Source organism: Rana temporaria, chromosome 6 (assembly GCF_905171775.1).
Source record: "Rana temporaria chromosome 6, aRanTem1.1, whole genome shotgun sequence".
NCBI lineage: Eukaryota > Metazoa > Chordata > Amphibia > Anura > Ranidae > Rana > Rana temporaria.
The window spans coordinates 12,826,721-12,896,140 of NC_053494.1; the positions used below are offsets into that span (position 1 = coordinate 12,826,721).

The window sequence follows — 69,420 nt, forward strand, 5'->3', positions numbered from 1 at the left end:
ATTCGTGTGTGACATATTTACTGGCCTCTTCCCCACTATCCACCCTGAAACAATAGGGGGGGGGAGCAAGGGGGACCCGGCAGCAGAAAGAAGATGAACAGGGACAGGAGGGGTGGCGGCGGTGGCATATATTGGTATCGATCCCCTGTATATTGCTTCTGTGGCAGCTGAATGTCGGGGAGAGGAGGAGAAGCCTAATTTCAGCTGCTGCAGGAGAAAAATACAGATTGTTCCACTAAAGTCCACCCCCACTGCCTTTTACCTGTCACCTGCCCACGTTCAGGTAGATCGCGATTTATGGGTTGCCAACCACAGGATTAGGGTGTGCCCAGGCACACCTGGCTCACCCCTTGCGCACGCCTATGGTTGTCACCCAGGCTGGACTTTGCATTTCTCTGCTTTTGTTCCTCTCTATTAAATGGTGGAATCGGTGAGACTAGTAGTTTACAAAATAAAGGTAAAGTTCTTTGTGTCTTGCTCGAAGCTCTCAGATATTGACAAGGACATTGTGTTTCTGAAAATATCATCGGGTATTTTTTGTACTTGCTGAAAAATGAAAACAAATGCAGTCACCACATCTAAGAAGTGATAAGCTGCAATATATTAAAGTGGATGTAAACCTGAATTTATTTTTGTAATGAAGACTTCTACCTGGTACAGCAGAGGATGTCATTTCATCTGTGCCCAGTGTTGCCACGTAGAGTTAATTCAGCTCTGCGCAATCCTCGTGTCTTTTGGTAGTAAGGTAAAAACAACTCCCAGATAAGTTTGTGTCCCAGATAAGTTGGGCATGCTGAAATCATGTGGTGCCTTTCCTGAGTTTTGACTGGATGTTACTCAAAACCCAGGAATAGCAGTGTAGGAGAGTGTAGAGGTGGGCTGGGTGTATTGTGAGATCCCGACTCCGCCGACAGGAGCCCAAGGACAAAGACCCTTCTGGAAGGTCATCAAATGCTTCCCCAGAATTCACCACTGGCAGTAAACCTCTTCGTAATTTCTCAGGGGGACATACATTTTCATAACTCAGCAACATTGTTTCTTAGTACACTATCTGCTAAGGAACACTCCCCCTGCAACAGGCATAAGCAAATAGCACCCAGGTGCCCTGTCCAGCCCCATTGGCAGCATTCTGTCAAACTCTATGAGAGGGTGACAACTGCTGCTGCTGGGCGTTGCACCTAGCAGACATTTATGGCAGTATGGCAGGGACCTTTGCCCAGAACGCAAAAAGTCTAAAGGCATTCATCCCTGGGTGCATATTCTATTAAATGTTTGTACCACTAGGTGCACCATCCTGCCCTGTCCAGCCGCAACAGCTGTCAGCCTCTCATGGAGTTTAACATGCTGCCAGGAGTGAGGCTGGACCTGAAACACCCATTGCACATGGGGCCTTATTTAGCTGCAAAGAGAAATACTTGCCAGGAGAAGTGAAGAAAAAAACCTGCCAGTTACTATGTACCACTGCTGTTCAGTGGGGGCAGGGAGTTCTCAGCCTTGTGTAAGCTCCAACCAGTATAAGCTGTATGAGCAGGCGAGTATTTTATTCAGCCTTCTGATTTACCCTGCACTGGTTTCTCAGGCTCTGTATAGTAACAGTAATGTTAACATTTCATGCTCATGCTTTTAGAATACACTGAACTGTACTTAAAATGACTGTAACAGGTATCTTGTGTGACTTTGTTGTTACAGCCCCAGAGCAGCAGGAGCCATGTATACAGCACCCACAACTTCATTCTGGTGTTCCAGCTCCAGTGTCCCACCACCCATCTCCACAAGATGTGTCTGATATAATGGATCACCAAAATCATCCTAGTGTTCCAGCTCCAGTGTCCCGCAATCCATCTCCACAAGATGTGTCTGATATAGTGGATCACCAAAATCATCCTAGTGTTCCAGCTCCAGTGTCCCGCAATCCATCTCTACAAGATGTGTCTGATATAGTGGATCACCAAAATCATCCTAGTGTTCCAGCTCCAGTGTCCCGCAATCCATTTCCACAAGATGTGTCTGATATAATGGATCACCAACATCATCCTGGTGTTCCAGCTCCAGTGTCCCGCAATCCATCTCTACAAGATTTGTCTGATACAATGGATTACCAAAATTATCCTGGTGTTCCAGCACCGGAATCTCACCATCCAACTCCACAAGATGTGTCCAATACAATGGATCACCAACATCATCCTGGTGTTCCAGCACCGGAATCTCACCATCCAACTCCACAAGATGTGTCCAATACAATGGATCACCAACATCATCCTGGTGTTTCAGCACCAGAGCCTCACCAACATCATCCTAGTGTTCCAGCACCGGAATCTCACCATCCAACTCCACAGCATATGAATAATATGATGATTTACCATAATCAACCTAGTGTTCCAGCACCAGCCCCTCACCATCCAATGCCACACGATGTGTCTAATTTAATGGGTCACCCAAATCATAATGGTGCTCAAGCACCCGAGTCTCAACATTCACCTCAACAAGTTGTGTATAATAGAATGGACCACCAACATCAAACTGGTGCTCCACCATTAGGTCCCCCCCATCATCCTCCACAGGAAGTGTATAATATAATGTATCAACAAAATCATCCTGGAGTTCCAGCATCTGAGTCTCAACATCTATACCCACAAGATGTGTATAATATGACGGGTCACCCACACTATCCTAGTGGCCCAGCACCAGAGTCACTCCATCCACATCTAGAATATATTAATAAAATTGTGGGTCCTCAGATTACTCCAATATCACAGCAGCATTGCAGTCCACCCCCATGTGATGAAGATAAGGAGATGGAGGTCCAGGATATGTTTTCACAACATAATGTGGTTGAGCACAGAGAAGAGTCTGGTGAGTATAAATGATAGTGAGATGTCCACAGATCACCACTTGGCTACATACACAAGATTCCAGCTTGACAAGGCCACATTGGCATATTCAACTCTCCAACAGCATATTAGGCACATATAGGTTCCCATAAGCCTAGCATGCAGATGCCTGAGAGTGATAACCCATGGAGTCTGGTGACTACTAAGATATTCCACAACAAAACCTTCACTGTGCTTTAGAAGTCATTGCATTCATATTTTTGTGTTGATAGGCATTCTCTGAAGGGTAGAGATGAGTTGAGCCAGAGGATCCTGGCAGTGGTGTAGCGTGGGCTGCCAGCACCCGGGGCAAGGTATTGCACCCCCTAACTCATGGACCATTAGCCCTCCCTGAATTCCTTTCATCAGTCCATTACACAGAACAACTATCAAAGTCACACACATCATGGACACAAGTTGGGTAGGGAAGTAGGAACTAGGCTATCTAGGTGCCCGTTGCAACTTGGTCAAATTATAAATTATCATTTAGTAGCTAATGCAGACATGCCTAGGGTAACCACATTTCCAAACTACCATTCAGGGACACCCCCTTCCCAAAAATCAGCTTGTGCTGTAACGAATCACAGCACAGTGATTGGACACAAGAGGCGGGATTTATGATTTCTCCAATAACAAGCAGGGGACGGGGATTGTGCTCCTCCAGGGATTCCCTGGAGGAATTCCTGGATCCCTAGCAGCAATAGAGAGGACTCCAGCAGTCCACAACCAGCCTAAGCTAGGGATTATTTTTGGAGTAGGGGTTATATTGCAACCCTCCTGGAAAATCAGGGTAGGTCTTATTTTCGAGGTAGGTCTTATTTTCGGGGGAAACACGGTATACTGCATACAGCTATAAAAAGTATAGGTTAAAGGGGTTGTAAAGGTTTGTTTTTAATTTTCTAAATAGGTTCCTTTAAGCTCGTGCATTGTTGGTTCACTTACATTTTCCTTCAATTTCCCTTCTAAATTTTGTTTTTCTTTGTCTGAATTTCTCACTTCCTGTTTCTCCTCAGTAAGCTTGCCCCCATCATCTGAGCCATTCTGGCTGGGGGGTTAGTCAGTCAGAACAGCTTACTGAGGAGGAACAGTAAGTGAGAAATTCAGACAAAGAAAAAAATAATTTAGAAGGCAAATGGAAGGAAAAGGTAAGTGAACCAACAATGCACAAGCTTAAAGTAACCTATTTAGAAAATAAAAAACAAACCTTTACAACCCCTTTAACCTATACTTTTTATAGCTGTATGCAGTATACCGTGTTTCCCCCGAAAATAAGACCTACCTCGAAAATAAGACCTACCCTGATTTTCCAGGAGGGTTGCAATATAACCCCTACTCCAAAAATAATCCCTAGCTTAGGCTGGTTGTGGACTGCTGGAGTCCTCTCTATTGCTGCTAGAGGTTGTTTTTTTTTTTGCATTATATTCTGCTGTGGTGGGCAGGATTCTGGCAGTTTTCTGTTCACACTGGGGATTAAATTGCAAGCTCTACCCCAAAAATAAACCCTAGTGTGTTTTTGGTTGCAAAAATTAATATAAGACCTGGGCTTATTTTCAGGGAAACACGGTATTTACAATGTGTGTTTATTACAATGCCTTATAAACACCATCCTTGTTTTCCAGAACCCTTCCACTATCCATTTCCAGAGTCAGATGCGATGGATTTCTAACATCACCTTGGTTTCTACAGCAGAGTCTCACCATCCACCTCTGCAAATTGTGCCTTATATGATGAGTTGCCGATATCATCTTGGTGTTCCAGCACCAAAGTCTCACCATCCACCTCCATGGGATGTGCATAATATGAGTTACTAACATTATCTTGCTGTACCAGCACCAGAGACTCGCCATTTACCTTCACAAGATGACTCAGATATGATGGATTTTCTAAAATTGGCGTGGTGTTCCTGTACCAGAGCCTCACCACCCACCTCCACAAGATGTGTGTTATATGACGAGTTGCCGATATCATCCTGGTGTTCCCACACCACAGTCTCCTTATAGACCTCCACAAGATGATCCAGATATGATGGATTTCTAACTTTAAAAAATAAAATTATTTCCAATAATCCTCAGAATCCAATACAGCGCTATGTAAAAAGTTTGAACATTATCTTGGTGTTCCCACACTAGAGTCTCACCATCCACAAGATATGTATTATATAATGGATTACCATAATCACCGACATGAATGTGTGCACAAATATCATGGGGAAGAACCGTGAGAAGGAAAAAAGTTCTAATAATTGGTAGATTATGCAGCTGATTTATTATCTAAATCAAATAATTAAATGTGGAAAGATCTCAGTGAAATGTTTATATGTCTGTAAGGCTAAAAGTTAATTATTAAAGTGGTTGTAAACCCTCCTGGCATAGTAGCTCATTATGAATTACTTACCCGAGAACGAAGCCCTTGCAGCCTTCCTCGTCTCCCCCTCTGGCGGCGACATCTATCCGGGAGGTTATTTCCGGGTATCGCAACTCCGGCTCTGTGATTGGCCGGAGCCGCAATGACGTCTCAGCCACCTCTCTCATCCACCCCCCTCTTTCTCCCACCCCCTTTTTCTCTCTCCCACCCCCTCTCACTCCCCACTTTCTCTCCCCACCCCCTCACTCTACCTGACACTCCTGCTCACCGGAGAGAGAGAGGGGGGGAGTGGGAGAGAGGGGGGGAGTGGGAGAGAGAGAGGGGGGGAGAGAGGGGGGAGAGGGAGTGGGAGAGAGAGAGCGCGAGTGGGAGAGAGAGAGAAGGGGTGAGTTGGTAGAGAGAGCCGCAATGATGTCACTCCCGCACATGCGCGGGAGCCGCTGGCACAGTACATCTGAAGCAACGGGACATACGTGCCATTGCTTCAGTTGGCTTAAGTGCGCATGTGCCGCATGACGTCGGCACATGCAAATACAGGGATATCTCCTAAACCGTGCAGGTTTAGGAGATATCCAGTGCAGCTACAGGTAAGCCTAAATATAGGCTTGCCTGTAGTTTAAAGTGGTTGTAAAGGGTGTTCAATCACTTTAAATGCCAGTGGAGAGTCTTGTTAAAGGGGTTGTAAAGGAAAAAAAAATGTTTTCCCTAAATAGCTTCCTTTACCTTAGTGCAGTCCTCCTTCACTTACCTCATCCTTCCATTTTGCTTTTAAATGTCCTTATTTCTTCTGAGAAATCCTCACTTCCTGTTCTTCTGTCTGTAACTCCACACAGTAATGCAAGGCTTTCTTCCTGGTGTGGAGAAAGCCTCTTGAGGGGGAGGGGGTGAGCAGGAGTGTCAGAATGCCTACTAACACACAGCTTATTTTCTCTATCTGCAAAGTAGAGAGTGTCCTGACTTTCCTGCTCGCCCCCTCCCCCCTCAAGAGGCTTTCTCCACTCCAGGGAGAAAGCCTTGCATTACTGTGTGAAGTTACAGACAGAAGAATATTTAGCTACATACATATATATATAAAGGTGTATACAGTAGAGACATTTTAACCACTTCAGTCCGGAAGAATTGGCTGGCTAATGACCGGGCCATTTTTTGCGATACGGCACTGCATTACTTTAACTGACAATTGCGCGATCGTGCGACGTGGTTCCCCACAAATAGAGCTTTCTTTTGGTGGGATTTGATCACCTCTGCGGTTTTTATTTTTTGCACTATAAACACAAAATGGGTGACAATTTTGAAAAAAAGCAATATTTTTTACTTTTTGCTATAATAAATATCCTCCAAAAATATATAAAAAATAAAAAATGTCTTTCTCAGTTTGGAACCAATGATGGCCCTGAAATTTTGTTAGCAGCTGGGGGGGGGGGGGGGGGGCTTCAGTTGTAAGTCATGTCATGTGTATGGGAAGTGAGTTGTCCTGCTTACAAGCTTCCTCATCTATAGACTTTTGGATCACCACTTGTATGCTTGTATAAATATGTTCAGTCTCTTGGTTAAAACTTCACGCAGATTAAGCTTTATGTAACCAACAAAAGGACCACCAAGATGAACCCCAAGTGGTCAATGTCTCCAAGGCGTTGCATTTTGGCTCTGTGCTTTGTGCAATTAGCATTATGTAATTTTATTATGTTGTCACTTTTATACTGTGAAAACCAATCATTTTATAATAAATAACCTGAATGTAATCAATAACAGTTTTTTTTAATAAAAAAAAAAATCTTTTCTTTTTATTGAACATATAGGGCTAGATTCAGGTAGATTTAGAAAGGCGCAGCGTATCAGAGATACGCTACGCCGCCGTATCTTACCTGGCTCTAAGTCGAATCCAGGAAGATTTCGCGCCATAAGTTACGGCGGCGTAGTGTATTTCTCGGCGCGTAATTCAAATCGGCGGGTAGGGGGCGTGATTCATTTAAATGAAGCGCGTCCCCGCGCCGATTGAACTGTGCATGCTCCGTTTTGAAATTTCCCGCCGTGCTTTGCGCGAAATGACGTCGCAACAACGTCATTTTTTTAACTTAGACGTGACTTACGTCCATCCCTATTCACGGACGACTTACGCAAAAAAAAAAAAAAATTCTAAATTCGACGCGGGAACGACGGCCATACTTTAACATGGCAAGTCTATCTATACCACAAAATAGCAGCTTTAACTATATGCCGGAAAAAGCCGACTAGAGACGACGTAAGAGAATGCGACGACCGCGTGTACGTTCGTGGGTCGTCGGAAAAAGCTAATTTGCATACCCGACGCTGAAAACAACGCAAACTCCACCCAGCGGACGCCAAAGTATTGCATCTAAGATCCGAAGGCGTACGAGGACGTATACCTGTCGGATCTAACTCAAATGCCGTCGTATCTTGGTTTGAGGATTTAAACTAAAGATACGACGCGGGAAATTAGAAAATATGCCGGAGTATCAGTAGATACGCCGGCATACTCGCTCTGTGAATCTGGCCCATAGAATTTTGTGGGATGTGGACACAAACCTTAAAGGGGTTGTAGGGGTACATTTTTTCCCCTAAATAGTTTCCTTTACCTTAGTGCAGTCCTCCTTCACTTACCTCATCCTTCCATTTTACTTTTAAATGTCCTTATTTCTTCTGAGAAATCCTCACTTCCTGTTCTTCTGTCTGTAACTCCACACAGTAATGCAAGGCTTTCTCCCTGGTGTGGAGTGTCGTGCTCGCCCCCTCCCATGGACTGCAGGAGAGTCAGGACGCCCACTAACACACAGCTCCTTTCTCTATCTGCAACGTAGAGAGCGGCATGACTCTCCTGTAGTGAGAGGGGGCGAGCACGACACTCCACACCAGGAAGAAAGCCTTGCATTACTGTGTGGAGTTACAGGCAGAAGAACAGGAAGTGAGGATTTCTCAGAAGAAATAAGGACATTTAAAAGCAAAATGGAAGGATGAGGTAAGTGAAGGAGGACTGCACTAAGGTAAGGTAAAAAAAATACCTTTACAACCCCTTTAGTATATCTATATGTTGTATGGAATGGGTTAAACCCTTGTTGATTTGCATCTGTGTCCCCTTGGGGAGATTTCCCTTCACTCCCGTCCTGTAGACAGAACAGGTAGTAAATGGAAAACTCTCCAAAGTGAAGGAAAGTCCCTCATAGACAGCAGTTAACAGAACAAGTGTCCCTGGTGAAAAAAATCCCCAGCTCAAAATTTCTGTTCCCATGACAATGGTCACCAGGAAGGATCGGAGGATCTCCCCAGCAGGACTACAGAGGTCAATAAAAACCTGAGAGATGTTCTCATTCTTCCCTATTTTTTCCCATAACGGAAAAATTGTTTTAGATACGCTTTGAAATGGACCTCAACGCAAATGTTAAATCACAGATAAGTTAAAGGTTTTCCTGGAAAGTGAAAGCTGAACTTCAGGAATTCAACTCTTTTATAAAAAGTGAAGGCACACTATGAGTTAAGTCCAATGAGGTGCATAATATCTCTTGTACTTATCTCTACTAATAACATCTGACAGGTTTCTAGAACTCTCAAAAGACAGCTATCGTTGTAGTTCCAGGAGCCCAATCCTGGATGCTGTGGTCTCAGCTCCTTCAGCAGTAGAGTCGCTTCAGCTGCTATGCCCACCCCTCCTCCTGCCCAATCACAAAAGTCTTTGTATTATTCATTCACAAAATAAAAAGGCTTCTGTGAATGGGCAGCAGATGGGAGGGGTGGTCTTAACTTCTCTCCTCTCAGATCCCAGAGTGTAAATAACAGAGATAAGTCCAGGAGGTGTCATGCACCTGGTTAGACTTAACTCATAGTGTGCCTACACTTTTTACAAAGCAGCTGAATTCCTGGAAATCAAATTTAATAGAAGGATTGAAATACGTATCTTAGTGGAGAAAATGCTGCTTTTGCCTCTTGTCAATGCTGGTTAGGTGACCAAAGGACTAAGAACTATGCATTTAGAACCATATGCTTGAGTGTAGGAAAAGACCAGTGGTCTTCCTTTTCTGAAATAAAATGTAAATGTAGGGAGCCTAAAGCAGCAATTTCTTCCTGAAGGGTGAATGTTTTGATCCTTTATTACTTTATATTACTTTACATTCATTCTAGGTTGGCTTCAGCTGTAAGTCATGTCATGTGTATGGGAAGCGAGTAGTCCTGCTTACAAGCTTCCTCATCTTAAGTAGGGCATATAGTCACCATAAGGATGGCAACAACTGGGCTTACCTTACTAATGAACTTACTAATTGAACCAGATCCTTGTCTTGTATAAGATAATGAGTAATATATTTTGCCCCCCCCCCCCCCCACACACACATACACAAACTCCTGAAAGCCTCATCTGCCCACCACTAGTGATGAACCAAGGTTTTATGAAGGTGTCAGATGATGTTGGGGCTTTTTGTCCTACGGAGACACATACTGTATCTGCCTGTTTTTTACAAGTAGGCCAGTTCCGCTTGTCTGAGAATTAGATATGCATTCTTCCCCCTTTACTGGGGTTTTTTGTCCTCGATGACTGAAGAGTCACATGGGAGGAAGAGAAAATAATTAATAGAACAGAGGAAGGACACATCAGAAAACCCAGCATTGAATGCCGAGAATGTTGGTACAACTGTACATGCCATGAATGAGAAACAAGAGAACTGAAAGAAACAGAAATATTTACAGAGAGGTAGACAGCTAGTCTGGTATATAATACATTAGGCTATGCTATAGTGCAAAGTTGTATAGGAAACTAAGGGCCAGATTCACATACAAATGCGTTACGCTGCGGCGGCGTAACGTATCCCATTTACGTTACACCGCCGCGAGTTTACAGCGTAAGTGCTTGATTCACAAAGCACTTACCTGTAAACTTGCAGCGGCGTAGCGTAAATCCGCCCGGCGCAAGCCCGCCTAATTCAAATGGGGCGGGGACCATTTAAATTAGGCGCGTTCCCGCGCCGAACGTACTGCGCATGCTCCGTCCCTAACATTTCCCGACGTGCATTGCGCTAAATGACGTCGACGTTAACGTAAATGGCGTCCAGCGCCATTCACCGATGACTTACGCAAACTACGTGAAATTCAAAATTTCGATGCAGGAACAACAGCCATACTTAACATTGGCTAGGCCACCTAGAGGGCACCCTTAGTTTTACGCCGCGTATCTCTATGGAAACGACGTAAATTTAGAGCGACGGGCAAAGCGGAAGTTTGTGAATCGGCATAAGTAGTCATTTGCATATTCTACGCCGACCGCAATGGAATCGCCACCTAGCGGCCGGCCTAGAATTGTATCCTAAGATCCGACGGTGTAAGTCGATTACACCTGTCGGATCTTAGGGCTAGCTATGCGTAACTGATTCTATGAATCCGGCGCATAGATACGACAATCGTATCTCAGAGATACACCGTCGTATCTCTTTTGTGAATCTGGCCCTAAATTCCTCCGCACTGTAATGTAAAGGGGCACTGTGATATAAAAGGACTACCCTCATTGGCATGCAAGGCATATTGCATTAGGCTGGGTTCACACTGATACTACAGGACAGTCATCCGACTTTCATCCTACTTTGCTCTGCGACATCAGTCCTACATCCATCCGACTTTCATGAATAGGATACTACTTTGCTCTGACTTTGTGATAGTATGACTTGTCCTTTGACCAATCAAAACAATCCCAGAGTGAGATAAATTCCTTTTACTGCTGCTGTAATCGCAATGTCGGATGCCACAAGTCGGATGGTAAGGACAAGGGTCCTACTTTGATCCTACTTCAATGATATTCAATGGAGTGAAGTAGGATTAAAGTCGGACCAAAGTAGTACAGGGAGTATTTTCAAAGTCGGACCGACCAGTTAAGACGGCTCTCATAGGGAAACATTGATTTTCACGCGTCATGCGACATGGGCTCCTAACGTCGGAGCGTTTGTCGGACACGTGTGAACCCGGCCTCAGGCTGGGTTCACACTGATACTACACGACAGTGATACGACTTTGAGGCCGGGTTCACACTTGTCCGACAAACGCTCTGACATTAGGAGCTCATGTCGCATGACGTGTGAAAATCAATGTTTCCCTATGAGAGCCGTCTTAAAGCGGAGGTTCACCCTAAAAATCATCTATATACCATTACATCCAGAATACTGCTGACATCTACAGTATGCTGGTATTTTTTTTGCTGTACTTTCTGTCTTATAGTTCTTTTCATCCGGCTCCGAGTTCTTACTCCCGCGGGGAGTAGGTGTTCCTATGAAGAGGCGTAGTTGATTGACGTGCAGGTAAGGCGCGTCACGCATTCCGAAAATAGACGAACTAGGGCTCAGTTCTATACGGCGCTATACGGCGCCTGCGCCTGCCGTGTAGAGCTGACTGCGCAGGCGCCGTATAAAGCCGAGTCATAGTTCGTCTATTTTCGAAACGCGTGACGCGCCTTACCCGCACGTCAATCATCTACGCATCTTCATAAGAATGCCTACTCCACGTGGCAGTGAGAACCCGGAAGCCGGGTGAAAAGAACTATAAGAAGGTATGTACAGCGGGAAAAAAAAAATACCAGCATACTGTAGATGTCAGCAGTATGCTGGATGCAACGATATATAATTGTTTTAGGGGGAACCTCCGCTTTAACTGGTACAACACAAGTCGGTCCGACTTTGAAAAAAGTTCCTGCACTACTTTGGTCCGACTTTGATGCTACTTCAGCCCATAGAATATCATTGAAGTCGGACCAAAGTAGGATCCTTGGGCCAGATTCACAGAAAAAGTACGCCAGAGTATCTGCTGATACTCCGGCGTACTTTCAAATTTGCAGCGTCGTATCTTTATTTGTAATTCACAAACAAAGATACGACGGCTTTTGGCTAAGATCCGACAGGCGTACGGCTTCGTACGCCTTTGGATCTTAGGCTGCAATACTTCGGCGACCGCTGGGTGTAGTTCGAGTCGTTTTCCGCGTCGGGTATGCAAATTAGCTGATTACGGCGATCCACGAAGGTACGCGAGTTCGTCGCATTCTCTTACGTCGTCGCTAGTCGGTTTTTCCCGTCGCAATCTTAAGCCTGCTATTTCATGGCTTAGATTTAGACCAGCCATGTTAAAGTATGACCGTCGTTCCCGCATTGAATTTAAAATTTTTTTTTTTTTGCGTAAGACGTCCGGGAATACGAAAGTACGTTACGCACGTCGCTGTTCAAAAAACACGTCGGGGCGCCGTAATTTCGCACAAAGCACGGCGGGAAATTTCCAAACGGAGCATGCGCAGAACGTTCGGCGCGGTAACGTGCCTAATTTAAATGGTACACGCCCCATTTGAATTAGGCGGGCCTGCGCCGGACGGCTTTACGCTACGCCGCCGCAAGTTTACAGGCAAGTGCTTTGTGAATCAGGCACTTATGCCGAAAACTTGTGGCGGCGTAACATAAAGGGGATACATTATGCCGCCGTAATTATTCGTGAATCTGGCCCCTTGTCCTTACCATCCGACTTGTGGCATCCGACATTGCGATTAAAGAAGCAGTAAAAGTAATTTTTCTCACACTGGGATTGTTTTGATTGGTCAAAGGAAAAGTCAGACTATCACAAACTTTTTTGTCCACAGCAAATTGTGTTTTTCGTTTCATACACTTCAATGTAAACACAGCAAAAATGCATCAAAAATGCAGTGCTTGCGTTTTTGTGGCTTTCTCCTGCATGACAACGCATATCTCAAAAATGCAAAAAGCACCAAAAATGCATTAAAAACATGTCAAAAATGCATGCCAAAAAAACTCAACCACAACCTACTTAGTTGTGTACCTAACCTTAAATGTCAACCACCTCACACCCCAAGTAAGAGTATAGCGGCAGTGCTGGACCACATACCTAGTACGTTATCCAGAACTTTAGGGCCCCTTTCACATCAGTGGCAGTATAGCGCCGCTAAAAATAGGTTAATAATAGGTTAATACCGCCCGCAATGCGCCTCTGCGGGCGGTATTACCGCAGTTTCCCATTGTTTTAAATGGGAAGGAGCAGTATACATACCGCTCCTCTCACCGCTCCAAAGATGCTGCTGACAGGAGATTTTTTTCTCTCCCGCCAGCGCATCGCCTCAGTGTGAAAGCCCTCGGGCTTTTCACATTACGTAGGCAGTGAAGGAGTTTTTCAGGCGGTATAAAAAAACTCCTCAGTGTGAAAGGGGTCTAAGGGAAGGGGGCCTAAGCGTGCTGCCGTCACAACAAGTGGGTTGTCAGACACAGCACAAGCCAATCAGCGGGTTCCAGACAATGGATATCCGGGGGCACCCACTGATAGGCAAGGAGGAACACAGAACACAGCTCTGCCTATGTAAACAAGGCAGAGCTCAGTCCTGAAAGTGGAAATGTGCTGGATTTTATGCCAACCTTTTTTCTGATTTAAAAATAAAAATAAAAATGAATAAAAAAAAATTCCAGTATATATCTCATAGGCCCAGATTCTCAAAGGGCTTACGACGGCGCAACGCCATGTACGCCGTCGTAAGTCCTAATCTGGGCCGTTTTTAGAATCAGTTACGCATAGATATCCATTAGATCCGACGGATCTTAAATGCAATTTTTTTTTTCACCGCTATGTGTCGCCTCCGTCGTTTTCCCAGTCGAGTATGCAAATTAGCTAAATACGCGAATTCCCGAGCGTACGTGCGGTCGACGCAGTGAAGTTACGACGTTTACATTAGATTTGCGCGGCGTAAAGTTGCCCCTGCTATATGAGGGGTACCCAATGTTAAGTATGGCCGTCGTTCCCGCGTCGAAATTTATAAAATGACGTCGTTTGCGTAAGTCGTCCGTGAATGGGGCTGGACGCCATTTACGTTCACGTCGAAACCAATGACGTCCTTGCGACGTCATTTGGAGCAATGCACCCTGGGATATTTTTCGGACGGCGCATGCGCAGTACGTTCGGCGCGGGAACGCGCTTAATTTAAATGCTCCACGCCCCCTACCTGGCTAATTTGAATTAGGCGGGCTTGCGCCGGGTGATTTACGCTACGCCGCCGCAACTTTACAGGCAAGTTCTTTGTGAATAAAGCACTTGCCCGTAAAACTTGCGGCGGCGTAATGTAAATGAGATACGTTACGCCCGCGGAGTTTTACGCCCATCTACGAGAATCTGGGCCATAGTTTTTTACCGAAATATATACATATTGACCTAAATTTATGAAGAAATTTTATTTATTTTTTTTTTACTTTTTTTATTGGATATGTTTTATAGCAGAAAGTAAAATATAGTTGTTGTTTTTTTTCAAAATTGACGCTCTTTTTTTGTTTATAGCGCAAAACATAAAAACCGCAGAGGTGATCAAATACCACCAAAAGAAATCTCTATTTGTGGGAAAAAAAATTACGTAAATTAAATTTATGTACAGACTTGCATGACCGCGCAATTGTTAGTTAACAAAAAAATTGCCTGGTAAATCTTCCTGAGGGCAAGTGGTTAAATGCTTAAGTACACAGTGCTGTGTAAATGCTTATTTCAGTTTTTGCACAGCGCACACAATGAACTAGATTTCACACGCTGAACAAATGTATTACACAAAAAATTTCCCTTTACAAGAATTCTCTTCTTCCTGAAGCACTGAAAGTGAAACTACGTTGAAGTTACAAATCATGTGACTGAGTATTCAGAGTGTTGGCACGTCGGGCGTAAAGTGCATTTGGTTTCACAAGGACTCGGGATGGCGGAGAGGACTATTCTGGGAATGTTGATTCTTCTCTCTCTACACCAGACATGTAAGTTTTAAACTTTTATCACTGATGTAGAGAATGTGCCGTTTATTTACTGTATAGAGCAGCTTATCTCAACCTTTGCAACATGGAGGAACCCTTGAGATAACTTTTCGGTCTCAGGGAACCCCTACTAAAAAATACTATGGGCCAGATTCTCATACATTTACGTTGCTCCTGGGCAGCGTAATGTATGTGATTTACGTTACACCGCCGCAGGTTTACAGGTTTACAGCCTGATTCTCAGAACACTTACCTGTAAACTTGCGGCGGTGTATCGTTAAATCGCTCGGCGCAAGCCCGCCCAATTCAAATGGGGGGGGCACCATTTAAATTAGGCGCGCTCCCGCGCCGAACGTACTGCGCATGCGCCGTCCCTAAAATTTCCCGACGTGCATTGCGCTAAATGACGTCGCAAGGACGTCATTGGTTTCGACGTGAGCGTAAATGGCGTCCAGCCCTATTCACGGACGACTTACGCAAACTACGTAAATTTTTAAATTTCGACGCGGGAACGACGGCTATACTTAACATTGGCTGCGCATCATATAGCAGGGGCAACTTTATGCGTCGCAAATCTTACGTAAACGTCGTAACTTCACTGCGTCGGTCGGGCGTACGTTCGGGAATTCGCATATTTTGCTAATTTGCATACTCGATCGGGAAAACGACGTCGGCGACACCTAGCGGCGGGAATCAAAATTGCATTTTAGATCTGACAGCGTAAGAGCCTTACGCCTGTCAGATCTAATGGGTATCTATGCGTAACTGATTCTAAGAATCAGTCACATAGATACCCGGGGCCAGATGAGGAGTTACGACGGCGCAAATGGTGTTGCGCCGTCGTAACGCCTTTGAGAATCTGGGCCTATATCTACAACTCATGATACATTAGTGTGATGGTCAGTGGGAAGAATGTTCCTTACACTTGTGGTCATTGGGAAGAATTACCCCCTTACAGATAACGAAAAAGACCAATGGTGATGAGTGGGAACTTATCCGAGAGGCAGAAATGTCTCATTGCTCAAGGAACCCCTACCAACCTCTGGAGGAACCCTAGTTCCCTATTATGGCCTTCCGTAAAAAGCTAAAAACCTGGCTTTTTGAGAAAAAGTATGCCGAGTTACTGTATTGTTAGTTCTCTCTGCTCTTCTCTTTACTTTCCCTTCTATGTCCTACACTCCCCGTTTTGATTTATCTATGTCCAGTTATGCTTCTTGCGCTTGGACACTGCCCTGATGGGCCAGTATTTGGCGCATTATAAATCTATTAAATCAATCAATCAATAGTTGAGAAACCTTGGTGTAGATAGATGGTATATAATAGAAAGATGTGTGATGTGATGTTCTGTTCTGGCACAGGGAATTCATCCAAGCCTGACATAACTGTCTGGTAATCTGAATACAGAGATAAGCTTTAATTAATGGGATACGTAAACGAAATGCCGTCATAGGTGAGTCAATGCCATCCCAGGCTGACTACCAAGAAGCGATAACACATGGTTCTGACTGTCGTGGTCTCTCATTATTGCACACAAAGTTTTCCTAGGAAGCCTCTGTATTCATCCTTTCTCCGTATAGAGCCAGGAATTAGACCAAGACTCTCCTTGCAGTGGGGGTCCCCTCATACTTCAGGGTTTAACCACTCTTTCAGCCTTGGGTAGGGTGACCAGACATCCCTTTTTTCCTGGGGACAGTCCCCGGGTTGAGGAAACTGTCCCGGGACCAAGTCTGTCCCCGGTTTTGTCCCCGGATTGGATTTGAACAAGGGCTGGGGGCTGGGGCAATTTCAAAGACAGTCAGTGCAGAATAAAAAATAAATAAAAAATTCTGAATTACACCCCCCCTCCTACTAGATTGGGGGGGGTGTATTTTTTTCCATTATCTGTTCCCCTTTCTGATGATCATGTGCTGGTCGGAGCGGAGAGAAAGTTTCTTCAGTTTTGGGTGCATGCCCATTCATCTCCGATCGCATGTTCTTCTGCCTTGGCTCAAGTCCCGGCCACCCGCCTGCCTGTTTATCTCCTTGCCTTCCCAGGTGGAGTGATCTTCCTCCGCTCCCCACCCAGTAGTAGCCGGGGGACGGAGAGTAAGACTTGACAGACTGTGAGGCGGACGACGGCTGCAATGACGGGCAGAGAGTCACCGATTGCCACAATTACCAATAAAAAAAAATATGTCCCGGATTTCATTTTAAAAATCTGGTCACCTTAGCCTTGGGGTGCATGAAGAAGATGCAATACTTACCCTATTCCTATCTCCAGCACGTCCTTCCACTGGGGTGACTGGTCATATGAAGTCTCCTCTCTAAGGTACTCCTAGATGTGGTCTCTCTCCTGCCTCCTCCATACTGGCTTAACCACTTGCCGCCCGCCAATGACAGATTGACGGCGGCAAAGTGGTTGTAGAATCCTGACCGGACGTCATATGACGTCATCAGGATTCTTAGCCGCTGCGCGCCCCCGGGGGCGCGCATCGCGGCGATCGTTGTTGCGGGGTGTCAGTCTGACACCCCGCAACACCGATCTCGGTAAAGAGTCTCTCACGGAGACTCTTTACCACGTGATCAGCCGTGTCCAACCACGGCTGATCACGGTGTAAACAGGAAGAGCCGCCGACGGCTCTTCCTCACTCGCGTCTGACAGACGCGAGTAGAGGAGAGCAGATCGGCGGCTCTCCTGACAGGGGGGGTTCGCGCTGATTGTTTATCAGCGCAGCCCCCCCTCGGATCGCCACATGGACCACCAGGGATGCCCACCAGGGAAGGGCAAAACAACAAAAATTGAAAAAAAAAAAGTCTGAAAAAAAAAAAAAAGTCTGAAAAAAAAAAAAAAAAGTCTGAAAAAAAAGTCTGGGGAAAAAAAAAAAGGATGCAAAAAAAAAAGATGCCAATCAGTGCCCACAAATGGGCACTGACTGGCAACAAGTAAATCAGTGCCGCCCCACAGTGTCCATCAGTGCCACCCCACAGTGCCCATCAGTGCCACCCCACAGTGCCCATCTGTGCCACCCACAGTGCCCATCTGTGCCACCCACAGTGCCCATCTGTGCCACCCACAGTGCCCATCTGTGCCGCCCATGAGTGCCCATCTGTGCCGCCCATGAGTGCCCATCAGTGCCGCCCATGAGTGCCCATCAGTGCCGCCCATGAGTGCCCATCAGTGCCGCCCATGAGTGCCCATCAGTGCCAACTATGTGTGCCCATGAGTGCCGCCTATGTGTGCCCATCAGTGCCGCATACCAGCGCCGCCAATCAGTGCCACCTCATCTGTGCCCGTCAGTACTACCTCGTCGATGTCCATCAGTGCCATCTCATCTGTGCCCATCAGTGCCACCATATCAGTGCCCATAATTGAAAGAGAAAACTTACTTATTTACAAAAAAATTACAGAAAAAAATAAAAACTTAATTTTTTTCAAAATTTTCGGTCTTCTTTTAGTTGTTGCGCAAAAAAAAAAAATCGCAGAGGTGATCAAATACCACCAAAAGAAAGCTCTATTTGTGGGTAAAAAAGGACGCCAATTTTGTTTGGGTACAATGTAGCATGACCGCGCAATTGTCATTCAAAGTGCGACAGTGCTGAAAGCTGAAAATTGGCTTGGGCAGGAAGGTACGTAAGTGCCCTGTATGGAAGTGGTTAAAGTGAAGTTCCACACTAAAAAAAAAAATCACCAAAATAAAAATAAAAAAAAGGGAAATTTTTTTTATTTTTTTTTACCTACCAGAAATTGTGGTTGATATGTGGATCTTCCTAAACTGCCTCTTTTTAGTCCGCGGCTGGTCTTCATCCTCACGTTGTCTTTTGGGGAATGGTGGGCGCTGCCTTCAGGTAACTGTGTGTATCCCAGAGAGCAGCTGCCACGCCGCGAGACTCGCGTATGCGCAGTAGGAAACGGGCAGTGAAGCCGCAAAGCTCCACTGCCTGTTTCCCTTACTGAGGATGCCGGCGCCAGGAGCTGCCACGATCGAGGGGTCGGCCTCAGGGGGCCGACATCACAGGCGCCTAGGACAGGTAAGTGTCCTTATTAAAAGTCAGCAGCTACAGTGTTTGTAGCTGCTGACTTAAAAAGAAAAAAAAAATCACGGGTGGAACCCCTCTTTAATAAATCTTAATTGTACATAATGAGCCGAATGTCCGCTCACAGCTTCGAACCTCAGAGGGAGAGAAGCCGAGCACTGCAGCAACCTGAGCAAGGCTAACATGAGTAATGCGGCATTTTCTCCTCCCACTAGACCTGACAAGTATATAGTGGGAGGGCGGAAGATAATGTCAGGCTTTTCAGGTTTAACCACTTGTTTAGCATTAAAATCAGATTTTGTTGCTAGAAATTACTGTAAACCTCCCCTGTAAAGTTTATATTCTCTGAAAGAGAAGACCTTGGAGTGATAGATGCAATTTTTTATGTAGCTGGATATTTATGCAGCTATTTATCAAACGCACATCTTTAGAAAAAAATTACACAAAAACGTATTTTAGTGCAGACAAACACAATATTATACCAAATTATTGTTAAAATATAAAAGACTGGGTTGCATCAAGTAAATAGATACCAAATATGTCATACCCCAAAACTGCACATGCCTTTGGAGTTGCAAAAAACGATTGTACCCAAAATTCTTCAAATTCTTGCAGGTTATCAGTTAAAGGTTCGATTTAAAAAAAAAAAAAACATATCATACTTACCGTATTTATCGCAGTATAACGCGCTCCCGCGTATACCGCGCACCCCCAAAGTGACCCCCAATCCTGTGGAAAAAAAGTTATTTTTGTACTTACACATTTGGTGTCTTGCGCGGCGTCCATCGGTCCATCGGCGGCCTCGTCGGGTCCGGCGTCCTTCTGCGGCTTCGGGTGTCCTTCTGCGGCTTCGGGTGTCCTTCTACAGCGAGTCCGGTGTCCTCTTCGGCAGGTCCTGCGTCCTTCTGCGTCGTCCTCACGTCCTCCCCGCTCGTTTCCCGCACCGAGTTTTGAATACTGCGCCAGCATATACCGAGCGCAGTACACTCGGGCAGGCTCGGCAACTGTCGCGCTCACGTCCTGTACGTCCAGGACGTGACCGCGGAAGAAGCCGAGACTGGCCGACTATACCCGAGTGTACTGCGCTCGGTATATGTCGGCGCAGTATTCAAAACTTGGCGCGGGAAAACGGGTATCGACGTATATCGCGCACCCACGATTTTGCCCTGATTTTCAGGGCAAAAAAGTGTGCGATATGCGCCGATAAATACGGTACCTCCACTGTGCAGTTTGTTGTGCACAGAGAAGCCTCAATCCTCGTCTTCTGGGGTCCCACGGCGGCTGTCTCGGCTCCTCCCTGCTAAAGATAACCCCCTCTGGGAAGCTCTTTCCCGAGGGGGTTACCTTGAGGGTGCGCTCCCGTGCCATACAGTTGGCTTCCATAGACGCAGAGTGTTTGAGGCCTTGTACTCACGGCAGGACATGTCCGATGAAAACGGTCTGCAGACCGTTTCCATCGGACATGTCTGGCCGGGGACTGCCCGGGGACTTCTGTTCGATGGCTATACACACCATCGAACAGAAGCCCGCGCGTAAACATTACGCGGGGCGTGTCCGCGGTGTCGCCGCGTCGATGACGCGGTGTCGCCGCGACAATGACGCGGCGACGTGGGCGGGCCGCCTTAAATATGCTTCCACGCATGCGTCGAAGTCATTCGACGCATGCGAGGGATGCGGGCGGCAGGACATGTACGGTAGGTCTGTACAGACGACCGTACATGTCCGGGCGGACAGGTTTCCAGCGGACTGTTTTAAAACAAGTCCGGGAAACAGTTGTCCGCTGGAAACCTGTCCGATCCGTCCCAAAGTGGTCCGCTCGGGCCAACACACGGCCAAACATGTCTGCTGAAACTGGTCTGCGGACCAGTTTCAGCAGACATGTTTGGTCGTGAGTACGGGGCCTGACTCGGTCCCGCCTCCCCGGCGGCCGCATAATTGGATGTGATTGACAGCAGCGGGAGCCAATGGCTGCGCTGCTATTAATCTATCCAATCAACGGCCAAACTCTGTGGAGAAGAGGATGCTGGTGCACGCGCACAGCAGGTGAACGGGCTCAGGTAAGTAAAATGTGGGGGGGGGGGCCTGTGATTGCCAGATGTTTTTTTCACTTTAATGCATAGGATGTATTAAGATGAAAAAACACGAACGTTTACAACCCCTTTAAAAGTTAACCATGAACTATGTTGTAAACTTATTGCTCTCACTCCAGCGTTCGCGATGATACCTCACGTGTGGTGCAATTTATGTTTACATGCATGTTCTGCACTTTGTATATGGGGTGTAGGTGGGGGTGACAGGGGTACTCTATTTTTTTATTAATATTTTTATTTATTTTATATATATCTTTTTATAAAAAAAATTGCACTGTTTCATTTTTTTTTTTTTTTTTTACTTTATCACTTCTATGTGGTAGCATAATCAGGTGACAGGTACTCTTTATAGAGTCATTGGGAGTCTATTAGACCGCCAATGTCTCCTCTGCCCTCCAATGTAAATATTAAAACACAGATCATGTTTGAACAGCTGCATCTTTGGCTACAGTAGCCAGTTGAAGACCCGGCCTTTTTTGGCACTTTTTGTTTACAATTTTAAATCAGTATTTTTAGCTAGAAAATTACTTATAACCCCCAAACATTATATATTTTTTTAGCAGAGACCCTAGGAAATAAAATGGCAATCGTTGCATTTTTTTATGTCACACGGTATGTGCACAGGGATTTTTTGGGAAAAAAATACTCTTTAATAAAAAAATAATAATAATTTTATATATATATATATATATATATATATATATATATATATATATATATATATATATATATATATATATCATATTTGGGGCTATAAGTAATTTTCTAACAAAAAACACTGGGGTAGATTCAGGTACCTTTTGCGCCCTCTTACGGAGGCGATCCCGTAGGGGGCGTGGATCATTTAAATTAGGCGCGTTCCCGCGCCGAACATAGTGCGCATGCTCGTCGGGAAACTTTCCCGACGTGCATTGCAGCAAATGACGTCGCAAGGACGTCATTTGCTTCAACGTGAACGTAAATGGCGTCCAGCGCCATTCACGATTCACTTACGCAAACGACGTAATTTTCAAACATCGAGATGCGGGAACGACGGGTATACTTAGCATTGGCTGCCCCTGCTAATAGCAGGAGCAGCCTTACGCGGAACCCGACGAACGTAAACTGCGTACGTAGGGCGCGCGTATGGTTGTGAATCGACGTTAGTATGCAATTTGCATACTCTACGCTGACCACTACGGGAACGCCACCTAGCGGCCAGCGTAAGAATGCAGCCTACTATACGACGGCATAAGAGCCTTATGGCAGTCATATCTTAGGCTGCAGTCGGCGTATCAAGCTTTCTGAATCAGGAGCAGTCGATACGCCGGCGCAACTAAGCAATTGCGCTGCGTAACTATGGTTACGCAGACGCAATTGCTTTCTGAATCTACCCCACTGATTTAAAATTGTAAAAAAAAAAAAAAGAACACAATATATACCTCAAGTGATTTGCAAAATATGAAAAATGACGTTAGGCCATGTAAATAGGTACCTAACATGTCACGCTTTAAAACTGTGCACTCTTGTGGAATGGCGACAAACTACAGTATTTAAAAATCTCCATAGGCAACACTTTCAAAATGTTTACAGGTTACCTGTTTAGAGTCACAGAGGAGGTCCAACGCTAGAATTATTGCTCTCACTCTAACGTTTGTGGCGGTACCTCACATGTGTGGTGCAAACACAGTTTACATATGCGTGCGTGACTTACATATGCCTTCGCTTCTGCGTGCGAGCACAGAGGCATGGGGCGCTTACAAATGCTTTTTCTTATTTATTTTATTTTATATTTTTAAACTGCTCCTTTAATTATTTATTTTTTTATCGTTTTTATTCCTATTACAAGGAATGTAAACATCCATTGTAATATAAATAAGGATGACAGGTCCTCTTTAAAAAATAAATAAAAAATCAAAGCAAAAGATAAAAAAAATGTGATCATTTGCTTAAAAAAATTAAATAAAAATAGTTTGCTACCTCCCTAGACTGTAAGGCTGCATTCACACCTAGGCGTTTTGTCGCCTGAAGCGCGACGCTACAATACGCTGGAGGGGAAAAATAACATTACACCCTATGGAGATGGTTCACATCTGCACGCCGAACGCCGAAGCGCCGAACGCCTGAAGCTCAAACAAGTTCCGGACCCTTTTTTGTCGCGCGTATCGGGCGGTTTGGGCGTATTTGAGCGTTTCTATTTCCCATACAAAGTAATGGAAACGCTTGATTCAAGCGACTTGCGCGACAACGAGCGTTTGCTACGGGCGTTTTATCGCTTTAATCAATAGAACTTTTCACCCAGGCAGAAGATTAAACAAATCTATCAACATAGCAACAAGTGATGAAAAGATGATAATTTTTCCTATTGGCTAAAATAAAAAACGTCGAAGTACAAAAACGTCGGACGACGCTGTATGCAACCGCGCAAATAAGCATGAATACGCGAGACAAAACGCCCAAAAAAACGACCGATGCTCAGGTGTGAATGCAGCCTTAGTGATGTCATAAAGTCGCACCTGCTATAGCACAGGCTATCCCCCGGGGTTCGAGACGCTATTTCTACACTCAGGTCTTCACTGTTAATACCCAGTGGCCACCCTGTTTGGGATAATCCACACTGTTAGACCTTGGCTGCTCCATACGGATATATTTCCTACTGTGGCTTTGGCTTTCTCCCTCTGCCCCGGCTATACATGGTTCTCTGGTTAATAATCCGATTTTTCTCCGCTAATGGATTTGAAACAACCACGATCTCAACTTAGATGAAACCCCTTCCTTGGGCCAGAATCACAAAGAGATACGACGGTGTATCTACAGATACACCATCGTATCTCTGACGTAAACTGGTCCTATCTATGCGTCTGATTCATAGAATCAGATACGCATAGATAGGGCTAAGATCTGACAGTGTTACACTGTGTTACACTGTCTGATCTTTTTTTCAATTTAAAAATGGCGCCGGGGGCGTTCCCGCTGATTTACGATAAATAATATGTAAATCAGCGAGATACGCAAATTCACGAACGTACGCGGACCCGTCGCAGTGTTCTTACGTCGTTTCCGTAGCGGTTTTCCCGTCGTATACTTACCCCTGTTTTTAGCAGGCGCAGCCAATGTTAAGTATAGCCGGCGTTCCCGCGTCGAATTTGAATTTTCCAACGTCGTTTGCGTACGCCGATTCACGAACACGCGCGTCGCAAGTCCCGCTCACGTCGAAACCACTGACGTCCTAGTGACGTCAGTGGGAGCAATGCACGCCGGGAAATTCCCCGGACGGCGCATGCGCATTTAAATCGGCGCGGGAACGCGCCTGATTTAAATAGTACACTCCCCTAGCCGCGGAATTTGAATTCCGCTGGGGGATTTAGGATCCGCCGTCGCAAGTTTGGAGGTAAGTGGTTTGTGAATTAGCCACTTGCCTCCTAAACTTGCGGGAGCGGATCTTAATTCACGTAGATCGAGCGGATCTATAGATCCGCTGAGCTACGTGAATCTGGCCCCTTGTGTTTGGCATTCCAAACCTTTTTCTAATCTACGTATAAATCATTAAACGATTGATGTGGTATCCGCGATTATAAGCGCTCTATGGTACACTGGAAGGCTGACAACCATCTTGATAAATGAAATATTTAATGTTCTACTGCTAAAATTCTCCTACTTCTACCTGAGGAAGCCCAAAGGCGAAACGCGTAGACGAGAGGATAATTTCAACACTATTGCATATCCTAAATGTTTTTTATATATCAATTGTATTTTGTATAATTTTTGAAATAAATATATATATTTTTTTAATTCTGCTGTTCCTGTCTTGCCTCTAAAGTCCACCCAAGTGTTGCTTTCTAGCAATATTTTTTTCTATTCTAAAGGTGTCCCAGGTCTATTACAATCCTATAGTGTATATTGAAAAAAACAAAAATTGCTGTGCGCCACTAAAGTGTTCGGGTTTGGGTTGAAGAAAATGTGGCAACCCTTCACCCGGGCCCGGAAGTAGTGGTCCACTGGTAAAGAGAAGAAGGCCTTTGCCTTAGGGTGACTACCCATTCAGGGACACCATTCAGGGACACCCCCATTCCCAAAAATAAGCTTGTGCTGTAACGAATCACAGCACAGTGATTGGACACAAGAGGCGGGATTTATGATTTCTCCAATCACAAACAGGGGGCAGGGATTGTGCTCCTTTAGGCATTCCCGGCCAGGACAAGTACTGTCAGTGAGTAAAGCAGTGATGTGGCGGCCATTTTTTGGGGCATCAGATTGGCCGGGGGGGGGGGAGGTGGCTGTGTCAGTTTCATTCCAGGACACTGTATTGTCCTGGAATGAATGTGCCCGGGACAGACCTGCAAAATGCGGGACTGTCCCGGGCAATCCGGGGACACTTGGTTACCCTACTTTGCCTAACCATAAGGAGATGCAGTGTCAGCTGGAATAATTTAAACTGGATTTACAGACTGTGGATGTGTATACAGTCACAGCACAGGCAGGAACTCGGCATTGCAGCAATGAGCTGATCCTTGCAAAGCAAAAATAAGTAGTTGGAAAATCGGACCTAAGGTCACAAACCAGCGCTATCTCAGCAGTTATGACAGCCTGCAGAGATAAAGCAGACATTCTCAGTTTAGAAGGGTCGTGTATGTCTCTCTGTGTACATTGTGACAAACAAATGCAAGATTCTTTATGATCGTCCAAATGCCGTGTGATCTCTAAGGCCAGTGAGGATGTAAACATTCATCTGGTGATCATGTGACCTTCAGGCTTCCCTCCCAAGTCCCAAGCAGAGGAAACGACACAAGTAAATTGGAAGGGCTGGTGAGCTATGAACATCAGTATTTGCACACATGTTAATCATTCTATAGGCATGAAGATCAGTTAAAGGGTCACTAAAGGAAAAAAATGTTTTTTTGCTGAAATTACTGGCCCAGATTCAAGAAGCACTTGCGCCCGCGCAACCATAGGTTGCGCGGCGCAAGGGCTTACTTGCTCCGGTGTAACGAGTGCTCCTGATTCAGGAACCTCGTTACACCGACTGCAGCCTAAGATATGACAAACATAAGCCTCCTTATGCCTTCATATCCCAGGCTGCATTCTTGCGTTGGCCGCTAGGGGGCGCGGCCATTGTGATCGGCGTATAGTATGCAAATTGCATACTACCACCGATTCACAAAAGTTGCGCGGGCCCTGCGCACGCAAGGTACGGAGTTTCCGTACGGCAACTTTAGCGCAAGGTTGCTCCTGCTAATAGCAGGGGCAACCAATGCTAAAGTATAGCTGCGCTTCCCGCTCGTGAAATTTAAATTTCACGTCGTTTACGTAAGTGATTCGTGAATGGCGCTGGACGCCATTCACGTTCACTTAGAAGCAAATGACGTCCTTGCGACGTCATTTGCCGCAATGCACGTCGGGAAAGTTTCCCGACGGAGCATGCGCTGTTCGCTCGGCGCGGGAGCGCGCCTAATTTAAATGATTCCCGCCCCCGGCGGGATCATTTACATTAGGCGCCCTTACGCAGGGCTAATTAGCATAGCGCCCGCGCAATTTACGGAGCTACTGCTCCGTGAATCGCGGGCAAATCGAAATATTTGCGTGGGCGCAGAGAAAAATCTTTGCTCTTTGCCCACGCAAATATTGCCCCGATCTACCTGAATCTGGGCCACTGTTTACAGGGTATAGAGACATAATAGTTAACTGATTCCTTTTAAAAATTATTAAAAATAGATAAAAACCAATCATATAATGTACCTACAGTTTAGTTTCGTTTTTGCTGTTGTTTCCTGGTTCTCTGATGTACAGAGCCAGAGATAGGATGAGCACATTTCGAAACTGCCATTCAGGGACACACCCCCTCTCTCACCTTCCCCAAAAAAAGACGAGGGGGCGGGGGGTAATGTAGTCGCGGGGTTGATGGGGAATGTGGTTCGGGTTATTTGTCAGGTGAATGTGCCACTTGCCACCAGATGCAGTGCCGCTTGCCAACCATAGCCTGCCACCAGATGCAGTGCTGCTCTCACACCCTCTGCATGAGCCACGTGCGTAGAAAGAAAGGAGTGGCGTCATCTGGAGAGTGAAGATCACATCAGTCCCTGCTGCTTGCCACTGGGTGCCCGGAGAAGGAAGAGGTGCTGAGGTGGGTGGGGATAACAGTGCTGCACTAGGCGCAGGCCTCGCTCCCGGTCTCACTGCCTGAGAGTAAATTGTCATTGGTTGCAAGACGTCAGGCAGCGCCGGCCCTAGCAACCAGTTCCGGATATGTAGTTATTAGTTAGTAGGGGGTGGCTGTGTCCTCTATTTCATTCCAGGACATTGTATTGTCCAGGAATGAAGGTGCCCGGGACCCGGGACAGACATGTCAATTGAGGGACAGTCCCAGGCAATCCGGGACACGTGGGCACCCTACTCTGAGAGTCTCTGCCTATGATGAGAGGGGGAGGGTGTCTTTGGGAATGTTTGACCATTCTTCCAGAAGTACATTTGGGAGGTGAGGGCACTGATGTTGGATGAGAAAGCCTGGCTCACAGTCTCTGCACTAATTCATCCCAAAGGTGTTCTATTGGGTTAAAGAGGAAGTAAACCCTCTGTAATATATTTTTTTAACAAATACACCTGCAAGAGAAATGCATAATGAGCTAGTATGCACAGCATACTAGCTCATTATGTGTCACTTACCTGAGAACGAAGCCCCCCGAAGTCCGCCTCGGTCCCGTCCACTGCCACCGCCATGTCCCCTGGAGCTTCTTCCTCGTTTTCGCCGCTCCGGCGCTGTGATTGGCCGGAGCGGCGATGACGTCACTCCCGCGCATGCGCGAAAACGCGGCATTAACCCTGTTAATGCCATTCACAAAAATGGCACCGCTCAGTGCGCCTGCGCCGTTGTCTACGGCGTGCATGCGCCGTAGACAGCGGTGCCCGTTTCTGTGAAAATATCTCCTTAACTGTGTAGGTTAAGGAGATATTTCTTGCACCTACAGGTGAGCCTTAATCCGTGTTAGCAGCTACCATTTCTGCATAATTGGCAGCGCAGGGTATTCACTCTTCTTTTACAAAGCGAGGTCCATAAAGACATGGATGAGTGAGTTTGGGGTGGAGGAACTTGAATGGCCTGCACAGAGTCCTGATCTTAAAATGGTTGTAAACGCACTCTTGCAACTTGCACCTACAGGTAGGCCTAGATTAAGGCTCACTTAATCTAGGCCTACCTGTAGGTGCAAGTTGCAAGAGTGCGTTTACAACCATTTTAAGATCAGGACTCTGTGCAGGCCATTCAAGTTCCTCCACCCCAAACTCACTCATCCATGTCTTTATGGACCTCGCTTTGTCCAAATCATTTGGCGGGGGGATTATAGTGGTTTTTTTTTATTCAGGGGTTGGGCTTGGCTCAGGTGGCAGCATACCAAGACATTTTTGACAACTCTATGTTCATAACTCTATGTTTGGGGATGGCCCCTTCCTGTTCCAACATGACTGCGCACCAGTGTACAAAGCAAGGTCCAAACATAAAACATGTGTAAGTCCCTCTGAGTGAAGAGAACAGTGCCAACCTGGCAAATAGTCTGATACACCTAATGTGGTATTAAGTGAAGTACAAAGTCCAACAAAACTCAGTGCTATGATGATTGGATATGTATAACGAAGTTCATCATTATCCAAACGATCCTTGGCAGGAAGCATAGGCCCCAGACGATGTGCTTTTGACCACGAAACGCGTCGGGAGGACTCCACTGTCGCCCCATTTGCATGCAAGAGCTCTTTACTTTCAGCCAAATGTAAGTTTGATAGCTGTGAATAAACACATATTTTTTTACCATACGGAGTTACGCTATGTGGCCACCCCTTTTTTCTTTTCTTTATGCACTATTATTATACTGAGCCAATTGGTTTCGGGATTCCAACACCAGCACAGCTTCCAGTTTGTTCCTGGGGACCCATTCCATCTAAAGATAAATCAACTAATTGGGCCTATGCTTCCTGCCAAGGATTGTTTTTTGACATCTGTCATATAAAGCCTTGATTGACCTCTTTTGGCATACGCCATCAGTGGTCAATAAGTTCCGGTAAGCCTGCACTTTTATCGGTGGTGGGACTGTCACGATATAGAAGTCACGTATTTTTCATTTATTCACTCACTTGAAGGATGTGTGGATAATGATGAACTTCGTTATACATATCCAATCATCATAGCACTGAGTTTTGTTGGACTTTGTACTTCACTTAATACCACATTAGGTGTTTCAGACTATTTGCCAGGTTGGCACTGTTCTCTTCACTCAGAGGGACTTACACATGTTTTATGTTTTGTGTTTAACATTTATTAATGTTATATGTGTTTTATTTTATTACACACAATATGGTATTTTGATATTCACTATATCATTTTAAGCGCTACACTTATGTATCCTTTTGTTATTTCGCTTTTTTGAATAAGCCGTGTTAGCAGCTACCATTTCCGCATAATTGGCAGCGCAGGGTATTCACTCTTCTTTTACAAAGCAAGGTCCATAAAGACATGGATGAGCGAGTTTGGGGTGGAGGAACTTGACTGACCTGTACAGAGTAAAAAATAAATAAATGAAATAGATAAGTTGGGGGAAGGGAATTAGTTTAAGGAAAAACTGAAGAATTTAGTTAAGAGGGTTACTATTAGTAGCAGTGATTGACCATGAGACTTAATTAGAAATATATCAAAAGTATGAAATTTATTTAGCACAGTTCGTACAGCTATAAAAAGTTTTTTAATGATATTATTATCAGATATAAGATCTAATAGGTATTTAAAGTTCCTGAACACATGTAACGAGACTGACAAGACTAACAATGACTACAATTAACGACGCCCGACTGCGCGTGCTGAAAGTTCACACAACAATAACATGCATCATAAAAATATAGCAATTTTAAATAGCCCTGTCACGAATCGTGGGGACTATATAGTAAGTAATCATATGTGGGAAGCCGTAAAGGTCTCACCACATTGATGATATTTAGAATGTCAAATAGATGCAATATATGGTGGGTGAACCTGTGATTAGGGAGAAAAGGAGAGAGGGGGAAATGTATAATGTATCTTGTGTCTGTCAATACCCAGGGTAAATTGGTTATATAATGCAATATTGTTTACAAATATAGTGGAAGTCCATACGTAGTATTAGGCAAAAAATGTTGGATTTGATACTAAATAACTTTTGAAAGTTCCGGCTATATTAGTATCATCTAGGACAAATTGGACAATGATACTTTGTTGGTAAAGTTGAATAATCAGTATCAATATTGACTTGATTAAGCAAGGAGATTATATATATATTGCTGAGAATGTCCGTTAGGTTTCCATTTGTAAATCGATTTCTGGTAGTGCAATAATATTATTAATATTATTTAAACGACAGGCAAAGAATCAGGCATCATAAGGAACTGCAGAGTCCTGACCTTTGGAATCAATTAGAGCAGAAACTGTGAGCCAGGCCTTCTTGTCCACATCAGTGCCTGACCTCACAAATGCACTTTTGGAAGAATGGTCAAACTTTCCCATAGACACACTCCTAAACCTTGTGGTCAGCCTTATCTATTATATATTTTACTTTTTCTTGTTGTTTTGGGCGCTGCACTTTTTTTTATATACCAGCAGTAGCTGGTTTCATTTTTTCGTCAGGCCTTACATTAATGAAGTCCAGTAGCTACCCCATCCAGCACAAGTTTCATTTTCATGAAAAGTCTCCATCACGAGGTTAGAAGGAAGAGTTCACAATACAATGGCCTTTTATCCCTTTTACTGGAACACAGTTGATTTACATATTAACATCATTTCAGTCACCCCCCAGTCATGATGGAACAATCCTTAGTTGCAACCAAATAGAAAACAGCAAAGATGAGAGCCAAGTGAAAGTGCCGCCCAGAACTTTTGAGGATTGCCAGAGTCCTACTTCCCATGCCCCCCCCACCCCAAAGCACCTTGCCCCCATGTTAATGGCAACAAGGGCTTCCCGACAACCCTTGCCCGGTGGTTGTGTGGGCCTGCGGGCGGGGGGCTTATCGGAATCTGGAAGCCCCCTTTAACCCCCAGATGCCACCCCCCCCCCTATGTGAATGAGTATGGGGTACATTGTACCCCTACCCATTCACAAAAAAAGTAGTGTAGTGTTAAGATTTGGCCCTTTGCTAGCCTTTATCCGGCCCTCAGGACTTTATTCCTCCCACTGATATGAGGCACTATTCTTCTGTATATAGCAAGTAGACTCAGGTTTTATTTAATCGTACCTTTTTAAGACCCCCTCACTTGTAGCCCAAACTCACCATTCGGCACAGCACACTACAAGAGCCGCTTTCCAACTCTCCAGACAGCAATAAAAATCAGATAGGGGTTCTCACCCTTCCATATTCTTCCCAAAACAAAACAAAAGGTTCTGACTTCAAATAGAGTTAAAATTGTGAACATTTTATATTTTATTCCTATTTTCACAGTAGCACATACCGTATATACTCGAGTATAAGCCGACCCGAATATAAGCAGAGGCACCTAATTTTACCACAAAAAAACTGGGAAAACTTATTGACTCGAGTATAAACCTAGGGTGTCCATGTGCATGCCTCACTGTGCCCATACCTCACTGTGCCCATGCCTCACTGTGCCAATGCCTCACTGTGTCTCACTGTGTCCATGTCTCACTGTGTCCATGTCTCACTGTGTCCATGTCTCACTGTGTCCATGTCTCACTGTGCCCATTCCTCACTGTGCCAATGCCTCACTGTGTCCATGCCTCACTGTGTCTCACTGTGTCCATGTCTCACTGTGTCCATGTCTCACTGTGTCCATGTCTCACTGTGTCCATGTCTCACTGTGTCCATACCTTACTGTGTCTATGCCTCACTGTGTCCATGACTAGACTTACGTTTAACATGGAAGTATATAGAAGGGGTGCCCGACTTTGAAAAATCGGTGCTTCCCAGCCGTAGGTCCCCCGGACAACAAACTTTGCACACTTGAAGAGGAAGAGTTGGGCTATATGTATGCCGGTACCAGGTTCCAAAACTCTTGGGAGATCAGGCGCAAAAAGGTGACTCGAGTATAAGCCGAGGGGGGCATTTTCAGCACCAAAAAATTTGCTGAAAAACTTGGCTTATACTCGAGTATATACGGTACTTCCTTTTCTTCACTCCAATGCATTTCTTGAGTATTAATTTTTCGTAATCTTACCTGTTGATGTATCTCAATAGATGCAGCTTTGGACGTCTTTGCTCCTTCCCCACAAAAGTCCCTTGTCACCGATCACACCTTCCTCAACTGCACCTTCTCGGTGGATAACAAGCGACTGGATCTTAATTTCCTGGCCATATTGTGGAGTTTCCAGGGAAAAGTCATCCTGAGATATGATAACAAAGGCTTCTCCACCCAAGATCCCAGGATGTCCCTCAATGTGGAATCTCTGCGGGATGGATTTGCCTCACTACACATATCCAATGTATCCATCTCCGATGGGGGCATCTATAAGTGTTCCGTTATCTACAGCCCTGAAAGCAAGGAGAAGGAGATTTCATTTGAAGTTTTTGGTAAGGGTACTTATTAAATAAAAATTATAAATGTTACACTTGTTGCTTTCATGTTTAACTTGAGAAGACAACATAATGACTACTGTATAATTGCCAAAAAGATTAAAGTAGATTGGATCTGTAACTGGACAACATTTAATTTGCCAAAGCACTGTATATCCTAATCCTAGACCGGCTTCATAATTGTGACAACAGTGGACCATTACTGTCCAATATGAGTGTGACCACTTGTATACCAAACCATTATGGTAGAGTAAAAACGCAAGAAGACCATGGGGGGGGGGGGGGGCAGTTGTCACCCTGTAACAGTAAGTGGCTGAACAAAGACCTTAATGGCCAGATCACCAGGTGCTATTTTATTGAAAGATATATGAAAAGTTTGCATTGATTATATTTTTCTCAAGGTGGGTTTCCAGGTGGTTACAACAGTGGGCCAAAGTGAACCAGATAGAAAGTATAGGTGCCCCTCAGGCTCTTTGAAAGGTCCTCATCAAATGCCAACTGCTGGGAGTGTCGGCCTGGAATGGAGCTTGTCTGAGCTCCAGATGTCACCATGTAGCACACAGGTGTCAAACACAAGGCCCGCGAGCCAACTTCGGCCCTCCAGGCCATTTCATGTGGCCCTCGCACCTCTCATCCAGCCCTCCTCTGGTCCTCCTCCAGTCCCTTGCTTTCAGTATAAGGAAAGGGGGGTGCACTGTGATGTAAGGGAGAGTGGGGGACTCAACTTCTGATGGTGGGATGGCTCTTGACATCTAATGTAAGGGAAGGGGATGCGCTGGACATCTAATCTTACAGATACAACTGGCCCTTTTGAGGGCAATCATAATGCTGATGCGGCCCACAATGAAATTGAGTTTAACACCCCTGATGTAGCAGGAAAAGTATCCCATAAGCCCCACATTGCGGTTAGTCTTCTGTGAAAGAGTGTGTAGCAGTCTCAGTCGTTGGAGTCCTGACTGAGACTGTCACATACTCCTTTAGGCCAGGTTCACACCTATGCGAATTGAGTGCGGCTTAAACCGCATCTAATTCGCAGGACATTTCAAAATACATTGTTTTCAATGAGGCTGGTTCACATATGTGCGATGCATCCGCACTGCGTATTGTCTCCAAACCGCGTGCGGTTTTTATGTCTTGCGGTGCGGTTCAGGTGCGAATTCAGTCCCATTATCTTCTATGGGTACGTAGCTGAATTCGCAGATGTGTTCATTTCTCTGCAGTATTTGTCTCATTCAGTTCAATACAATTCTCCCCTCCCCCTCCCCTCTCCCAGGTCTCCAAATTCGCACCTGATCTGCAACTAAAATGCAGTTGATCTGCAGAACACCTTATAGAGAAATTCGCAAAGACAACAGAGCTCCAAAACGCAACGCACTAGTGTGATTCCGGCCTCACAGAAGACTTCCAGCAATGTGCGGCTTATGGGATACTTTTTCTGCTACAACAGTGGGCCATACCTATGTAAGAACAGCTTGAAAAGGACCTTCACGTCAGGATCACTAGATATTATTTTAATGAATGTTGCAGAAAATATTAAAAATTACTTTTACAATTGCATGTTAAAATGATTGTAAAGGATATTTTTTCTAAAATAACAAACATGTAATACTTACCTGCTCTGTGTAATGGTTTTGCATAGAACAGCCCCAATCCTTTTCCTGGGTCCCCCGCCAGCGCTCCTGGCTTCTTCCAACCGCCAAGTACCCCATAGCAAGCTAATTGCTATGGGGGCACTTGTGAATGCTTGCTCCCAAGCCGGCTCTGTGTGTCCAGAAGACATACAGAGCACTGCTCAGCCCCGCCCCACTCCCTCCTCATTGGCTGCCTCCCGCTGCAGCATCTGAGCCAATGAGGGTGGAAAGAGCTAACAAAGCCTCTGCTCTCATGCACATCGCTGGATCGAGAACGGGCTCAGGTAAGTTTAAGGGGACAAGAGGGCGGGCTGCTTGCAGAAGGTGTTTTACCTTAATGCAGAGAATGCATTAAATTAAAAACTTTCTGCCTTTGGAACCACTTTAAAGCTTATATGAGGTTATAACAAGTGGACATTTCTCCAAAGTAAGAACTTTTTTTCCCTTAGACAGTTGTCACAGGAAAAGGTCTCCCCATTGGAAGATCTCTCTTCTATTCCTGTTTGGATGATCACTCTAAAATGTTGCTTTTCCACCAACTTTAGAACCCATAACAACTTGTAGGCAGGTGCAGTCTACTTTCTCCACTGTAGGTGGTGCTCATCCGCAGCATCATTGCAATTGGAGAGGAAGTCAAGAATAACATGGTTCCTCTATGGTTTCCTGGGTCACTGGTGAAGCTATCCGATTGGATGCTGTAACAGGATGACCCGTGACACCCAGAGACTTTGTCAGGATGGGGGATACTCCTGTGTCAGCGTCACTGATAACTCTTGGGTCTGAGTCCACCCTGTGCCCTTTGGGCATGGGGTGGCAAGTGAATCATAATTCATGTATTACATGAGATGGGACATTAAAAATAGTTCATATTGCAGGATGTCTTGAGATATCACAAGTTGTTGGCTTATTCAATGTGGGGACACATTCTTTTGAAAGGTGTTAATTGCATAGACTCCTAAGATATTCCATTAACCATTGTGTAAGGCTGTAGAGGTGTTAATCCAGGTCTGCTCCCAGACCTCTAATTATGTATGCTAAATACTATTTATGTGTGGAATGTACTTGTCGGAGACAGAACGTCTGCCTAGGGAACTCAGTGTGTGATGGTGTTTTGTTTGTTATGCTGTTAATGAAGGAATGTGCAGTGATCAGATCATGATAATTATAGGCCGGCGCCGACACGTCTAGAATGTTTAGTAATTAGCCTTAGTGTGTGATTAGGGGGGTGGAGATCTCATTGTCCCTTTGAATACTGTCACATGATTGTAACTGCATAAAAAGCTGAGAAGAAACCATTAAAGTAGTCATTACATTTGAAACCAGAAGCACAGAGCTGTGTCTGGGGGGAATTCTTATGGATCGGGTCCTGTTGGTTGGAGTGTCGATAAGCTGTCTTGGATGGGATGGAAGGTCGTAAACGGTGGTGACCGTTACAGATGCTGTTACCACATGTGACTCTAGCAGCCAGCTTGGGTCAGACACAGCCTGTTTAAGGCCATGGCTCCCAGGTTTTGCAAACATTTTGTGAGTGGGTAGAGTAGGGACAGGTACCCCGCCTGGTATGGATGGAACTAGCAGCAGGGAAAAGTTCCTGATAAGCAGGACAAAAAAGTAGGGTTCGCAACCTCTCTGGAGATCTTTGTGCTTGGGCAAGAGACGGCTAGGCTGCATTCTGCCCCTCCTAACAGGTGCTGTCAGTTCGGCTGAAACCTGGTCTCTATATGCCCATAAGTGTTCCTGGTTGTTTGTTTTTGCATAATTTTAATACAAGTTCTTTCATCGCACTGATGCCGCGTACACACGACCGGTTTTCCCAACGAGAAAACTGCCTTTTTTTAGATTGGTCGTGAAAACCGGTCGTGTGTATGCTCCATAGCAGTTTTCCCAACTAGATAACTGCCTGCAAAAAAATTAGAACCTGGTCTATTTTTTCCCATCGTGTTTCCCATCAGTCTTTTTCTCATCGCGAAAAACCGCTCGGGTGTATGCTTTTCTGAGGGGAAAAAAATGTGCGTGCTCAGAATCAAGTATGAGATGGGGGGGCTCGTTCTGGTAAAACTAGCGTTTGTAATGGCGATAGCACATTCGTCACGCTGTAACAAACTGAAAAGCACAAGGCTGAAAAGCGCAAATTGTCTCTCACCAAACTTTTACTAACACGAGGATCAGCAAAAGCAGCCCAAAGGGTGGCGCCATTTGAATAGAACTTCCCCTTTATAGTGCCGTCGTATGTGTTGGACGCCACCGCGCTTTGGTCAAGCGTTTTTGTTGACTAACCGTGTGGATGCAAGGCAGGCTTGAGAGCAATCACGTCAGAAAAAACGTTGGGTCTTGGCATGTCAGGAAAACCGGACGTGTGTACAGGGCATCAGACTGTGTATGTTATTGCCGCCACAACGCGTTGCAGTCCACCTAGATCTGTCACCTGGACAAATAGGGAGGGTGTATCTCGCTACTGATACATGGGCAGCAATAAAGAGAGGTTTGAACCTTTACTACTAAATTAAAATAGAACAAAAAATTTGACATTATATACAAGACCCCAACACTTCCACATATCTGTCCTGCTATGAATGAGCATTGCTGAAGAGTATATGTATCCCACTTCATAAACTGTATCTGTGTTCCCTGCAGCCAAACCTCTACTATCCATACTTAACACGAAGGTCCACAGAAATACAGAGAAAACCCTGACCTGTACAGCCACTGGATTCTTCCCTCCAGATATCGGGATAACGTGGTACAGAAACAAAGAGGTCCTGAGAAATCCATTAATGGGAAAACCACAAATGTATGAAAATGGGACATACTATGTTGACAGCAATGTGACAATCACACCAACCGATGACGACCAGAACAAGACCTTCTCCTGTAGAGTCCAACATGACTCTCTACAAGAACCTCTGCAGAAGGACTACCTGCTCATCTTTGAAGGTATGAATAATCATCCCCTTCTCATTTCAGGGGGCAGCACAGTGGCTAAGTGATTAGCACTCCCACCAAGCAGCATTAGGGTTGTCAGTTTAAATCCCAACCACGGCACTACCTGCCTGGATATTACATGTTCTCCCTGTACCCGTGTGTGTTTCCTCCCGCGTTCCAAGTGAGTGAAAAAAGCCCTGGTGAGGGTCCTTAGATTGTAAGCTACTTGAGTGCAGGGACTGATGGGAATATGTAATATATATGTAAAGCACTGTGTAAACTGATAGCGCTATTTAAGTACCTGAAATTAAAAAAAATGATTACGTTTTTCCTGAACTGCATAGCAATTAAAGGGGTTGTAAAGGAATTTGTTTTCCCCCCTAAATAGCTTCCTTTACCTTAGTGCAGTCCTCCTTCACTTACCTCATCCTTCTATTTTGCTTTTAAATGTCCTTATTTCTTCTGAGAAATCCTCACTTCCTGTTCTTCTGTCTGTAACTCCACACAGTAATGCGAGGCTTTCTCCCTGGTGTGGAGAAAGCCTCTTGAGGGGGGAGGGGGCGAGCAGGTAAGTCAGGACACTCTCTACTTTGCAGATAGAGAAAGGAGCTGTGTGTTAGTGGGCGTCCTGACACTCCTGCTCGCCCCTCCCCCTCAAGAGGCTTTCTACACACCAGGAAGAAAGCCTTGCATTATCAATGTTTTTGGGGGACTTGTTGTTGATATAATTGGTCACATAATATAATAAAGGAATAATAGGATTTTATGGAAATCCTTAAAGAGGTTATAAAGGTAAAAAAAAAATCCGAAATAGCTTCCTTTACCTTAGTGCAGTCCTCCTTCACTTACCTCATCCTTCCATTTTGCTTTTAAATGTCCTAATTTCTTCTGAGAAATCCTCACTTCCTGTTCTTCTGTCTGTAACTCCACACAGTAATGAGAGGCTTTCTCCCTGGTGTGGAGAAAGCCTCTTGAGGGGGAGGGGGCAAGCAGGAGTGTCAAGACGCCCACTAACACACAGCTCCTTTCTCTATCTGCAAAGTAGAGAGTGTCCTGACCCTCCTGCTCGCCCCCTCCCCCCTTAAGAGGCTTTCTCCACACCAGGGAGAAAGCCTCGCATTACTGTGTGGAGTGACAGACAGAAGAACAGGAAGTGAGGATTTCTCAGAAGAAATAAGGACATTTAACCACTTAAGACCCGGACCACAATGCAGCTAAAGGACCTTGCCCCTTTTTACAATTCGGCACTGCGGCGCTTTAACTGACAATTGCGTGGTCGTGCGACGTGGCTCCAAAACAAAATTGGCGTCCTTTTTTCCCACAAATAGAGCTTTCTTTTGGTGGTATTTGATCACCTCTGCGGTTTTTATTTTTTTGCGCTATAAACAAAAATAGAGCGACAATTTTGAAAAAAAAATCAATATTTTTTACTTTTTGCTATAATAAATATCCCCCAAAACTATATACATTTTTGTTTTCCTCAGTTTAGGCCGATACGTATTCTTCTACCTATTTTTGGTAAAAAAAAATCGCAATAAGCGTTTATCGATTGGTTTGCGCAAAATTTATAGCGTTTACAAAATAGGGGATAGTTTTATTGCATTTTTATTAATTATTATTTTTTTACTACTAATGGCGGCGATCAGCGATTTTTTTTCGTGACTGCGACATTATAGCGGACACTTCGGACAATTTTGACACATTTTTGGGACCATTGTCATTTTCACAGCAAACAATGCATTTAAAAAAAAAAGCATTGTTTACTGTGAAAATGACAGTTGCAGTTTGGGAGTTAACCACAGGGGGCGCTGAAGGAGTTATGTTTCACCTAGTGTGTGTTTACAACTGTAGGGGGGTGTGGCTGTAGGTCTGATGTCATCTATTGTGTCTCCCTATAAAGGGGATGACTCGATCGATGCAGCCGCCACAGTGAAGAACGGGGAAGCCCACGGCTGGGTACATGTACAGGACGTACCTGTATGTACATGTGCCCAGCCGTGCCATTTTGCTGACATATATGTGCATATATGTGCAGGAGGCGGTCCTTAAGTGGTTAAAAGCAAAATGGAAGGATGAGGTAAGTGAAGGAGGACTGCACTGAGGTAAAGGAAGCTATTTAGGATTTTTTTTTTTTACCTTTACAACCCCTTTAACATTCACCTTTAGATCAATATGATTTCTATATTAGTAACTTCTCTATAATTAAATATGGACAAAATATTTCAAAGCTAACACTGGTGTTTTTTCTTTTGGGAGGGAAGGGGGGGGGGTTTTGGGTACTGAGATTGTTCTTTCATTTCTTCCAACTTTTCTCTCTGATGCTCAGCCCTACCCAAGGCTTGTGAACCTCCTATATGAATGATATGTTAAGAAAACATCCTATTTTCTTTAATCATTATCTTATTTTACAGATATAGAGGTGGACCAATCCTTATCCAGTGTGGTCATTGCGATCTGTATTGTTCTGCCTTTGGCAATAATCATATTTGGGATTGTAATTTTTTCCCTGAAGCAAAAAAACAGAAAAAAAGGTAATACACATTAAAACTCTGCAAATTGTTGTACTTACAGGTATGAAAAATATATTAATGTATAATGTGTCCTTACTGAATGTTTATGTTACCAAAGGCATATTATAATTTGCCTGTAAGTAATAGCTGAACGCCAGATGTGGTTCTTGTTGCAAAGTTATATTTGTTTAGCAGTGTAAATTTCATCGCCAATTTTTTTTTTTTGTAGACTAAGGGCCAGATTCTCAGTGGAGATACGCCGTCGTATCTCTGAGTTATCCCGTCGTATCTATGCGCCTGATTCTTAGGCCCCGTACACACGATAGAATCTATCCGCAGATAAATCCCAGCAAATGGGTTTCTGCGGATAGATCCTATGGTGTGTACACGCCAGCGGATCTGTTTCCGCGGAGAAATCTCCTCTGGGATGGATTCCAGCAGATCGGATATTTGCTGACATGCTCAACAAATCTATCTGCTGGAATCCATTCCAACGGATGGATCCGCTCGTCTGTACAGACTTACCGGATCCATCCGTCCAAAGGGATTCCCCGCACGCGTCGTAATGATTTGACGCATGCGTGGAATTCCTTATATGACAGCGTCGCGCCCGTCGCCGCGTCATAATCGCGGCGACAGCGCGACACGTCATCGGCAGAGGATTTCCGCGCGGATTTCAATGGGATGGTGTGTACACTCCATCCCATCGAAATCAGCGGATTTCTTTGAGAGGATTTATCCGTGGAAACGGTCCGCTGGACCGTATCTGCGGATAAATCCTCTCGTGTGTATGGGGCCTTAGAATCAGTTACGCATAGATATCTATTAGATCCGACAGGCGTAAGTCTCTTACGTCGTCGGATCGTAACTGCATATTTACGCTGGCCGCTAGGGGTGTATACGCTGATTTACGGGTCAAAATATGTAAATCAGCTAGATATGCGAATTCACAAACGTACGCCCGGCCGACGCAGTAAAGTTACGCCGTTTACGTTAGGCTTTTCCCGGCGTATAGTTACCCCTGCTATATGGTGGCGTAAGTGCGGCGTACCAATGTTAAGTATGGCCGTCGTTCTCGCGACGAAATTTGAAAATTTTACATCGTTTGCGTTAACTCGTCCGTGAATGGGGCTGGACGTAATTTACGTTCACGTCAAAACCAATACGTCCTTGCGGCGTATTAGGAGCAATGTACACTGGGAGATTTCCACGGACGGCGCATGCACCGTTCGGGAAAAACGTCAATCACGTCGGGTCACAGAACATTTACATAAAACACGCCCCCCTGTTCCAAATTTGAATTAGTCGGGCTTACGCCGGCCGATTTACGCTACGCCGCCGCAACTTATGGAGCAAGTGCTTTGAGAATACAGCACTTGCCCGTCTAAGTTGCGGAGGCGTAACGTAAATCGGATACGTTACGCCGCCGCAAAGATACGCCGATCTACGATAATCTGGCCCTAAATTAATATATTTTTATGCTACTAGAACTAACACAATTGAGATGACTAAAATAGCACTGAAACTAAAATGGCCTTTTAATCAAAAGACTAATGCCCCGTACACACAACCGGTTTTCCCGTTGGAAAAAGTCAGGTGAGAGCTTTTGGCCGGGAATCCTGACCGTGTGTATGCTCCATCAGACTTTTTCCAACAGGAAAACTGCCGAAAAAAAAAAAGAGCAGGATCTCTTTTTTCCCGTCAGGAAAAAAACCTAGCGGGAAAACCGTTCTTCTGTATGCTTTTCCGATGCGCAAAAAAAAACACGCATGCTCGGAAACAAAATTAAGCATAGAACTTAATTTTCTTGGCTCGTCGTAGTCTTTTATGTCACCGCGTTCTTGGCAGTCAAAAGTTCACCGAACTCTTGTGTGACAGTGTGTATGCAAGGCAGGCTTGAGAGGAATTCTGTCGGAAAAAGCATCAGTTTTTTTTTCGACAGGAAAATCGGTCGTGTGCATCAGACTAAATTGAAATTTGACATCAACACCGAACTACTAAATAAGAAAATGAAGGGGGCATCTACTAAGCTGCTAAAAGAAAAAAAAATTAAGTAAGAGGCTTTTCTTATTTTTTTGTTGGTAATATATTCAGGTAATATGTGCAATGGCAAAACAAAAGAGAAAATTCTTCTGGACAGCCGAACTCTGAACAAAAGTTGCCTTTATTGTAAAAATCCAAGATAGAAAAACAGCACTACATGTCACAGCATACCGGCAGAGCTGACGCGTTTCACACTGTATTTAGTGTTTAATCATAGCTTGTGCAATGGCATTACAGCCAATAGAGTTTACAGTTTTTCGTTTTTTTTATATTTTCATATTGCACTTCTGCTGGTCAAAAAACAATATTTTTGTTTGTTTATTGTTTTTTTTTTTTTATAAAAACTTAAAGTGGTTGTAAACCCTTATTTGTCACTTTTACCTACAGGTGAGCCTATAATAAGGCTTACCTGTAGGTATCAAGAATATCTCCTAAACCTGTACGGTTTAGGAGATATTCCCCCCGCAATGCGCCGCTGATTGCAGCGGCGCATGTGCAGGGGGGATCCTCGGCTAAAGGACCGGCAGCCGCCGGACCTTGCCGAATTTTTTTGAGTGACGTCATCGCCGCTCCAGCCAATCACAGCGCTGGAGCGGCGATACCCGGAAGACACGCCGGAGCAAGATGACATCTCGCTCGGCGTGAACCAGGTAAGTGTTCCTCACCTCGTTCCGAGGTAAGTATTTCATAATCAGCCAGTATGCGGTGCATACTAACTGATTATGCCTTTTGCCTTGCAGGTTTCAACAACAAAAAAAAAAAGTTTATGCGGTTTACAACCGCTTTAATATACACAATGAATCTGTGTCTGTAGTGCGTTTTCAAACCTTAATACCAGAAATAATAACATGTTATTAGATTTTTACTCCAGGTGTATATAATGAGTTTGGCAATTCTAAAGAAATTATTAAATAATGCATTCAAATTTGACTTATCCCATTAGATTTTAGTCAACTAAAATACGACTAAAACAATTCAGATGACTAAAATACGACTAAAACTAAAATGGCATTTTAGTCAAAAGACTTTAACTAAAACGAAATAAAAATTTGATATCAAAATTAACACTGTTGGGCAGAGCAGTTGCCCCACTGCATACTGACTACAGGGGCACCACCATTCACAGAATTCTTTGTATTTGTTTCCATTAATTGGATGAGGTGGAGATTGTGACGTCCTCTCCATCTAATCCAGTTAGAGAATGCCTTGTAGTCATAAAAAAACAAAAAAAAACAAGGTGTTCTATGAAAGGTTGCTGTGCCGAGCAAGGCATCCCCCTGTGTTTACTATGCAGAAGGGTAGCCTCTTGGTACAGGACGCAAAAGACTGCAGGAATCACTGTAGTAATGCCAACTACTACAGCGATGCTCCACTTCCACAATGGTCTCTTGGGTATAGAATATGGGCACACACATTGGCCCAAGCTAAACAAAAGTAACTTTGCAATAAAAACCATACCTGATATTCAGCTTTATTTTCTATCTTGAGTCAATCAGTAATTAAAGCTAAAGCTGACAACCTGAAGATTTAGGGGCAGATCCACGTACAGCGGCGCATATTTCCGCCGGGCGTAGCGTATCTAAGATACACTACGGCGCCGTAAGTTACTTTTTTTTCTCGAATCCTCAAAGAATGTGCGCCGTAAGTTACGGCGGCGTAGTGTATCTTTGGCGGCGTAAAGGCGGCGCAATTCAAATCAATGCGATGGGGGCGGGTTTTATGTAAATACATCGTGACCCGACGTAAACGCCATTTTTTTGAACGGCGCATGCGCCGTCCGTGGGGGTATCCCAGTGCGCATGCTCGAAATTAAACCGGAACAAGCCAATGCTTACGACGGTGACGTCATTCTACGCAAATCCCTATTCGCGAACAACTTACGCAAACAACGTAAAAAATTCAAATTTCGACGCGGGAACGATGGCCATACTTAACATTGAGTACGCCACCATATAGAAGCTTTAACTATACGCCGGAAAAAGCCGAACGCAAACGACGTAAAAAAATGCGCCGCCCGGATGGACATTCGTGGATCGCCGTATCTAGCTAATTTGCATTCTTGACGCGGAATTCGACGGAAACGCCACCTAGCGGAAAAATGCACCTACGATCCGACGGCGTACTAAGGCCCCGTACACACGACCAAACATGTATGCTGAAACTGGTCCGCGGGCCAGTTTCAGCATACATGTTCGGTCGTGTGTAGGCGCGAGCGGGCCGAATTCCAGCAAACATTTGCCCGCCGGGCCTTTTCCCAGCAGACAAATATTCCTGGACGTGTTTTAAAACCGTCCGCTGGAATCCTGCCCGCTCGGACATGTACGGTCGTCAGTACAGACCTACCGTACATGTCCGAGCGCCCGCCGTCCCTCGCATGCGTCGAATGACTTTGACGCATGCGTGAAAGCCTTTAAATGGCAGGCCCGCCCACGTCGCCGCGTCATCATCGCGACGACGCGGACACGCCCCGCGTAATGTTTACGCGCGGACTTCTGTACGATGGTTAGTACAACCATCGTACAGAAGCCCTCTGGCAGGCATGTACGGTGAAAATGGTCCGACGGACTGGTTTCACCGTACATGTTTGCTCGTGAGTACCCGGCCTAAGACGTACGCCAGTCGGATCGAGCCCGCATTCCGTCGTATCTTGTTTTGTGGATACAAAACAAAGATACGACGCGGGAACTTTGAAATTATGCCGGCGTATCAAGAGATACGCCGGCGTAATTCTTCTGTGGATCTGGCCCAATGTATTTTATGTGATCACTCACTGGTAATGAAATTCCGAATCAGGAAGATCTCATGTCTCTGATAGGTGGGCAGCTTTAGTATAAATTAAGCTGAATTCAAGATCAACCTTTCCTGAGAGCTCATACTGTTTCTAAATAACAAAAATACATATTTTACATTACAGTCTTTTGAGAAAATTTGGAAATATCAGAAGTGATTTTTCCAACTATAGAATCATCTTGTGCTGAATGGATCATGCAAATGGTGTGGGGCAACGTTGACCAGATGATGACCAAGGTTTCTTGTATCAATTTATTGGTCCCTGGTGTGTTAAAGTGGTTTTAAACCTCAGACATTAAATATGAACAAAGTATATCCCTCTATAGAATGTACTTGTCTCACTCTAGAGCACTAAAGCCTCGTACACACGGCCGAGAATCCCGTCGTAAAAAAAAAGTTTTTCTTGACGGGATTCTTGTCTAGCTTTCCTTGCGTACACACTGTCAAGCCAAAATCTCGTCGTTCTCAAACGGGGTGACGTACAACACGTACAACGGCACTATAAAGGGGAAGTTCCATTCGACTGGCGCCACCCTTGGGGCTGCTTTTGCTAATCTCATGTTACCGCGTGTTAGTAAAAGTTTGGTGAGGGACGATTCGCGCTTTTCAGTCTGTTACAGCGTGACGAATGTGCTATCTCCATTACAAACGCTACTTTTACCAAAGGTGCGCTCCCGTCTCATACTTGATTCTGACCATACGTGGGTTTTTAAGACTTGGAAAAGCATACACACAAACGTTTTTTTCGTCGTAAACCAGCCTGACGAGAATCACGATGAGAAAATTGAGACTCCCGATGAGAAAATAGAGAGCAGGTTCTCTTTTTTTCTCGTCAAGATTCACGACAGTTTTCTCGACGAGAAACCATACACACGAACGGTTTTCTCGGCAAAAAGCTCTGCCAGCAGTTTTCTTGTCGTGAAAACGAGCGTGTGTACGAGGCTTCAGTGTAATTTCTGTCCACTGTCTCGTTCCTCTGCTATCACCATGAGTCACTTCTGATGACTTGTCCTGACACCAAGAGAAAAATGGTGACAGGGGAGGAACCTCCAGCAGATTGACAGCCTCAGATGTGTTCCTGTGTGAAGGAGGGTGTGTCCCTTCCCACCAATCAGCTCTCAGAGCTCTCGTCACTGATGTAATGTTACCTCTCTGCCCCCTGCTTGTCAGAGTGGAGAAATCCTGTGTAAATTCTGCACTTTGAATGGATTTAAGAGAAAGATGGCAAACAGGGAGAACTTATGTAGGAGAATTTGTTTCATATCTGTATATCACCTTGGGCCAGTCACTTCACTAGATATATGTAAGGGTTTACCATCACTTTAAGTCATCTTGGTGTCCTTGCAGGCTTGCTTAATTATCAATATTTAAAGTGGGATTCCACCCGCAATTTTTTTTAAAAAAACGTCAGCAGCTACTAACAGTGTAGCTGCTGACTTTTAATAAGGACACTTACCTGTCCTACTCGCCCACGCTGATGGCCCCCCCAATGCTGATCCCTCGATCGCCATTCACACTGACCTTACGGCTTCACTGCCCGTTTCCTACTGCGTTCTCGTGCCGGCTTGTGAATGGGCGGCTGCTCTCTGGGACTACACACAGTTCCCAGAAAGCAGCGCGCCCCATTCACTAGAAGAAGATGAAGAAGACAGACCGCAGAGGCAGATTACGGACTTCCACATAGCAACAGGTTTTTCGGGAGAGTATAAAAAAAAAATTTCAATTTGTTTTTAGGATTTTTGGGCTAAACTATTTTTTCTCACTGGAACTCCACTTTAAGTTATAATGTGTCAATTTGGGAACGTTTGTATAGTTGGAAAACATAAGAGCTGGAATTTTCATGTAAAGAAACAAATAACGAGCGCATTCTTAATCAATGAATTTGCAGATATAGAAGTTTTTGCAGTAATGGACATTGAAGGTCCTTCCAAGCTGATTGCTGGAGAAGAAACATCTCTATACTGTAGAGCCACCAATTGCCCAGAGAACACGAGTGTGACTTGGCTGGAGAAGAGAGGAGGAGAAGTCTGTGAGATCCCAGAGTCCCATGGAGGAGATAAGGAGGAAGAGGAGAGACTGATGGACACAGAGTATGGGGTCATATCATGCAGAGAGGGACCTAACCTCACATCTTCACTGACGTTTAGACCCAACGTGACCAATCACAAAGATGTGACCTTCATCTGTAGATATAGTCGTGGGAAAGAGAAGAAAGAGAAAACATTTCACTGCGGAGATATTTATGGTGAGGACTCTCTATTAATACATCCATGGATATTGTTGTGTACTAATGATGTGATCATGTAAAAACTGTACAAATACCATCCAATCACCAATATTTACAGCTCATGTTGTTTTTAATAGGGTCATGTGACTCAAAACAAAATAACTTAAAGTGGAGGTTCCCCCTAAAAAAAAATTCTAACAATACATTTGGAAGACTGCTTACACTGCGGGTATGCTGGCTTTTTTTTTTTTCTTCGTACATACCTCAATATCGCCGTTTCATCCCTCGGCTTCCGGGTATGATTCTTGTGGGGCTGGGCTTTCCTAGTTGATTGACGTTCCTCCGACCGACACATACTTGACGTCGCGACTTTCCGAAAGAAGCCGAACGTCGCTGCGCAGGCGCCATATAGAGCCGAGTATTAGAAACGTCAATCAACTAGGAACGCCCAGTCCAGCAAGAATTATACCCGGAAGCCGAGGGATGAAACGGCGATAACGAGGTATGTACGATAAAAAAAACACAGCATACCCGCAGTGTAATCAGTCTTCTCAATGTATTGTTAGAATTTTTTTTTAGGGGGAACCTCCACTTTAAGTGAAACTACCCTTTACCATGGGGTCTATGTGTAAAAAATTGTATGCCCACAGCCGCCACAAATAATCATTGTAATTTGACGAATAGGTTAATTTCTTATGATCGTAAGCTCCATCTAGTGGTCATAATACAGTATTTTCCTAACTGAGGTATTTAAAGGGGGTTGTAAAGGTTCGATTTTTATTTTGTAAATAGGTTCGTTTAAGCTAGTGCATTGTTGGTTCGCTTACCCTTTCCTTCGATTTCCCTTCTAAATGTTTTTTTCCTTTGTCTGAATTTCTCACTTTCTGTTCCTCCTCAGTAAGCTGTTCTGACTGACTTTCCACTGCTCGGATGATGATGGAAAGCTTACTGAGGAGGAACAGGAAGTGAGAAATTCAGACAAAGAAAAAAAACATTTAGAAGGGAAATGGAAGGAAAAGGTAAGTGAACCAACAATGCACGAGCTTAAAGGAACCTATTTAGAAAATTAAAAAAACGAACCTTTACAACCCCTTTAAGAAAAATACTGCACAATCACTGTGCAAATTCAAAAATGGAGGGAGAAGGGGAGGTAACAAACCTCTGGACTTTTAAGGTGTTAAGTAGGGTTGTCCCGATACCGATACTAGTATCGGTATAGGGACCGATACCAAGCATTTGCCCGAGTACTTCACCCGATACTTGTACAGTCAGCGGTGATCAGTGCGTGGGGAAGTTACAAGCACAGATCACCGCTGATTTTAAAGCAGCTGAAAGCCGCCGTGTATCCCGCCATGTGTATACCGTGTATGCCGCCGTGTGTATCCCGTGTATGCCGCCGTGTTTCTCTCCCCTTCGGTGCTCTTCCTCCACCCCCTGGAACTGTCAGGATGGAGAGCGGGGTAGGAGACGGTAAATCCGGCTCCTTACTGCTCCAAATGAGCAGAGTCAGTGATCCATTCATTCAGTATGTCCATTCACATAACTGAAATATTGTAACCTGTGTTTACAAATGTTTCAGTTTATGAATGAAGAGAAGACGCTCTCTTCACTCCATTCATTTTCAGCGCAGCTGATGCTGCTGAGAAAGGGACAGGGGAACATGTGTCCCTAGTCCCTTTCTCTGTCTCAAAGGGAAGATGTCAGAGGTCTGTTAAGACCCCTGATATCTCACCAAAGCCCCCGCAACAGGGCTGAAAAAATAAATAAAAAAATAAAGAATAAAAAAACAAAAGAATAAAAAAAATGATTGTAGAAAATGAAAAAATTTAAGAAAAAACACACTGACACGGTCCACCCCCCCCCCCCCCCTTAAAAAAAAGAAAGCATTATAAATAAAAAAAAATTAAAATTAAAAACCGCACACTTTTTTCCCCTTAAAATAAGGGGGAAATCGTGGGTGCGCGATATACGCCGATCCCCGCTTCCCGCGCTGTGTTTGAACGCCGCCGCCGACATATACAGAGCGCAGTACACTCGGCCAGGCTCGGCTCCTCTCGCGGTCACGCCCTGTACCGCCTCCTAGCCTTTATGCGAGAGGAGCCGAGCGTGCCCGAGTGTACTGCGCTCGGTATATGTCGGCGGCGGCGTTCAAACACAGCGTAGGAAGCGGGGATCGGCTCAAAAACAGCGCGGGAGAAGCGGGGAGGACACCACGAGGTCGCAGACGGACGCCGGACTGGACAAGGCCGCCGATGGACGCCGGGCAAGACACCGACGAGGGGCATTCAAACTGTAAGTATTTTCTTTTTTTCAGGAAATTTCCATTCCAGGTTGGGGATGCGCGCTATACACCGGGGGGGGCGCTATACGAAGATAAATACGGTATATATTGACTTAGAGCAGCTCTGGTAAGGTTCACGTCTCTCCCTGTACCCATATATTTTCTATGCCCTATAATTGACATTTTGACATATAATATTTGTATGCTTTACATAAGCCAACACATTTGTTTCACATGTTTTTGTGTAAACCAATATCAACATGAGCATTCATTTCAAATTTTTTGTTGAGCAAATGTCACAGTTTTACAGGACAGAAATGTAGAATGAAATCCCTGACATGTTTCTCCTATTAATTCAGCACGTTTGGCTTCTTGGGCACAGTCAGTCGTTATTGGGGTGTGGTAATATTTGAACCCACTATAGGCCACACTTTGAGGATATAGGATCCATATGCATATAATTGATGTAATTTAATGTAATTAACATACTGTCTGATTTATTGATTGTGATATATGTGTATTTGTGTTTGCTTTTTTAGAAGGCTTGTACCTCTCATCAGACAGTTTCCCTTGAAGAAGCCAGATTTATGGGCAAAACATGTTGGGAATTTCATTCTACCATGCTGTCCTGAAAAACTTGCCATTTCTATACAATTTATCCCTTTTTTTATTTTGTTATTCAAAATTAAAATATTTTTAATAATAATATATTTGATATATTCTTTTTCTGCACCTTAAAAATCCCATAATCACTGTTGTTCACCTGTCTTACTTTGTAAAAAAGAATTTGTAAATAGACCTTTATGAGATTTAGTCTTATAACAGACTACACAGGTATAGATATTTACATTCTTCATGTCAAAAATATTTTACTCATCATGTTTATGTCATATCATTTCAGCTAAGCCTCAGCTTGTACAGTCGATATCAAGAAGTTTAATTGTCTCAGGAGTGCTGAAATATTTGGTCACTCTGGAGAATTTTTACCCCAAAAATATCACAATCAGATGGACACGGGGAATAGGGGAGCCACAAGAAGCCTTACCATCCAGGGAGACATTCACAGATAATCCTGATGGGACATCTAATGTGTACAGTGAGGTGAAAATTCCCGAGGAGCACCTGAAGGATCCAGAATTCAGAGTACGGGTGAGCTGGGAACATGAATCTCTGGACACACCGGGATATAAGGATCTTTCTATCAGAGACTCAGGTGAGTTACATGAGGTTGTTACCAACTAATATAGATCTGTCAGCCAGAATCTATAAAAAAAGGGGCCTTTCTGTATAGTCAATAGACAGTAATATTGAACAGGAAATAATCATCACCCTTATCTACACACTATTAGATTTTCTGCAGATTTTTGTCTTCAGATTTACCGAAACCATATAATATGAGGCCAAGCCTTAAAGCGGTTGTAAAGGAAAACATTTTTTTCCTTTAAAATAACAAACATGTAATAGTTACCTCCACTGTGCAGTTCGTTTTGCACAGAGTGGCCCCGATCCACGTCTTCTGGGGTCCCTCGGCGACTGTCTCTGGTCCTCCCCGCAATTACTCACCACAGTCATGCGAGAGCTTGCATGGTGGCCATAGCCGCTCACTGTATCACTCGGCCCCGCCCCTCGGCGCTGGCAATGGATACATGGTTCTACTTACTCTGACGGCAATGATCTTGACCTTGTTTCCTCCCACCTACGCACTCCGTGCAACCTCTCCAACTATACTTTCCCTCTCTCTGACTCAGGGGCGGAACTACCGCCATAGCGACCCGCGCAGGCGCTATGGGGCCCGCAGCCGAGTGGGGCCCAATGAGGATGAGGAATGTAAGTTTATTGTTGAGCCTCCCAGGCCCCCCGAGTCTGGCCATGTCCCGATACACGCAGCCGCATACAGCAGGAGGCAGGAGCAGAGAGCATACAGTATACTGCATACTCTCTGACTCAGGGGCGGAACTAGCGCCATAGCGACCCACGTGGGCGCTATGGGGCCCACGGTTGAGAGGGGCCCAGTGAGGATGAGGAATGTAAGTTTACTGTTGAGCCTCCCAGGCCCCGCGAGTCCGGCCATGTCCCGACACACGCAGTCGCATACAGCAGGAGGCAGGAGCAGAGAGCATAATGGGTGGGAGCAGAGTGGGCGGGGCAGAACGCTTGAGCGCGCCTGTGAAGGGACATCGTTTTCGGCACATGAGGAGGCTCTGGAGTCTGGACAGGAGGTAGGAAGGGAGTGGGAGACTGTCATCTGTTTTGCTATTTTTGTGAAGAAAATGTTTGCTTTATTTCTTTATTAGAATAATTTCACCACAAAGAGAGGGGGAGCAAAGCCAGGTTTAAGGGTGCAGATGTTAATAAGACCTTAAGAATAAAGTTGATCAAACTACCATTAGGGCCACTGTTAATCATTGCTGTCTTATTTTTACCCTATTTGTCTTGTATTTACACATAAGTTTAATCAGAAACAGATATTGGTTGGAAGGCATGGAGGTCAGCAATGTGTGTCCTTCAGGGGCTGCATACAGTATACTGCATACTTTGTTGTTTGAAGTTAATCTAAGCTGTTGCCTGGGTCCTGTGCCACATGGGTGTGGTCATCTGTTGTTCAATGGCATTAGTTCATTTTGCCATCTCTCCCCTTCTCTTCTCTGTCGCTGACCACTTCTATGGCATAATCTCACCCCTGTCCTGCCTCTGTCTACCACACTTCACTGTCATCCTCTCTGGACACACTGGCCCGCTCACTACACACATAATCAAACACAACCTTGGCAAACAGATGATTCCAGAAGTCTGAAAAAACATAGCCGCACTCTTGAGGGCCTGTGGCATAAGACCAAGTCTCAGAAAGGTTTCAAGCAATATAAATCTGTCCTCCAAACGTACAATTCCTACCTCCACACTGCCAAGCAGACCTATTTTATCACTCTCATTAACAATTTATCATCCCGTCCCTCGTCAACTCTTCTCTACCTTCTACTCTCTACTTCGTCCTCCACTGCCTCCACCCACCAACTCACTCACTGACTAGGAGATTGCCAGTCACTTCCAAGATAAGATTGATATCATTTGTGAAGGGATCTCCACTGTACAGATACCCTCTCTGCTTAAAGCGGGGGTTCACTCTATAAACCCAAAAAAAAAAAAAAATGTTTCTTCTACCATAAAATCAGGCATTGTAGCGCGAGCTACAGTATGCCTGTCCCGATTTTTTTTATCCCCGTACTCACCGTGTACTCGTACATCGAAGATACCGACTCCCCTCGGGGAATGGGCGTGCCTATGAAGACGGAGGATGATTGACGGCCGGCTCTGGCGCGTCACGCTTCTCCGGAAATAGCCGAAATAGGCTTGGCTCTTCACGGCGTCTGCGCATAGCCTGTGCGCAGGCGCCGTGAAGAGCCGAGACCTACTCCGGCTGTCTTCGGGGAGAGTGACGTGCCAGGGCCGGCCGTCAATCATCCTCCCTCTCCATAGGCACGCCCATTCCCCGCGGGAGCCGAAATCTATAATGTACGAGTACACAGTGAGTACGGGAGTAAAAAAATCGGGACAGGCATACTGTAGCTCGCGCTACAATGCCTGTCTCGATGGTAAAATCGTGTCACTGAGGGTGAACCACCGCTTTAACACAGAGGGCCATATTCTCAGTGAAGTTACGATGGAGTAAGTCAGATACTCCATCGTAACTCCCTTTTTTGGCCAGTGTATCTATGCTCCTGATTCTCAGAATCATTTTTGCATAGATACACTTAAGATCCGCCATCTGTAAGTCACTTACACTGGCGGATCTTAAATGCAATGACGCCGGCCGCCGCTAGATGGCATTTACGTGAAGGAGTCATTTGCATATGCAAATGATCCTTCTACGCCGATTCGCGAACGAGTTCGCGTCGTGTAACCGTCGCTAACGTCGTTTGCGTAAGCGGAAATTTAGTCCTGCTATATGGAGGATTAAATTTCCGCAAGTCTCGCGTAGGCCATGTTACGGATGGCGTCGGGTCCCCGTCGTGTTTTTTCGTCGGGTACGTCGTTTACGTAAGTCGTTCTTGAATACGACTTTACGTCAATGACGCACACGTCGGCGTCATTGACGTTTTACGCCGAGAACTGGAGCATGCGCACTGGGCTTTTTGCAGCCCGGCGCATGCCCAGTTCTTTCGCATCGGGGGCGCGCTTCATTTGAATAGAAGACGCCCCCTTGGAGATCCGCCAGGCTACGCCGGGACACTTACACTCCGCTGTCCCAACTTATGGATCAAGTGTTTGGGGAATACAACACCTGCTCCAGTAAGTTGGGACAGCGGAGTGTAAGTGCCCTAAGCGCAGCAGGCGGATATTTTTCGAGAATATGGCCCTCAATGTCCACAGGTACAATCATTACTTCCCTCATTCAACCGCACCACTATTCACAAGGTTGCTATACTTTGTAACATCCCTCTGGACCCTGTTCCTTCACAAATGCTATGTTCACCCTCAGGCTTTATTCTACACTCTCTAACTCACATCTGCAATCCCCCCCCCTCTCTGGCATATTCCCCAACACTCTAAAACATGCACTAGTCACCCCCATCCTTTAAAAGCCCTCACTGGACCCCACCAATCTTAACAACCTACGCCCCAGCTACTTTCTCCCCTTTTTATCCAAACTTTTTAAACGTCTGGTTTACAACCAACTTGCGACCACCCTCCCTGAATAACATCCTTGAAGCCCTTCAGTCTGGATTTTGCCCTCAACACTCCACAGAAACCGCCCTCCTAAAACTAACAAACAATCTTCTAATGGCCAAAACCAATGGACACTATTGTGTACTCCTACACCTTTCTGCTGCCTTTTATATGGTTGACCACCCTATTCTCCTTAAAAAACTCCATGCCTTTGGTCTCCGTGACTGTATTCGCTGGTTCTCTCCCTACTAATCCAACCACATTACTTACAAATCTACCTCCTCCTCCTCGTCTTTTCCTTTCTCTGTCGGGGTCTCCCAAGGTTCGGTTTTTGGACCTCACCTATTCAGGATCTACATGTAGCGCCCCCCTACTTTCAGTATGGGCACTACACTAAAGTTAGTGGGGAATGGGAGAGTTACCTTGCTCCCATTCACTATTTGTTTAAATTTCTGGGACTTCTGTCATTCCAGAAATGCCCGCTGTGGTCCAGGGATGCAATATCATCCCTGGCCGGCAGTTGGCGCCGGGGGGATTCTGGCAGAGAAAGTTTTCCCCAGCAGCCAATTGGAGAAGTTTCTTCCTCGCGGGGCATGCTGGGGAGGAGTATATCTGTGACAGGTGTCATGTGTTCTAAAATCTTTGCGGGGTCCCGTTCCAGGTGTGGCATCCACCTTCAGGGTGCGTGCATCCATGGACCCCGCCGGCGTGGCCTACCTGGCCAGAGTTGCAGTCTACGAAAACCCTCATCCGGAGATACAAGGGGACCCCAGTGACTTGCTGGGTTCCCGGTTCTATTGAAGGGATCCCAGGCTGAGAGCCGCGCAATTGGGGAGTCGGTTTTAGGGGTGACCCGGAGGCAGGTCGTCCAACAGAGCCTGGACAAACCAATTAGGGATCCGGTGACCAGAGTACTGACCGGTATGTTGCTGTCATCTGGTGACCAATGCAGAAATCTACTGGGAGGATTGCTCTATTCATTTACCTAGCTCAGTTATGGTCCTTGGCCCGTGAGACAGGCCCGCATCCTCCCAGAAATCCTGAGTGACGCCTTGGCTACCAGACTTGTGAGAAGGGAGTCTGTCTGGGGGCACTTTACCCACTCAGATGGAGTGGCGACGTGTTACAAGTTGGTACTAAACAGAGCAGTACTGACTGCTCCATTTAATATCCAGGCCTGATACTGCAAAGTTCTCTCCTCCCTTTCTTCATCAACCTTGACCTTCCTAACTGATGTTGATGTTGGCCGTGTTGGGCCTGGGAAATAAAGCATTGAGAAAACCTTTATTCACTGTCTGGACCTTCGCTCACTGCTTTTGTTCTCACTATTGCACCCTTAGACAATGCCAGGGTAACTTAGCAGGCCGGTCCCAAAACAAATCAGCGGCTCCTTCGGGGGTAAGCGCTACATACACCTCCTCCCCGGGTCAGCTGATAATATCCCATGGCTTCCAATACCATCTTTACGCCAATGGCACCTAAATGTATCTCTCTACCCCACGGCTCTCTCCTTAAGTCTCCTGACATATCACTAATTTACTAACAGACATATCAGCCTGGATGTCACACCACTTCCTCAAACTCAATCTATCCAAAACCAAGCTCGTAATTTTCCCTCTCCCACGTTCCCCTTCTCCTGATCTTTGTCAAGATCGATGGCACAAGTATTAGCCCATCCCCACTTGCCAAGGTTCTAGGTGTAATCCTGGACTCTGAACTATCTTTTTAGCCCCACGTCCAATCACTGTCCAAATCTTTCTGCCTCAACATTTTCAAAATACATCCCATTCTAACCAATGACACTCCAATGCTGCTAATTCACTCCCTGGTCATCACCCACCTCAACTACTGCAACTCCCTTCTCATTGGCTTACCTTTACATAGGCTATCCAACTTCATTACGTTATGAATGCTGCTGAGAGGCTCATCCACCTTACCAACCGCTCAGTGTCTGCTACTCCTCTGTGTCAATCCCTCCATTGGCTCCTGCTCACCCAATGAATTAGGTTCAAAATACTAACAACAACTTACAAAGCCATCCACAACTTTGCTGCCAACTACATCACTAACCTAGTCTCTAAATACCAACCTTCTTCGTTCCTCCCAAGACCTCCTGCTCTCCAGCTCCCTCGAACCTCTTTGTCTAGGTCTGGTCCACCAAAACCAGATGTTTGCCGCACTTTCTGAACTGTCATGGTTTGTATATACAGTACTGCTTCTTGGAGATGTGGGAGATGAAATCTGAACCCTAATGATGGTACACTCTTTTGTTTTGTAGAATACACATGGAACCCAGTAGTGGAAGAGATACAGACACCCAACATATTCCATGACACCCCGGTCACTCTACAGTGTCATATCTCTGAGTACTTTCCTGATGCCATCACTGTGATCTGGCTGAGAAGAAGCCGGGATGAGGAGTTATGTGAGGAGACGGATAATATGGTTAGCAGTACAATAACCCCCAGGAGAGAGGCTGACAACACATACAGCTGTACAGCCAGTCTGACCATCATCCCCACACTGAGTGTCCACCAGGGGGCAGAATACATCTGTAGGGTGGATCACCCCTCTCTGGAGAATCCCATTGAGAAAAGAACGGAAAAACTTGTTGTAAAAGGTGAGTGTTTGTATTTTTTGGACAGATCAGACATCACAGTGGTTCCCTAATAAGGCCCTTTAAATACTTTTTTGTAGAAATTTACCTTCCATAAATGATTTCTTATTGACTTGCAATATGTCAGGTCGCCACAAGAAAAACAAAGCAGAAGAGCCGCACTGGCTATTGAATTTCATTTTCGACAACATTTGTGTGACCGTGTGTATGCAAGACAAGTTTGAGCCAACATCCATCGGAAAAAAATCCACGGTTTTGTTGTCGGAATGTCCGATCGCGTGTACGCGGCATATACATTTTGCACAGACTAAATACTGAGTTGGGATATTTTCACCAAAGAAATACATTTTGGCCCAAATTTTTGAAGTATGTTTATTTTCAAAAATTTTATAACAGACATGAAGAAAAATGCAGTGTTTTTAATAAAAAAGTTGCATGTTTTTACATTTAGCAAAAAGCTCTATTTGTGTGAAGAAAATGATAAAAATGTCATATGGGTACAGTGTTGCATGACTGAGTAATTGTCATTCAAAGTGTGACAGTGCTGAAAGCTGAAAATTGGTCTGGGCAGGAAGGGGTTGAAAGTATTGAAGTGGTTACAGTGTATGTAAACCCTTACAAAGAACTTCTCTCATTTGCTCCCTTTTGGTCTGTTAAATAACCAGTTGAACTGTTTTGTTTTATCTGTTAAGTGCAAAAACACATCAGTTGATTCTGCCATAAATTCAGAGCTGTTATGCGCATTCCGCAGGCTTATATCTGAGACAAAGTATTTACCACTGGGAGGGTTGCTTACAATGATCAGCTTTTAATTATTTATGTAAAACCTTTATCCCAAAAGGAAAAAACTGTTTGTTGTAGCTGCTTTTGGCTTCACTTTGTTAGCGTGTCTAAATCTGCTAGTACATATAACCAACCCCCCCCCCCCCCCCCCCTGGAGTGGCAATGCTGCTGTCCAAATGTGCTTCATGGGCTCCTTCATCCAGAGTGCAGGGTACACTAATACAGGAAGTGTGTTACTATCCAGATCACAGGTGAAAACTGATAATAAAAGCCTAAAGAAAAGCAACTAATGCAGCCACCACATCTAAGGATCTGTAAGCTGCAATATATTTAAATTTTGTTTTGGGATTTAATGATGCTTTAAAGCGGAGTTCCACCCAAAAATGGAACTTCCGCTTTTCCGGTTCCTCCCCACCTCCGGAGTCACATTTGCCACCTTTCAGTGAGGAGCAGATACCTGTCTAATACAGGTATTTGCTCCCACTTCCAGCGATAGATAGCTGCAGATTCCGTGGCGATCTACGCCATGTCCGGCCCCTCCTCCCTTCCCCCTTGCTGTCTTCTGGAATACACACCGGTCCCAGAAGACAGCAGGGACCAGGGAGGATGCACAGTAGGGAACCAGGCTGTACTTCCTGATTCCCTTACCAAAGATGGCGGCGCCTCCACCCGAGAGCCGAGGGACAGATCGGGTGAGGACATTGTGGGTTTCCTGGACAGGTAAGTGTCCATATATTAAAAGTCAGCAGCAACAATATTTGTAGCTGCTGACTCTTAATTTTTGTTTTTCGGCGGAACTCCGTTTAAAGATTTAGTTTGGTGCTTAAAATGCCCCAATCTTTCTTCAATCATGTGCGAATCAACATAAGAATTATGAAATTACCAAATTGTTATGCAGACAAAGTGCAAATTTAAATCTGCTATGGTATAAGCAAAAAAACTGTGACTGGATTTGTGAAAACACAAATCAAAAAAACAAATGGAAAGAAACACAAGTAGTGTCCATATTAAGCTGTGTCCATATTAGATAAGCTGCAAGCGTTTCACTGCGATCAAAGAGACAGATGCAAACTCTTCATCAAAAGCTTCCACAGGGCAGACGAGAAATGGTAGATATCAAAAGTGGCCGCTTACCAGATCTGTTGGATCTCTATCATGGAGATCATATGAGCTCAACACAAAGGCATCACTCTGGTAACAACAGCCGGTCCCAGTCCTCTCCTCCGCTAGCAGTCAGCCGACTGCAAAAGATCTCCTTCGGGGTCTTGAGCCACAACTGGTGGTTTGCAGCTTTGTTTGAAAACTTTCTGGCCAAAAAGCTTTATGATGTCAGTTACCCAGTGTTTGAATAAAGGGAACTTGTTTTAAGAACTTAATACACCATGAAGCATACTTCTTTTATCTTTTAAATATGTCATTGCATCACGCTCTGTGAGTGACTCTATCCACATAAAGACCCCGAAGGAGATCTTTTGCAGTCGGCTGACTGCTAGCGGAGGAGAGGAGTGATCCCTTTGTGTTGATCTCTTTGATCGCAGTGAAACGCTTGCAGCTGATCTAATATGGACACCGCTTAATATGGACACTACTTGTGTTTCTTTCCATTTGTTTTTTTGATTTGTGTTTTCACTAATCCAATCACAGTTTATTGCTTAAACCATAGCAGATTTAAATTTGCACTTTGTCTGCATAACAATTTGAATGCGCACCTATCTCAGCTTTAACATATAGTCAGGCAGTGAGCTCAAAGGTTTAAAGCGGTAGTAAACCCGCAGCAGTTTTTTTTTTTACATACCTGAAAGGCAAAAGGCATACTAGCTCATTGTGAAATACTTACCTTGGAACGAGGCGTGGGGAACTTGCCTGGTCCACGCCGAGGCAGATGTCATCTTGCCTCGGTGTGTCTTCCGGGTATTGCCGCTCCAGCGCTGTGATTGGCTGGAGCGGCAATGTCGTCACTCCTGCGGCTGCCGGGCCTTTAGCCGAGGATCCCCTGTGCGCATGCGCCGCTGCAGTCGGCGGCTCATTGCGAGGGCAATATCTCCTAAACCGTACAGGTTATAATAGGCTTACATGTAGGTAAAAGTGGTAGTACAGAGTTTACTACCACTTTAAGTGTTTTTCTCCAAAAAAGGAGTGTTGTCACCTTAGGACAGGAAGTGTGTTACTGGCAGGATCACCAGTGGAAGATAAAAGGGAAAAAAGCCCCAAAAATAAAGCCAAACTAATGCTGCCATATCCAAAGTCAGGGAAGCTGCAATTTATTACATTTTTCTGTTCCCGGGTTTAGATGATCTTTATTGTACTGTTTGTGTGTTCCAGGTAAACCCCAGATGGTGGAGCCGATAATGATCACTATGGGGGATTCCTCTCGTGTTCTCTTCACCCTCCATCTACAGAAGTTTTACCCAGAAAAGATTGAAATAGAATGGACATATAAATATAAAGATAAAAAGTATGAAATGCCATGGAACAACAACTTTCAAAAACACAAAGATCTCACACATGATGTCACCAGTGTTGGCAGCATTATTATGTATATGTTTGATGATCTGCAGATCAAATTCTCAGTAACATGGAAACACGAATCTATGGATGAACCGGAGACCAGAACACTGACTGTGAGAGGTAAGGAAGAGAATATATCAAATAGCATAAATATTTAATTCAGGATAGAGCTATTGTCTTTCTAAACAATAAAACAAATTGTGTGAAATGTTTATTTTAAAGGATAGCTCTGCTTTCTTGGATTTTTTTTAGCAAATAAGTAAAAACGTATAGCATATACAATTGCTGTACAAGCCACATCATAATATAATGTTATTAAAAATGATCTTTCCTTTTTAATCAGCAATTTTCTATCTGCAATGCAATATGACAACCCCGGAGGAGTTCTGTACACAGATGTACAGAACACCCCCCAGAAATGTAATTTCCTTGCTTGTGTGATTGGCTCAATGATTTTCCCAGAAGTCTGCACTAGGGTTGTCCCGATACCGATACTAGTATCGGTATCGGGACCGATTCCGAGTTTTTTCGGCGGTACTCAGCCGCCGATACCCCGCCCCGATACACAAATAGAATACTTAACACCCCCCCCGCCGCCGCCGTGCGCCGCCACCGGAGCCGCAATTCGCCGTCGCGATCCGCCGCCGTTACGCCGCATCCCCGCTACCGCCGACTGTGTAATACGGGCGGGAACATTACAGCTTTGAATAGCTGTAATGATTTGCGCCGCGCATAGACACTCCCCCTTGCTCGGGTGAACTGTCCAATCCCGAGCGAGGGGGAGTGTCTATACACGCAGCGCGGCGCCAATCATTACAAAGCTATTCAAAGCTGTAATGTTCCTGGCCGGCCGTAGTACTGTACACAGTCGGCGGTAGCAGGTAAGCGGGCCATGGCTGCATATGGGGGGGAGACACATGGCTGGATGGGGGGGAGACACATGGCTCGATGGTGGGGAGACACATGGCTCGATGGTGGGGAGACACATGGCTCGATGGTGGGGAGACACATCGCTGGATGGGGGGGAGACACATCGCTGGATGGGGGGGGGCGACACATGGCTGGATGGGGGGGAGACACATGGCTGGATGGGGGGGAGACACATGGCTGTATGGGGGGGAGACACATGGCTGTATGGGGGGGGGAGACACATGGCTGTATGGGGGGAGACCTGGCTGGATGGGGAGACACATGGCTGGATGGGGGGGAGACACATGGCTGGATGGGGGGGGGAGACACATGGCTAGATGGGGGGACACATGGCTGGATGGGGGGGAGACACATGGCTGGATGGGGGGGAGACACATGGCTGGATGGGGGGGAGACACATGGCTGTATGGGGGGGAGACACATGGCTGTATGGGGGGAGACCTGGCTGGATGGGGGGAGACATGGCTGGATGGGGGGGAGACATATGGCTGGATGGGGGGGAGACACATGGCTGTATGGGGGGGAGACACATGGCTGTATGGGGGGGAGACACATGGCTGTATGGGGGGGAGACACATTGCTGTATGGGGGGGAGACACATGGCTGTATGGGGGGGAGACACATGGCTGGATGGGGGGGAGACACATGGCTGTATGGGGGGGAGACACATTGCTGTATGGGGGGGAGACACATGGCTGTATGGGGGGGAGACACATGGCTGGATGGGGGGGGAGACCTGGCTGGATGGGGGGGAGACCTGGCTGGATGGGGGGAGACCTGGCTGGATGGGGGGAAGACGTGACTGGATGGGGGGGAGACATGGGGGGGGGACATGGCTGGATGGGGGGGGGACATGGCTGGATGGGGAGGGAGACATGGCTGGATGGGGAGGGAGACATGGCTGGATGGGGGGGAGACATGGCTGCATGGGGGGAGCCTTAGCTGCATGGGGGGGAGACATGGCTGCATGGGGGGGGAGACATGGCTGCATGGGGGGAGACATGGCTGGATGGGGGGGAGACATGGCTGGATGGGGGGAGACATGGCTGGATTTTTAGCTCTGGTCGCTGTATAAACGTCAATGGCCCCAAAAAAGTGTCAAGTGTCCGATTTGTCCGCCATAATGTCACAGCCCCGACAAAAATCTCAGATCGCTGCCATTACTAGTAAAAAAAATTAAACATGCCGTAAATCTATCCCCTATTTTGTAGACAAGATAACTTTTGCGCAAACCAATCAATATAAGCTTATTGCAAGTTTTTTTTTTTTTACCAAAAATATGTAGGTGTGCGTAAACAGCCACAAGTCTGTTTACATCTGTGGCTCAAAAGAGGTGAACGAAGGGTCCAATTGTGTGAAAGACTGCTTTCACACTGATGCACTGTGGTATACCCACACCGAGGGTGTGACGCAGTGCACCTGTGGCTTTCCTGTGGGTTAGCTGCACTTTGACATAGACTTCTATTATATCCTGCAGGTGTGGTGCACTTTCTGAAGGTAATAAGAGAAGTCTATGGCTCAGTGCAGGTAACCCACAGCTGTTCCGCGCTGCACTGTGAATCAGTTTGAAAGCAGCCCAGTAACCACTGCAGAACAGATATGCCCCCATATATACTCTGTGATTTTAGTATTAAACTTACCTTTAATAACCCATTCAAGTATTGCCAGCTGTTGCTGTCCCAGGCAAAGTGCATTTGGTATCACTCCACCTGTGACAGTAGTTGGCGCTATACGTGAAGCATCGGATTATGCCAGCCCGCTATTCCAGAGAAGGAGGTCGCAGGCCACATCAGAGGGCTCCACGGGCCACTGGTTGGGCACCCCTGGCCTAGGCCATGGGTGCTCAACCTGCAGCCCTCCAGCGGTTGCAAAACTAGTCCCATGAGGCATTGCAAGGCTAACAGTTAAAATAATGACTTCCAAAGGCAGAGGCACGATGGGAATTGTAGTTTAGCAACAGCTGGAGGGCATAGGTTGAGCACCCATGGCCAAGGCTTATGACATTATGACATTATGCACAGCTCTCTCTCTCACTCTCGTGAGAGTTTGCCAGGAAGGGAGGGGTGAGTCATAAGAGGACCAATGAGAGCTGCAGAGCTGGAGGTGTGTGTCTGTGTAAATCCAGGAAGTGAACAGGCAGCAGCTTCGGCTGGCCACAATTAAAACAGATGCAGTAGCAATGTGGAGAGCAGTGACCGACAGCCACTACTCTCCATATTGGACTGGCCTAGAACTAGGGTTGCCACCTGTCTAGGATTCACCCGGACAGTTCAGGTTTTGAATCATGTGTCCAAATTTCAGTCGGCCTGAGAGAAATTTACAGAGGCTTATTTGCTAAAATCGTGGTTAAGTGCAGAGGGATTTGGGGTCTGATAGACCTCAGATCTCTCCATAAAGAGGACCTGTCACATGCCTAGCGTTGTCACAAGGATGTTTACATTTCTTGCAACAGCAATAAAAGTGATAAAAAATTAACAATAATAAAAAAAAAAGTAAAGCGCCCCTGTCCTCCAGCGCTTGCTTTGGTCCCACATGCATGCAAACAGTGGTCATATCATATCACACATTGGGGGTATCACTGCAAATGTCAGATCATGGACAGTAATTCTAGTATTAGATCTCCTCTGTAAATCTAAAGTGGTAACCTGTAAAGACTTTTTAAAGCGCCGCCTATGGACAGTAAAATGTATGTCAATTGTCGCCATTGCACGCATGACATGTTTCTTGGTCTTCTGTTGTCTTTTTTTCTCATCTATGATCCCACTAAAGAAATTTCTCTTTATTTCTTGACGACCAAACATGAGTGTCGGCAATAAAAAACCTGACAGAGGTTCTCACCCTTCCCTGCTCTACTTGTTTTGCTGCTGTTGGTGTTGTGGCAAATGCAGTGCCAGACCTCTGCCCTTCTCACCAACTCATGACCTTACACGGTTTAGGAGATATTTCCAAAAATCATGGGCGCCGTCATAGACAACGGCACAGGCGCACTTTAGCAATGGCGATCGTGCCATTCCTAATGGAGGCCGTACAGTGACTGGCGACTACCGTGTATGCACGTGGCAGTGACGTCATCGTGGCTCGGGCCAATCACAACTCCGGAGCCGCGATACCCGGAAGTAACAGCCAGGAGAGATGTTGGTCGCCCGAGCGGTGAACGAGGACAGCTGCGGGGGCTTTGATCTGAGGTGAGTATTACATAATGAGCTAGTATGTTATGTGTACTAGCTCATTATGGCTTTGTTTTGCAGGTGGTGCTTTTTTTTTTCTAGTGGGTTTACTTCCTCTTTAACCGCTTGCGGACCGCCCACTGCCGTTTTACAGCGGCAGGTCGGCTCGGCTGCGCAAAATCTCGTGGACCCGCGATCGCTCGTGACAGAGCACGAACCAGGAGCTGTGTGTGTGTAAACACACAGCTCCTGGTTCTTTTAGGGGGAGAAATGACTGATTGTATGTTCATACAATGTATGAACAGCGATCTGTCATTTCCCCTAGTCAGTCCCAACCCCCTTCAGTTAGAACACACACAGGGAACATTTTTAACCCCTTGATCGCCCCTAGTGTTAACCCCTTCCCTGCCAGTGACATTTTTACAGTAATCAATGCATTTTTATAGCACTGATCGCTATAAAAATGCCAATGGTCCCAAAAATGGGTCAAAAGTGGCCGAAGTGCCCGCCATAAGGTCGCAGTACCGAAAAAAATCGCTGATCGCCGCCATTACTAGTAAAAAAAAATTATTAATACAAATGCCATAAAACTATCCCCTATTTTGTAGAGGTTATAACTTTTGCGCAAACCAATCAATAAATGCTTATTGCAATTTTATTTACAAAAAATAGGTAGAAGAATACGTATCGGCCTAAACTGAGGAAAACATTTTTTTTTATATATATTTTTGGGGGATATTTATTATAGCAAAAAGTAAAAAATACATATTTTTTTCAAAATTGTCGCTATATTTTTGTTTAACCACTTAAGTCGGCAGAATGGCATGGCTGGGCACAGGCACATACAGGTATGTCGCCTTGAAGAGCCCAGCCGTGGGTCGCGCTCGCGCTGCTGGCGCGCGCACTTGACCCGGTCCGAAGCTCCGTGACTGCGGGACCCGATACCCGCCGCTGTCCCGCGATTGGTCACAGGAGCTGAAGAATGGGGAGAGGTGTGTGTAAACACACCTTCCCCGTTCTTCACAGTGGCAGTGTCATTGATCGTGTGTTCCCTGATATAGGGAAAGACGATCAATGACATCACACGTCCAGCCCCGCCCCCTACAGTTAGAAACACATATGAGGTCACAATTAACCCCTACAGCGCGCCCTAGTGGTTAACTCCTAAACTGAAATTGTCATTTTCACAGTAAACAATGCATTTTTATAGCACTTTTTGCTGTGAAAATGACAATGGTCCCAAAAATGTGTCAAAATTGTCCGATGTGTCCGCCATAATGTGGCAGTCATGAAAAAAATCACTGATCGCCGCCATTAGTAGTAAAAATTAAATTAATAATAAAAATGCCATAAAACTATCCCCTATTTTGTAAACGCTATAAACTTTGCACAAACGAATCGATAAACGCTTAGTGCGATTTTTTTTTTACCAAAAATATGTAGAATACGTATCGGCCTAAACTGAGGAAAAAAAAAATGTTTTTTTTATATATTTTTTGGGGGATATTTATTATAGCAAAAAGTAAAAAATATTGCATTTTTTTCAAAATTGTCGCTCTATTTTTGTTTATAAAAAATAAAAACCGCAGAGGTGATCAAATACCACCGAAAGAAAGCTCCATTTGTGGGGAAAAAGGACGCCAATTTTGTTTGGGAGCCATGTCGCACGACCGCGCAATTGTCAGTTCAAGCGACGCAGTGCCGAATCGCAAAAAGTGGCCCGGTCATTGACCAGCAAAATGGTTTGGGGCTTAAGTGGTTAAAGCTAAACTCTTTTGTATGTTTATACAGTACAGTATGTAGTACTATCTGTTATCGCACGCATTACAGTAGCATTTAAAAGAAAGGTTCCTACAGGACTGTAGTGATCCCATCTCAACAACATTATTTTGCATTAAATCCATTTTTGCATTTTAGAGAACCCAAACCATTGTGAAATGTGAACTGGCTTCTATGTCTTTTAAATAACTTTGTGTTGCAGATCTGCCCTGGCGTCCACAAGTTGGAGACCTCATAATTCCCAACCTGGAAGAAGATAAAGAGGCCTGTCTGACCTGCGATATCTCCGGATATTTCCCAGATCTTCTGAAAGTGATCTGGTATAAGAAGGAACCCGGAACAGACTCACATCCCAGTATAACAGAGCTACCTAAAGATGCCTACAAAGTCTCTGATAAGAAGAAGAAGGAGCTGAAAGATATGATCTCCATTATGGAAAAGAAAGATAAGAGCTTCTCCTATAAGTCATCTCTGACATTCAAACCATCATTCCGCAGAGACCAGGGGGCAGAGTTCATCTGTAGAGTGGAACATCCCACCCTGGAGCACCCAATAGAGAGAAAAACGGATCCCATAGTGATAGGTAATGATAGAAGCCTGAATGGAAACTATTAGGAGTCTTCATTCTTTTCTTGTTGACCAGAGAGATGTGATCGCGAATGAGGTGGAAGAAAGGCATTTTTTTCCCCCCAATATAAAACACGCCACAGTCACATCTCATGTAGTAAACAATTCCTGTAGATTGGCAATTTACAGATAATTTTGGTCAGTGGTCATAATGTTATGGCTGATTGGTATATACACTATATTGTCAAAAGTATTGGGACGCCTGTCTTTACACTTTAATGGGTTCAATATTGAGTTGACCCCCACCCTTTGCAGCTATAACAGCTTCAACTCTTCTGGGAAGACTGTCCACAAGGTTTAGGAGTGTGTCGTGTTTATGAGAATGTTTGACCATTCTTCCAGAAGTGTATTTGTGAGGTCAGAGCACTGATGTTGGAGAGAAGGTCTGGCTCACAGTCTCCGCTCTAATTCATTCTAAAAGTGTTCTATCGGGTTGAGATCAGGACTCTGTGCAGGCCAGTCAAGTTCCTCCACCTCAATATCGCTCATCCATGTCTTTATGGACCTTGCTTTGTGCACTGGTGTGCAGTCATGTTGGAACAGGAAGGAGCCATCCCCAAACTGTTCCCACAAAGTTGGGAGCATGAAATTGTCCAAAATGTCTTGGCATGCTGACGCCTTATGACCTCTTCCACACGAGGCGTACTCCATTACTACGGAGTCCACCAGCTCCCGCTGGCTCAGCAGGAGATCTCTCCGCTGATCTCCCCTGAGCCGGTGGATGACAGGTCCCTCTCTGCTCACTGAGTGGGGAGGGGCTTGTGCAGCTCCGCTGTCTCCTATGGAGAGATCTGATGAAAATGGCCAGCATGTCCGTTTTCATCAGATCTCACCCGATACGATCCGCCATGGATGGATGGGGACGTATCACCATCCGTCTGATTTTGGCAGAATTGGATCGGGTCGGATGTCAGCGGACATGTCTCCGCTGACATCCGACGCTCCATAGGACTGCACAGAGCGGCTGTTCAGGTTCGCCGACAAAACTGACAGGCAGACCTGAACAGTCCGACCCTGTGAAAGGGGCCTAAGAGTTCCCTTCACTGGAACTAAGGGGCCAAGCCCAACTACTAAAAAACAACCCCCCGCCATAATCCCCCCTCCACCAAATGATTTTGACCAGTGCACAAAGCAAGGTCCATAAAAACATGAATGAGCGAGTTCCTAAACCTTGTGGACGGCCTTCCCAGAAGAGTTGAAGCTGTTATAGCTGCAAAGAGCGGGGCCAACTCAATATTGAAACCTACAGACTAAGACTGGGATGCCATTAAAGTTCATATGTGTGTAAAGGCACGTGTCCCAATACTTTTGACAATATCGTGTATATACCAATAAGCCATAACATTATTTTTTGTTCAATAAGTATTTATTAGTTAAGGAAAAAAAAGAGAGAACATACACTACAAATGAACATGAGCCATAAGCAATCAGGTAAACACAGCCATTAGGCCAATAAAGGAACACAAGCACGCAAATTATAATGACATAGTACAGAGCATATAGACGCCTGAGACCATAGTACAATATAACAGCAAATATACCAGAACCGTGATCTGCCTATCATCATGAAACTGTCCAATTTAAGAAATATAAAGGAACAAAACAAAAGAGGGACATGAGACAAGAGAAGAGAAGGGGGAAAAAAGGGGGGAAACAATCCCAAATCATTGTACCTCTCAGTTTATACGGGTTGAGACATAATGGGTAGAGGTCGACCGATATGGGTTTTTCTCTGGCCGATGCCGATATTTGGAAATCGGGGCGGCCAATGGCCGATATGTGTTGCCGATTTTTGCGGCCGATATTTTAGGCCGATTTTTTTTCCCTCATCTCAAAAAACCTAGGGTGGAGAGGTGTGGAGGAGATAATTGTTTAGGGTGGAGAGGTGGGGTGCAGCCTGTCAGTGGCACATCAGTGCCCACCAGTGCAGCCCATCGGTGCCACCTCATTAGTGCCCACCAGTGCAGCCCCTATCAGTGTCCATCAGTGCCACCTCATTGGTGTCTATCAGTGCCCACCAGTGCCACTTCATCAGTGCAGCCCATCAGTGCCACCTCATCAATGCACCAGTGCATCCCATCATTGCCCACCAGCGCATATCACCAGTGCATCACATCAGTGCCAACCAGTGCATCACATTAGTGCCAACCAGTGCGTCACATTAGTGCCAACCAGTGCGTCACAGTGCCAACCAGTGCGTCACGGTGCCAACCAGTGCGTCACCTCAGTGCCAACCAGTGCGTCACCTCAGTGCCAACCAGTGCGTCACATTAGTGCCAACCAGTGCGTCACATTAGTGCCAACCAGTGCATCACCTCAGTGCCAACCAGTGCGTCACCTCAGTGCCAACCAGTGCGTCACCTCAGTGCCAACCAGTGCGTCACCTCAGTGCCAATCAGTCCATTACCTCAGTGCCAACCAGTCCCCACCAGTACAGCCCAATGTCATTCACAAATCAATGCCCACCAGCCTAGCACAAGTCTTTATTCGTCCCTGGCCCTGACGTGCCGCTGCCCAGCCTCTGCCTACAATCCCCAGAATGCAGAGCGGGCCGGTAGCAGCCAATCGGCGGCCGCCGCTGCCGACATCATCCACTGTAAAAGGCATTTACCGGTCCACGCTGCATTCTGGGGCTTGTAGGCAGAGGCAGGGCGCGCAGCAGTCAGGGGACGTTTTTTTTCCCAGAGTGGAGGATGTCGGCAGCGGCGGCCGCCGATTGGCGGTTACAGGTCCGCTGCCGACTTCCTAAAACTAAAAAAAAAAAAAAGTCATCAGATGGCAGCGAGCGGGCCCCTCCTCCTCTGGGTGTAAACAGAGGGGAGGGCCGCCGCGATTGTACCAAGATGGCCGCGGCTCCGGAGCCACGGATTGCCGCCGCAGTCACAGCATCAGGAAAGGCCGCGGCTTCGGCCTAGCTCCGGAGCTGAGGCACCGCCAACGGCCATGTTAAATATCGGCCTAATTTGGATGAAAATCGTCCGATGTCGATTTCTCCAAAACGGCCAAATATCGGCCAATATATCGGTCGACCTCTAATAATGGGGCAGATCCACAAAGAAATTACGTCGGCGTATCTCTTGATACGCCGGCGTAATTTCAAATTTTGCGCGTCGTATCTTTGTTTTGGCATCCACGAAACAAGATACGACGGCATCTCGGCTAGATCCGACAGGCGGACGTCTTAGTACGCCGTCGGATCTAAGCTGCAATTTTTCGGCGCCCGCTAGGTGGCGTTCCCGTCAAATTCCGCGTCGAGTATACAAATTAGCTATTTACGGCGATCCACTAACATACGTCCGGCGCTTTTTTTTACGTCGTTTGCGTTCGGCC

At 45.4% G+C, this 69,420-nt stretch overlaps 2 protein-coding genes across 2 annotated transcripts in view; both read left to right on the forward strand.

The window, feature by feature from the left end:
- LOC120943117 overlaps nucleotides 1–5,233 on the forward strand; it is a 57,103-nt gene extending 51,870 nt beyond the window's left edge. Inside the window, exons 19-20 of the mRNA XM_040356238.1 lie at nucleotides 1,690–2,853; nucleotides 4,490–5,233. Coding sequence (XP_040212172.1) covers nucleotides 1,690–2,853; nucleotides 4,490–4,536 — 1,211 coding nt within the window. The 3' untranslated portion in view covers nucleotides 4,537–5,233. The remainder of the gene's footprint in view (nucleotides 1–1,689; nucleotides 2,854–4,489) is intronic.
- A 9,631-nt stretch (nucleotides 5,234–14,864) lies between these two features.
- LOC120943119 lies at nucleotides 14,865–59,813 on the forward strand. Its single transcript, XM_040356239.1, has 8 exons — nucleotides 14,865–14,995; nucleotides 32,275–32,607; nucleotides 36,876–37,175; nucleotides 39,575–39,694; nucleotides 46,395–46,751; nucleotides 49,916–50,227; nucleotides 55,958–56,299; nucleotides 59,402–59,813. Exons 1-8 carry the CDS (start codon nucleotides 14,941–14,943, stop codon nucleotides 59,743–59,745), a joined length of 2,163 nt encoding a protein of 720 aa, XP_040212173.1. The 5' UTR covers nucleotides 14,865–14,940; the 3' UTR covers nucleotides 59,746–59,813.
- The last annotated feature ends 9,607 nt before the right edge of the window (nucleotides 59,814–69,420 follow it).

What these genes read in the sequence shown, in the direction of transcription:
- LOC120943119 (XM_040356239.1), top strand. Translation starts at nt 14,941, where the DNA reads ATGGCGGAGAGGACTATTCTGGGAATGTTGATTCTTCTCTCTCTACAC. An exon ending in GATTTCATTTGAAGTTTTTG is followed by an intron (nt 32,608 to 36,875) that starts GTAAGGGTACTT and finishes TGTTCCCTGCAG; the next exon opens with CCAAACCTCTACTATCCATA. An exon ending in GGAAAAACTTGTTGTAAAAG is followed by an intron (nt 56,300 to 59,401) that starts GTGAGTGTTTGT and finishes TGTGTGTTCCAG; the next exon opens with GTAAACCCCAGATGGTGGAG.